At 36.4% G+C, this 72089-nt stretch overlaps 1 long non-coding RNA gene and 1 other non-coding gene across 2 annotated transcripts; one reads left to right on the top strand and one right to left on the bottom strand.

Moving 5' to 3' along the window:
- The first annotated feature begins 12272 nt into the window (after nt 1–12272).
- Nucleotides 12273–61211, top strand: LOC131923833 (uncharacterized). The gene is made up of 3 exons (XR_009382736.1): nt 12273–12344; nt 16949–17019; nt 61117–61211. It is a non-coding gene; the product is annotated as an uncharacterized LOC131923833 (long non-coding RNA).
- Nucleotides 22922–23025, bottom strand: LOC131924846 (U6 spliceosomal RNA). The gene has a single exon (XR_009383100.1). It is a non-coding gene; the product is annotated as a U6 spliceosomal RNA (small nuclear RNA).
- Nucleotides 61212–72089: the final 10878 nt, after the last annotated feature.

Here is a 72089-nt window from a genome sequence, read left to right as displayed (position 1 = left end):
AAGATTGCCACCTTTACTACATTAATCCTACTGATCTCTAAGCATGGGAGATCTTTTCATCTTCTGATATCTTCTCTAATTTCTTTCTTCAAAGACTTGAAGTGCCTGTCATACAAGTCTTTCACTTGCTTGGTTAGACTTATATCAGGATATTTTATATTAACTGGGGCTATTGTAAAGGGTGTTGATTCTCTGATTTCTTTCTCAGAGTATTTACCATTTTTATATAGGAGGCCTATTTATTGATTTATTTATTTCTAGTTATTCTTTTATCCAGTAACTTCACTAAAAGTGTTTATCAGCCATATGAGTTCCCTGGTAGAGTTTTTGGGGTGCTTATATATACTGTCATATCCTCTACGAAAAAAAAATACATTAACTTCTTCTTTTCCTATTTGTATCCCCTTGATCTCTTGATGTTGTTTTATTGTTCTAGCTAGAACTTTGAGAACTATATGGAATACATATAGAGAGAGCAGACAGCCTTGTCTTGTTCCTGATTTTAGTGGACTTGCTTTGAGTTTCTCTCCATTTAATTTGTTATTGGCTATAGGCTTATTGTATATTGCCTTTATTATGTTTAGGTATCTTCCTTGTATCTCTGATTTCCCTAATACTTTTATCATGAAGGGGTGCTGGATTTCATCAAAAGCTTTTTCAGCATCTAATGGAATGATCCTGTGGTTTTTTTTTTAAGTTTTTTTTTTAATATGTTGTATTATATTGACAGATTTTTTTTTAATGTTGAACCATTCCTGCATCTCTGGGATGAAGCCTACTTGATCATGGTGAATGATCTTTTTGATGTGTTCTTGGATTCGATTTTCCAGTATTTTCACATCAATGTTCATGAGGGAAATTGGTCTGTAATTCTCTTTCTTTGTAGAGTCTTTACATTGTTTGGGTGTCAGGGTAACTGTTGCCTCATAAAAAGAATTTTGCAATGTTTCTTTTGTTTCTATTTTGTGGAATAATTTGAGGAATACTGGTATTAACTCTTCTTTGGAAGTCTGGTAGAATTCTGCACTGAAACCCTTTGGCCCTGATTTTTGTTTTTGTTTGTTTTGGTTGGGGGATTTCAACGATTTCTTCCAGTTTTTAGGGGTTATAGGTCTATTTAAATTGTTTATCTGATCTTGATTTAACTTTGGTAAGTGGTATCTCTATCAAGAAATTTGTCCATTTCTTTTAGATTTTTTAGTTTTGTGGAGAATAAGTTTTTGAAGTCAACCCTAATGAATCTCAGGATTCTCTCAGTGTCTGTTGTTATGTCCCCCTTTTCATTTCAGATTTTGTTAATTTGGATATTCTCTCTTTGCCTTTTAGTTAATTTGGATAAGGGTTTATTTATTTTGTTGTTTTTCTCAAAAAATTAACTCTTTGTTTCATTGATTCTTTGTATTGTTCTCTTTGTTTCTATTTTATTGATTTCAGCACTCAGTTGATTATTTCATGCAGTCTGCTCCTCTTTAGTGTTTGCTTTGTTGTTGTTGCTGTTGTAGTTCTAGAGCATCCAGGTATGTTGTTAAATCAGTAGTATGAGATCTCTCCAAATTCTTGAGGAAGGCATTTAGTGCTAAGCAATTTCTTCTTAGCATCACTTTCATTGTGTTCCATATGTTTGGGTATGTTTGCATTCATTTTCAATGAATTCTAGGAAGTCTTTTGTTCCTGTTTTTATTTCTTCCTTGACCCAGTGATAACTCAGCTGTTCAATTTCCATGAGTTTGTAGGCTTTCTGTTGTTGTTGAAATCCATCTTCAATCCATGGTGGTCTGATAAGATACAGGGGGCTATTTCAATTTTTTTTTATAGCCATTGAGACTTGCTTTGTGGCCAAGTATATGGTCAGTTTTGGAGAAGGTTCCATGAGGAACTGAGAAGAAGGTATATTCTTTTCTGCTTTGGTGAAATGTTCTCTACATATATGTTAGGCCCATTTGAATCTGTTCTGTTATTTCTCTGTTTAGTTTCTGTCTGGTTGACCTATCCACTGGTGAGAATAGGGTGTTAAAGTCTCGCACTATTATTATGTGGGGTTCAATTTGTGATTTAAGTTTTAGTAATGTTTCTTTAACTAATGTGGATGCTTTTACATTTGGGGCATAGATGTTCAGAATTGAGACATCATCTTGGTGGATTTTTCCTTTGTTGAGTATGAAATGCCCTTCTTCATCTCTCTTGGTTAATTTTTTGTTGGAAGTCTATTTTGTTATATATTAGGATAGCCACAGCAGCTTGCTTCTTAGATCTGTTTGACTGAAAAATCTTTTTTCAACCTTTTATTCTGAGGTAATGTCTTTTTTTGATATTGAGATATGGTTCTTGTATTCATCAGTAGAATAGATCCTGTTTTCATATCTATTCAGTTAGTTTGTGTATTTTTGTATTCATTGATATTAAGAGATACTAATGACCAATGATTGTTAATTCCTGTTAATTTTTTGTTGGCAGTGCTGGGGGTAGTAGTGTGTACATTTGTATGTGTGTGTGCACGCACACGTTTTTCTTCTTTGGGTTTTTCTGGTCTGAGGTTACCTATTATCCATGCTTTGTGTTTTATTGGGTGTAGTTAAATTCCTGGGGTTGGAGTTATCCTTTAAGTACCTTCTGTGGGGCTAGATCTATAGATAGATGATGTTTAAGTTTGACTTTGTCATGAAATACCTTGTTTTCTCCATTTATGGTGAATGACAATTTTGCTGGGTATAATAGTTTGGGCTGGTATCTGTGCTCTTTTAGAGTCTGCAAGACATCAATCCAGGACCTTTTGGATTTTAGGTTCTCTATTGAGAAGTCAGGTATGATTCTCATAGGTCAGCCTTTATATTTTACTTGAATTTTTCCTTTGCTGATTTTAATATTCTTCATTTATTCTGTATATTTAGTGCTTTGATTACTATGTGGTAAGGGGATTTTCTTTTTTGAACTAATCTATTTGGTGTCTGTCAGCTTCTTGGACCTTTATAGGCATGTCCTTCTTTAGGTTGGGAAAATTTTCTTCTACAGTTTTGTTAAATATATTATCTGTGTTTTTGAGCTGAGTTTCTTCACCTTCTTCTATTCCTATTATTCATTTGGTCTTTTCCTAATGTCCCAGACTTCCTGAATATTTTTCTGTTAGGATTTTTATAAATTTAACAGTTTCTTTGACTGATGAATCTGTTTCCTCTATCGTGTTTTCAATACCTGATACTCTCTTCTATCTATTGTATTCTGTTGGTGATGCTTGTGTCTGTGGTTCTTGTTTACTTACCCTGATTTTCCATTTTCAGGATTCCCTCTATTTGTATTCTTTTATTGTTTTTATTTCCATTTCCAGGTTTTGAACGTATTTGTTTTTTTTTCCTCATTCTTTTAGGATTTTATTGATTTCATCTAAATTTTTGTTTGTCTTTTCCTCAATTTCTTTAAGAAATTTTTATCTTTGCCTCTTTAAGGACCTCTATCATCTTCATAAAGTCATTTTAAGGTCATTTTCTTGTGCTTCAGCTGTGTTGGATTGTTCAGGTTTTTATGTCATAGGATAGCTGGGCTTTAGTGGTGCCATATTGTCCTTTCTGGTTTTGTGTTTTTACTCTATCATTTAGGCATCAGGCTGTGGGGTGTTATAGACTAGGTGTTAATTCTTGCACTTGTCTTTGTTGAATGGGTGTTTTGTTCCTTGGTTTCTCTTTCCTCTCTGGTCTTCTGCTCAAGGGTTCTGATGATTTGTGAGTTTTTAGGTCCAGTTGGGTGTCTCCTTTGGCATTTTTCGCCACCTGCTATCCCTAGATCTGGCCCGGCCTCTGGTAGAGTCAAATCTGCTTCAAAAATTGTGGACCAGGATATAGATCCAGGGAGGGGGTGCAGTTTGTGGATGTTGGGTGAGCTTAAAAGGATTTAGTGGGTGATGGGTGGTGTCTTCGCTGGGGTCGCTAGGACCACTCTAGTCTCTGGTAAAGCTGCCAAGGCTGTGAGCCACAGTGTGGAGCCCAGGGAAGGAGGAGCAGTCTGTGGCTGTTGGGAAGTATTTAAAGGGCATTATTGGGATGTGGGCAGTGTCTTACCTGGGATTCTAATCCTGCCTGACGTTTGGTAAAAATGAAGAATTTTTCCAAAATTGTAGGCCTGGACATAGAGCCCAGGGGATTGAGTACTGTCTGGATTATTGAATGAGCTTAAAGGGGTTTAGTGGGCAGTGGGTGGTATCTTACCTGGGGTCCCTTGGACCAGCCTAGCCTCCAGTAAGGCTTCTGTGACTGTCAACAGGTCATATAGTTAATGAAAGAAACCAAAGGGTGAAACATTGTGAAGGATGACAAGAATTATATTTTAGGCAGACAAACAGGCAAACAGACAGACAGATAGGCAGATAAATGGAATCTTAGATCAGCCAGACTTACTTAAGCTGCTCTATCTCCCTTTAGCCTAGGATTACTAGGATTCATTTTTCCACTGAGTACTCTTCAAGTTAGTCATACTACTCTACAAACATGGAATCCTGAAACTTTATGAGCTGAGGCAGAAAAGGAGTTCCTAGTCGTAGGAATAAAATGGTCTACACAGCCATTGGGAAACAACTCTGTCTATATTAATGTCTACAAAAAGGAGGCACTGGAGGCATAGCCTAGGGAGGTTTCTGAAACTGGTTACAACCTTGTATTACATGATATTTCTATATGAATTCATGAAAGAATGCAGAGAACCTATTGGTGCTTGTATACAGACATTGTGTTCCTTCAACAATGCAGGAATTACACTTTAAAAAGTTGAATGTTTCCTAATTTCTTAGGGTCTCATATGGTGATATTTTATTTGTACTGAAATGTGATTTTATTTGTATGTTAATAAATAAAGTTGCCTGGGGGTCAGAGCTAATAGCAAGCCATAGCAGAGCTGGGCGTTTGTGGCACACGCCTTTAATCCCAGCACTTGGTAGGCAGAGCTAGGTAGATCTCTGTGTGTTCAAGGATACAGCCAGCATTGGAGACACACACTCCAATGTGTGTCTGGAGGTCTGTACAGATAGGCAATGATGAGGCAGTCACATGGTTGGGTTTACAACCAATGAGAAGGCAGAACAGAAAGTCTATATAAACACAAACAGACAGGAAGTAGGTCTCTTTCGGAGAGGTCTCTTGGCTGAAGAGGCTAGCTGCAGCAGTTAGGTAAAGCTCTTAGCTCTGATCTCTTGGCTTTCTTCTTTGCATTGGTTCTGTGTTTCTTATTTAATAAGATGGTTGGTTACATCTACAGTCTTACTCTCAATGTATTTAAGATTCTCTTTATTTTCTATCATGTCCATTTATCTGATGGTTTTTCTAAGTGGTCAGTGGTTATATTTTGGCTTCCCTGAGGTAGAAATTAACAATGTTGTCACTTCCTGAATACACAAGAGAAGCCTTGTGATTTCTAATGTTAGAACAGGAATGGGAAGATAGACACAATTTAGACAGTGAGTCAGTAATACCTAAGCCCAATTGCGTGCTTCATGGCTTACAGTATGTAGCAGAATGTAGCTTGTCCATGCTATTTGCCCTTGCTAGGCTTCAGTTGTCTCGATTGCAAGACAATATTCATGTAATACCTCAATCAGAGACATGTTAAGACCTGACAAGGTGTGAGTCATTCGCACTTAATGAAAGCATAGAGAAATTCTGTGTCATTGCAGATGCTTAAGCTATATCATTCTTGAGGACTACAGCTAAGTACTGTGGGATTTGGTTGGAATTTTTTATTTAATTCATTTCCGTTGAATTTAAACCATGAACGTGTAAGAACTAGACTAAACTTCCTCTTCTGATGTTATTTTCAATTCATATTAAAGCATTGCTCAAGACTAATTATCTTCCCAATTTTAACTCCAGTTTTGTTGATGATGACAGCAAACATCTTTTCTTGGCAAAGACTATGTAGTTTATAACTAGGTGGAAGGAAGTTATTTACAGTGTCACTAACATGCACATGAGTTTAAGTGAGAAACATTTGATTAGGGAACCTTTTTTTTAAAAAAAAAAAGATCTATTATATAGAGTAGAAGAATCCAAATTGCCATCTTTCCAGGTTGTTATCAATTCATTTTCTCAAGTGTCTATGTGCACCTTAGGATTCTGAATTAGAAAATGATTGTGCTTGCCATGATTTACAAGGCATGATTAATTTCTGAAACCTATTAAAAGGAGTTGTCACTGAGAGTTTTGTAGCATAAGACAGTTTACATCAGCAGGGAAGTAAAGTAATTTCAAAGCCTTAGACTGTACTACAAAGTAGATGTCAACATTGCATAAAACACATCCATTAACTGAAAACCCTGTTTCCAAATTAGCCTGCTCATGATTGTGTATTCATCTGCATATGTGAATGTATTTGTGTTCACTGCCATGTATGCTTTGAGTCGGTGAACACAGATGCCTTAACGTGGGCTGAAAATATTGCTTTAAAAAAAAGAGAGAAAGTTACATCCTGAATTGCTGTCTGCACCCTGCTGTGCTTCATTCTCAATTGAAATGTTCACATAAAAGGAAAGATAATTGTGTGATTCATTTATTAGCTTTAGCTAGAGAATGTGTGACTTCACATAGCAGCTGAATATCTTTATTGGGATTTGAGTTTCTCTGAGTGAGTTTACACATTTCAGACAGGAGACACCAGGGTCTTGCAGCAAGTGTTGCCAAAAGAATAGAAAGACAAACAGGGTTGCTCATTTCTCAATTTCCTTCTCTCTGTCCTGTTACTGCAAATGGGTCCCAAAAAGACTCTTGAAATTGGGCAAATCTTTGGAAATGAGTGAGCAGACCCTTTACTTGCCCCTAGCCATGAACTCTTTTCCCAAAACAAACCGTTTCACATAAGAACAATGGAAAACTTAAAAAAAAAAAAAACTAAATAAAAACAATAATCCTTCATAACTCAGGGATTTCCTTGGACAAGATCTTAGGTTTAATTCTCAGTTCATGTGGATACCCTTTGTTTCTTGAGAAAGAAACATCACAACAATTCATTTCAAGAGATGAGAATGAGACTTTTGTACCAAACTCATTGTGAACCACAATAATATGTTTTGAGGGTTGTTTCTGCTGTTTGCCGCTAAGTAACAAAGCTATGATCCTTAGCTAAGTGTCTCCAAATTCCAGTTGTGTTATTTGTTCATAATTATAGAGGCCAGCAGTGCTCAGAGCCAAATCACATGAGTTATCTTTTCAACTTCATGTTGTCTAAGACACAGGGATTAGTGGAAGTTCCATTGTGACCTTATTGATAACACCTTAGAGATGTGACTAGTGACTGAATGTATGTGTAATGTAAGTCAGTATTTTCTCTCACAAATTCCTTTCTATGTGGCTCTGTGTATTTCCTTGTGGTATGGTAACTTGATTTCTGGAAGGAGCATTTCATGAAGGAAGAGAGAAGACACTTCAGTATGCAAGAAAACATGAAATATCTTGGTGCAATGATGCAAAGGTGCTAACTAAGTTCTGGAGCTCAAAGCAATATGGCTTACTTGTCTTTTTTGTTTGTTTGTTTTTCATTTTTTTGTTTTTCAAGACAGGGTTTCTCTGCGTAGTTTTGATGCCTGTCCTGGATCTCACTCTGTAGACCAGGCTAGCCTCGAACTCACAGAAATCCACCTGGCTCTGCTTCCTGAGTGCCTGGATTAAAGGCGTCCACCACCACCACCCGGCTCTTGTCTTATTTTTTTTTTTTTTTGGTTTTTCGAGACAGGGTTTCTCTGTGTAGCTTTGCGCCTTTTCCTGGAACTCACTTGGCAGCCCAGGCTGGCCTCGAACTCACAGAGATCCGCTTGGCTCTGCCTCCCGAGTGCTGGGATTAAAGGCGTGTGCCACCAACGCCCGGCTTTATTTTTTAAAACTTGTTTTAGTGAAAGTAATATATTATTTTTAAAATATCCTTGAAATATCCAAACACCTGCTTTATCTTTCTGAGGCAGAATTTAAGGATAAAATTTCACATGACCATGGCTTTGTAATCTTGAGATGGCAAAGAGCACAGCTTAAAAAAATGTGGGGTAGGGTGGGAAACTGTCTGGCAATGTTTATGGCATGATGCCTAGAAATGAGAAAAGCAATGTCTTTGATCGTGCCTGGTGATTTGGTACTGTTCCCCTGAGACTAGGTGCAATCAGATAAGTATTTTTCTTTAGTACAGGTTTGACAAGTCCAGGATGTTGGTAAAGATTCTCATGCTGATTCTACTATTCAACCATCAAGACTGAATGCAGCAGCATCAGAAGCACACTTAAAGAATCCCCAACCTTCTCTCACCACCAAAAATGCACTTATTCCATCTGTCCTATTTTTAAATACCAAAGGTATCCTCCAGAATGTTATGAAGTCTCTTATTATTTCTGTCTAACCTGTGGGAAAATTCATTGGCATTAAATGATTTGCTTGCATATAACACATAGAGACAGAATGCAATTGAAGTTCTGATTTCTCTGTCTTTGTGAAGAGTTCCCCCCACCCACCATTGGCATATACTGCCAGACCTATTATGTTTAATTAAATAAATTCCCAAGTGAACAAAACCTTACTGTTAATTAATTGGTGATGTCAAGTTCAAGACATGTTAATGACCTTAATTACTAACCATAAAGTAACATTTCTTAAGTCAAAGGTAAGAGTTCTTCTCGATAATTAAAATAAGGTTCACCAAGTCAAGAAATAACTGAGTTAAAAACAGAAACAAAATCAGTGTCTCAGTGTCTACTCACCCATTTTGTGTTCTCTCTCTCTTGCTCGCTCTCCACAGCCTGCTGTGAGGAGAGGGATGTTAGGAGACACATGCACATGCTGATAAATTAAGAACTCCAACCCCTTTTAAAGAACTCATATTATCACTGAATTGTCAGGTGGTCGTATGAGTCTAGTGTGGGCAATTCCTTTGATATTTTTAAAAATGCCAGGAATCCAGACTTTTCCATGCACACTCATATTTTCAAATGTTAGTAATAATTCAGATTTAAAACACTGTGTGGGCAAGTTCTCTACAGATAATACCAAAATTTTCCAGCAAATTGTAACTACAGACATGGACTTGCAAGGACACATCAAGTACTATGCTTTAGGCTTAAGTTTGCAGTCCCCACACAGGTTTGGTCTTCTATTTAACTCAAGAGAAAATACTAGGAAAAATATAAATGAAAGGTAAATACTAATACACAACATTAACACATACACATACAAATAGTAGTGTGGTTTCTATGACACTCCAGACCCCTTTGTGCAGTAGGTTTCCAAAAGTATCACAAAGTCATCTGCCCTCTTTGCACATCTCTGTTGGTTTGTTTCTGTTTCTATCATAGGATAAAGACTTTTTCAGCTGTTGAAACTAGACTTGATCATATGACTTACTTCGTTATTGATATGGTAGTTCCTTTGATGGAATTACAGTCCCCCAAAGTGCTTGCATATGATATGTTCCTCTCTGGCTGCTTTACAAAGCTGTCATGATGTCACGTGAAAGAGATGAACTGGATCACTGGAGGAAGATAGACCACATGAAGGGAGTGTCTAGACCTTTCAGATGGCCCAGCCTATCCATCAGAGGTGGCTGAAACTCAGCTATGTGCCAGTACAGCCTAATGCATCCAGCACAGATACACAGTGGATGATGCAATAGTGTGAAATACATGATGAATGGAGCCACTTTGATCCACATAAAATATTAATCCTTAGTAGCAAATATTTTGTCATTTCATGGTTGAGACACTTTAAGTAGCCTACTTGTGTTTTTGTAAATTCTGATTTCCCCAGTAAATTTTGACAAAATACATGTGTGCAAAATTATACATAATTGGATATATATATATATATATATATATATATATATATATATATATATATAAGCTGTTCTATCAATTCACTCAGCCAATCTATCTACCTATCATCTATCTATATATCATCGATCTATCTATCTATCTATCTATCATCTATCATCTATCTATGCATCTATTTTCAACAATATCCTACTTATTTACTTATCATTTTGTGTCTGTCTTTTCTATCTACTTGTTATTTAACATAGTTTTGGTGTATGAACCTATTCAAGATAAGATGTGAAAGTGTTCTTTATTTGCTAATTTTGAAGTTTCATTTAGATGATGTTATTTTTATAATATTGTTTCATACTCCCATAGCATTTCCATAAATGTATTTATTTTGTATACTTCCCTTACTTTTAATATAAAGGGTAATTTGAATAAACAGAGACATTCTACAACCAATGTTCTCAGATTAGAAGAGCTCACTAAGGAGGCCAAGCTTAATGATTTTGGATGCTTCTAAAAATGAATCTGATTGACTTATAATTTTTCCAGGATCTTAATTTTCCTTTAGCCCTCACAGATTCACAACGTCATAATATTTTTTTGTGAAATCCATCCAGCATTTTGATCATCAATTAAAGTGGATTTTCTTGAGGCTAGTTATAAATAAAATTTTGATCCTGAAGAGGGACTTTTCTCAGATGATCTTCTGTTACAAGAACTAATGCAGAAGGGGAACATGGAGATCTGAAGAGCTGATTCTTGTCAAGATCACAGAATCTTGTTGGGATGTTTCAGAGCAAAATTTTTTCATTTTTAAGGTATACCTTGATGGAGCTGACTAATGAGACAATGATCATATTTAAGACAGACAGACAGACACACAGAGAGAGAGACACAGAGAGACACAGAGACACAGAGAGAGACAGAGAGAAAGAGAGAGAGAGAGAGAGAGAGAGAGAGAGAGAGAGAGAGAGAGAGAGAGAGAGAGAGCAGAAATCTAATGTGTTTATAAAATGGATTCTTCACTGCTGGGTGGTGGTGGCACATGCCTTTAATCCCAGCACTCGGAGGCAGAGGCAGGCGGATCTCTGTGAGTTCAAAGCCAGCCTGGTCTACAGAGCAAGTTCCAAGATAAGCACCAAAACTACACCAAGAAACTCAGTCTTGAAAAACAAACAAAGAAACAAAAAAACCCACAAAAAAACAGAAAACGGATGCTTCTCTTTTCCATTTAATAGAATCCCTGGTTGTACCAAAGGAGATGCTGCTTGCTTCTTGATCCTATTTGAGTTTTTGAGCCCTTCACCTTCTTCTACATTCAGATCCTATTTTAACTTCCATATGTCAGGGCTGCCTTTTGCAACACCATTGCCTTAAATACAGCCTGTTAATAACTGGGTTTACCTCTTCCTAGATCCTTTTATAGCACTCTCCAAATATGGATAATAGCTCAGCTTGTCTTAATTGATTTTCTATTATTTTGCCTTATATGACACAAAACCAACCCAAGGACATACTTATACATAAAGTCTAGGTGGTGGTATATGTTTTGCCAAAGTTCAACTCTGCCCAATGCCTTAAGTTACAGACAGAATACTCATCAGAACACAAATAAGTATAATCCTTTATTTGTGATTATAATTCTAGAATTTATAGAACAAAGACTTTGTGCATGATATCCTATTATTGTGGTTTATATGCTTCTTTGTTTTAATCAATGTGCTTTGAACTGTTAAAACACCTCCTTCCTTTTTTTTTTTCATTCTCCCTCTTCAGCACATGTGGGGGTGTCTTACTATTGTCAACATCTGGTCTGTGATTCCTAAAATTCAGCCATAAACTTGCTTAAAACAATACATGTGCTCCAAACACAGCTGTCTTAACATTTCTTTTGATCCCACTGTAAAAGAAGCTACATGTCATTTTGTGATTTGAGGCATTTCAAAGTGAGGGAACTAATAGATCTTGAACTTCTCAGTATTGTCCTTTTCATCTTCCACCCAAGGGCACAGCATGTGCCAGAATTGTGGGCAGAAAGAAATTCTTCCATGCATTAATGATTATGTTACAGTTTGGCAAAAAAATAACTTGGACAAACTGAGACAATCATTTGCTCTCTTGGTCATTCCTCTAAGGCACCCAACCTTGAGCATGTTTCAAATTTGCTTTTATTTCCGCATTGTGCTTTAGGGAGGAGGAAGACTCATTATGTGAATTTGTTATGCGATCAGACTAATTTTTGCCTTAATTTCCTGGCAGATGAAGCTGCTACATTTCTGAACTTATCATTTATGAACTGATATCATAAATATAACTTTTAAAAGCCCCTCTCTCTCCCTCTCCCTCTGCCTCTCCCTCTCCCTCTCTCTCTCTCTCTCTCTCTCTCTCTCTCTCTCTCTCTCTCTCTCTCTCTCTCCCTCTCTCCCTCTCTCTCTCCCTCGCTCCCTCTGTCTCCAGAAAATCAGTATCAGCTGGCACACTGTCTTCTTTCTTGTTTATACAGAATTGAAGAAAATATAAATTTTGATCCAGTAAACTTCACGGGGAGGATATCAAGATTACACAAGCTAATCAGGTCTGTCAAAGCTCACTACCCTAGTATAGAGACAAGATGAGGAAAACATCAATACTGTTTACATTTTTTAAAAGATAATTTTGTTTACTTGACATGAAATCTTTGTTGATAGGTTTTTTTTTTTTTTTTTTTTAGTTTTTTGAGACAGGGTTTCTCTGTAGCTTTGGCGCCTTTCCTGGAACTCACTCTGTAGACCAGGCTGGCCTCGAACTCACAGAGATCTGCCTGGCTCTGCCTCCCAAGTGATGGGATTAAAGGCATGCACCACCTGTGATACAGTATCTTTTTAAAGCAGAAAAACAGAAGTATCTTTTCAAAATTAGACCTAGATAATCATTGTAAGCAAGTACCATGTTTTATCTTTTAAAAAATAAATTATAACAGACCAAATATATTTTAGTCAAGTAGATAAATGAATTAGAAAACAGATACTTTAAATTATGTGATCTTCAGACAGTTTTTCTTTGTAACACTGGCCTCACTACGAAGAACCACTGTGGTTTAAGCAAATAGATTTCTGTTTGTTTAGAAGGTGTTTGGGGAGATTTTGCTTATCTAAGGCTGAATCAACCTTCTACACCCCAACTGATATGAAATAAAAAGAGTCTTTTCTAGATTTTATTAATAAAATGTAAGTTTTCTTTATCCCAAAGAGTGGTACAAAATAGAATAAATACGTGAGTATGAATTTAATTTTTTCCCAATATTTTATTTCCAGATATTAATTTTATTTACAAAACATAGCCAAGAGGTCTTATTTGATAACTTTAAATTTTATAAACTGTATTATGAAAAACTTCAAATAAAAAAAGACACATACTGAAATGAACCACCACACCTGACATCTATACAAGTTAATGAATTTCTATACGGTTGGAATAGGAATTCAAAACAGAAGTTATGAAGGTTCACATTAAAATTTCTTCTTTCTGTACTGAATACATTTTATGCGCTTATCTACTACAAACACACAAAAAATATTGCATAATTAGAATTATTATAAACAATTAGCTTTATATCATCTTTCAAAATTTATTGGTAAATTTAATGTTAAATTTTAGGGACACGCTTATTTAAAAATGATAAATGAAAAGATTGAGTGTTAATAAATTTTAAATTTATTTAGTTCCAAATGTAAATACTGAAATTATCAAGTTTCTAAATAGGGCATTTTTAAAATATAATTATGTTTCATTTTCTGCTTCATGATAGAAGTTAAACATTATGCCATATATGATTCTTTTTATCATAGCAATAGAGGTTTCTCACATAGAATTCCATACACGAATTTGGAAGGGGGAGGCATGAATGACTCACTAGTCAGTGTCCCATGAAGAGACAATACACAAAAGGACCTGCTAGTGTTTCTGTGGTGACCAGCAAGCACTATGGACTAAGTGTAAATGGAGGTTCACATTGATGATGATGAGAGCTACAGAAAGGCAGAACTGAAAAAAAGAAATATCATGAAGAAGTTAGACTGGCAATACAAATTAGATGGAAACAAATTCTTTCCCTCAACAAATTGGCACTGCTTTCAAATATACACAGAAAAATAGAAATCTTGCTGTGTAATTAGATAGCTTTGGAGATTTTCCTAAAGTATATAATGGTAGGCAAGAATGTTTTCTGACATGTTCTGTTATTTTGATAAAAAGATATGAGCAAAGATATTTGCAGTAGTAAAAATAAGTCACCTGTGTGCTTCGGAGAAAAAAATGCTGGCAATGCATTGTGGAATATTAGTTTAAGATGTGTTACATTTATTTATGCTGTGGGATATTTGTTTGATAATGCCAAGATATGTTGCACTGTTTTTTGTTGTTTAACTCTGTAAAGTTACTTTGCCTGTCTAAAACATCTGATTGGTGTACTAAAGAGCAGAACAGCCCATAGCTAGGCAGGAGAGATGGACAGGTGAGGATGCCAGGCAAAGAGAATAAATTGGAGGAGAAATCTAGGTTCTAGAGAAGAGTGAGGTGTGAGACAAGAAGATGGAGAGGAGGATGCCAGGGGCCAGCCACCCAGCCACAAAAGCAGTCATGGTATAAGAAAGAAAGAAAGATATGTAGAATAAAGAAAGGTAAAAAGCCTAGAGGCAAAACATATTTAAAGAGAAACAGGATAATTTAAGTTAGAAAAGCTAGCAAGAAACAAACCAAGCTAAGGCTGAGCATTCATATGTAAGAATAAGCCATGTATTGATCTGGGAGCTGCGTGGCAGGCCCCCAAACAGTAAAAAACAAAACAAAACAAACAAAAAAAACCCTTCATGTTTTTTACATATCAACAGATAGTCCCTAGAATTCATAATTTACAAATATCGAGTCTAAATCATTGGTGAAAATGCCACATATTTAATAATCTTTCCAAAACTTCACCTGTTTAATAGAGACTCAATAACTATGGCTCAACCAATGAGATTTCTATCACTTTTTCAGAAAGATAATGAAACTGTTTGCTATATTTCCTTATATAATATCTTTGGCTCATTAAGAAAAAAAAAATATCACTTAGACTCCTAGATCTCTTTTGGACATTAGATGATGATAGTTCAATGGTGCTCCATTTGATTGAGACCTCTTCCTATAATGGTCATATATGTCTTACTAATTATTTTGTTTATTAATGATTAATAGAAAAGATAAACACTATATCATGCTTGTGCTGTGAAAAAACACCATGATTAAGGAAACAAAGTAAAGAGTTTCATTGGACCTACAGTTGTAGAGAGTTGTATTTATGGTGGTAGGATGAAGGCATGGGAGTGAGTGGCTGGAAGAGCAGCTGACAGCTCACATCTTGGGAGGTAAAGAGCTCATTGAGGACTATGGGATGCTTTTGGAGCCTCAAAACTCATGCCTATGACACACTTTATCAAACAAGAACACATCTCTTACTCCTTTTCAAAATAGCCCTACCAACTAAAGACCAAATATTCAAACATAAGAATCTATGAGGGTCATTCTGATTCAAACTACTACATTTTATAAACCATAAATAATTCACCCAGGAAAAGAATATTTGAGATGGGGTAATGACTCAGTGTGTAATGTACATACTGTACAAGTGTGAGGATTGTGAGTTCTGATGCTCAGAACCCATGTCAAAGCAGGATTCTGGAAATGTGCCTCTATAATCCCAATGCTTCTACTACAAGATGGGGAGATGAGACAGGAGAATCTCCAGAGACTTTTGAGCCAGCTAGCCCAACATAGAAAGAGTCAAACATCAAAGAATAAATTCTGTTTTAAACAATGTGGAAAGTGAAGACTGACACTCAAACTGTAATCTGACTTTTCAAAATTCATGGTGGCATATGTACACCTGCACTCACACATGCTCATGAACCACACACACACACACACACACACACACACACACACACACACACACTACAGAGGGAGAGAGAGAGAGAGGGAGAGGGAGGGAGGGAGAGAGAGAGAGAGAGAGAGAGAGAGAGAGAGAGAGAGAGAGAGAGAGAGAGAGAGAGAATAACAATATGAGCCTACAAAAAACTCAGACATCCAGGCTGAAAATTTGATGTGATAAGTACAATGATAAGGCAATGCTTGGCCCCATAGGAATGCTTTGGAGTATTATTTAATGAAAATTAGTGATGAAAGAAATCAGATAGTATTTACTTTTTGATGCATTGTGTTATATTATTATTATTATTATTATTATTATTATTATTATTATTATTATTATCATTATTATTATTACTCATGGAATTGGAGAATGACCATTTTAAGCTGAGTTACTAAGCTGCTAAAATATTACGCAGAATTCAATGTTTCTATAGTTTAGTCAATGAGAAGCCCTAATCATGACCTTGGGGTAGTTGAAGTCTCTTACCATGTGAAGAAGCTTAGTGTTTTGGGGCTGAGAATTCACTGACATGCTTTCAGAAATATGTTGTTTTTGTGTCACTGTCTGGGGAGACAATGTAGGAGACAGAGCAACAAGTATTTATGACAGAGAGAGACCATTGGGTTATGAAGGAAAGAATAATCAAGTTGATGAAAAAACTTAAGCAAGAAAATTTCAGGAGACTTGATCGGGACACACAGTGCATCTTAGGTAATATTTTGTTTCTTTAGAAGAATAGCTGATGCTGGATAACTTACAAAAGAGAGAGGCTTATTGTGGCTCACAGCTTGGAAATTCAAGAACATGGCAGTGACATCCAGTTGATTTGGCTTACGGTCTCCTGAAGAAGATAACTAAACTTCCTCAATAGTCCATTCTGGTGAACAAAATGTTAACTATTTACTAGGGTAGATCTCCTTAATCCTCCAAATCTTTAAAGTCCCCATCCCCACTAACCAACATCAATATCTTGGGTTGGGGGAAAGTTTTACTAAAAACTGTATCTGTTTTAGAGGACAGAAGCAGAATTCAAACTAGGAAAACTATACCTATGTACAGAGGAGTTTGATAAGCAACCAATCATTGCCCACCTGCAAGGAAGATGATGATAATGTGTTGATGTCAGAGGTCAGGCGCCCATAGCAACTTTACTATGAAAATATTAAGCAAATGTCTGGTTGGTTTTATTGAGTATTTGTAAATCTTCTGTTTGACATCATCTGACTCTCTAGGAGGAGAGGTAATTTCCTTCATCATACACTGTGAGGCCAGTATCACTCAATGAAATCCAACTTCTTTACAGGTAAGAAAAATGGCAGAAAATATCCAATACAAATATATAAATGAGAACATTTTTCTTATAAGGCCAAATGGCTAGAGTCAGTTTGGAATGAAATAGTGACAAAGATCTGATTATTTCTTGGTCCTAGAAGTGTAGGAGCCATCTTGGTAGACTTTGGTTGTGAGAATCTTATGCGGTGGTTGTTTTTCTCCTGGCAGAGATCTTTCAGTAAGTGATCTTCTGGCTGGCAGTTTTACAGATTAGAAAGTAGGCCAGCTGGAGGTCATACTAAATTAAAGTTTGCTGATCATCAAGGACAGCAGCCCAGACGGCATCAATACAGGAAAACACAGGTGTCTACACAGAAAGAGATTAGTTTATGTCTCCTTCAGCCAATGTGAAAAATGCTTCTTTGTGGTGTTTTCTTCAGAAAGGAAATCACACAATATAGAATGCAGGAGAATGTTAACAGGTTACTATCTCTTTGCTTGTCATTTCATTCACATATTTAAATAAAGGAATTGATTAGTGCATAGATGTTTTAAGGTCTATATACACCTTTTCATTATGTTAAGTGGAGTGGGATTTCAATGAAATAAACACCAGCCAAGTCAGTGCATTTGTGAGCTTATTATTGATAATTTACATAGTTGGTATGAAGGTGGATAAGACATTTATATTTACTTAGTTAAGTATAAGTTAAAAAATTGTTCTATTAGCCAAAAGTTTAGCATTTTAACACACCTTAAAAAACTCAGAGAACATGAAGTCATTTATTCATTCCGTCATATAAAGTGTATTATATATCCATATGTACATGGATTCAAGCATATATAAATAAACAGATCTACATACACTTAAATCTATGGATTATCACTGGTTGCACATATCATTTATATTGGTTCAGGTATAGAATATAGCTTCAAGGGTTGAGAGAATAATGTTTGTCTGTCCTCTGATGTCCTAAGAGAAAATTTCTAGCTATGACAAGAAATTAAAAACCAGAAACTTTTGGCACTTAAGGGAAAAAGCAAAAACTATGTGTGTCCTAAGTTTACCAATATTTATTTATTCAAATGACATCAGAAGTATTACAATATACTTATTTCAGAGAAAGAAAATAGATAACATTTTGCCTATAACTGTGTTTTTTATTTTTTTTTTAAACTCTTATTTCAGTATAGTGTTCAGCTGATTGACTGGTGTCACATTTCTTTTCTCATGATATTGGCTTCCTCCAGAAGGGGACTTTTAGAAGTTTTTAAGAAAAATATTTAATTTCTGTTCATTGACTCATTGTTAACTATTTAATATCAAAACTGATATCCTTACTCATGATCAAATATATTTTCAGTAGTTGCTGTTTGGGTAATTGACTGCAAAACTGGATTAATGCGGGGAAGGATGGGTGGATGGATGGATGGATGGATGGATGAGAGGTTGGATAGATGGATGGATGAGAGGTTGGATAGATGGATGGCTGGGAGGGTGGATGGCTGGGGGGGTGGATGGATGGGGGGGAGTGTGGATAGATGGTTGGATGGATGGATGGGTGGATGGATGGATGGATGGATGGATGGATGGATGGGAGGGTAGAGGCGTGCATGAGTGGGTGGATATACAGAGAAACAAAACAGTGATCGAGCATGCTCCACAAGGAACAACACATTTTCTTCCCTCTCACCAGCTCTAGTGTGAAATGATTAGTCAGGAAGCTCAGGGATGAGCGTACCTTTATGGAACAAAAGGGCAAAATCAATCACAATAACATTTGGGTTTCTGTGGAAGCAATTTGGTAGAAATCATTTGCCTACCAGTCGGCATTTCCTCTGAATTGCTAAGTACTACCCACTCTACTGATTGAGAACAGCTTCCTATACATGAGATCGGCATATGCAAATTAAATATCAGTGACTAAGGTGACATATGGCTTAATCTTTGCTTTAAGTGAAATCTTATCAGGCGTGAAAATGTTTAGTTGGAGATAGAATTCATCCTGACAGCATGAACTTTAGATGTTTTTCTCTCTCTCTTTTCTGAGCAGCAGTTATTGGTTTATCGTTAGTTTAATCAGAGGCAGACAAAAATGTGTTTGTTTTACATCCTCTGTGCAGCCCCACCTGCAAAATCAAGAATATCGCACTGGAAACAAAGCAGACAGTGACACTCCAAGATTGATGGCTAATTCTGTCCACCTGTTCCCAGGTATATGCATGGAGGCAGCTTTTCTAGCACTCTGGGAAACTCTCTGCAGCTTGCCAAGCACAGAAAAGATAAAAGGAAAAATTTCTCTTTAGTGTACATATGCCAGGAATCTGTTCTCCTAACTGACAACCTGTCGTTTGATATTTCTCCACCACTAACACTGTAGAGGAGAACCCTCTTCTCTGACTCCCTTTTATCTCTACTCTGAAAATCATATTTTAAGGGTGGAAAAGTGACCATCATCTCACTTTCTTCTTTACATTGATTTTCTTATATCTACTCTCTTTTCAGCGGAGTTTCATTCATGTCCCCATTACTCCCACTTCTGCAGTTAATATTTCCACTGACTAGATAGAGAAACGGTACATAACCTATATGGTCTTTTATTGCTAAAAGCTGACTCTTACACCAAAGGGAAGGGAGTAAACGTAATTTCTTAGAAAGTCATTGCACTGTTCTTTATATGGATGAACTGTTTACACATGACCTTCTAAGATGTCATGATTAGGTATTAGCTAATTCCTCTTTTCAGATGAGGCATAAAATAGGAGCTCATTAGGAGCATCACAGTTAGTGATGGTCACCATGAATTGTGGCTGATGGCACTTCTCGAAATGTGGTGTCGGTATGTTTTCTGATATATGAAAATTGCTGTATATATGTGACTAATTTTTCATCAGTTATAGTTTATTCTTTTTGGAAGTTCACAAACTTTGTCTTATAAAGAGTCTAAGGGCATGGTTAGGTACATAAATCTTAGTTCTAAATGCGCTGAGAAAATGCTGAACGTCCTCACATGTGTGAACATGTAGAGCAGATTATGTAAAATAGATCATTGAGGTTCCTGTTACAGATATATTCTAAAATACATATAATCCATATTATTTTTTAGTAACGACTACATAATAAACAGTCTTTATAACATTTTCTATATTCTTTTTAAAAGATAACTTGAGCTGACTAATTTGGACAAGAATTTCATGTGCTTCTTAGCAAATATCTCTTCCCCCTCTCCTCTCACAAACACACACACACACACACACACACACACACACACAGAGAGAGAGAGAGAGAGAGAGAGAGAGAGAGAGAGAGAGAGAGAGAGAGAGAGAGCTTCTTGTGTGTGAAAGAGATAGATGATAAAAAGTAGATGCATAGATAGGTAAATAGATATATAGATACATAGATACATAGATCGATAAGTAGGTAGGGAGGGAAGTGATAGATAGATACATATATTAGTTTGTAAAATTCAGCCAAGGCTTGCCTAGAACCAATTATGTGTTCCTGGTTGGCTTTCAGTTAGCAGTCATCCAGTCTCAAATTCTTGGTTGTTGATACCATTCATAGATGTAAGTCACCACAGTCAGCTATGGAAATAATTTAAAAAATAAATGCTACTTTTAATATCGTGTTTAGATAGTGGGCTATTTTTAAAGAACAGATAGCAAATAAAACAGTTTTAATAATATATCTTTGTTTTGGGACAAGAAATGAAAATAAGACCATAACATTTGTCTTCTACAATAAAGCAACATAAAAAAGAAAATATAAACATCCCTATAATTCATAAGTCAACATAACACATCATTACAAATGTGGTTGGCTTTCTTTGAACTTATTTTCCCAGAAGAATTCCTTCTAGTTCTATGTTTGACAATCTATTACTGTGTTTTTAAAATAATCTCTATTGTTAATTTTCTGTCATAAGATTATATTACTGATACTTGCCTTCCCAATAAATATTTTAACCTTTACTCCTATTGCATTCCATAGATTTACAGTAATTAATTAATTTTAATCTTCATGAAAAATTAGGTTGTTGAATGATTTTTATCATCACAATAATGTTCAATAAAACTACTCTATACTCCTCAGCTTTCTAGTACTATAACAAAATACTAGAGATAACCCACTTATGAAGAGAAATGTGTAAGCTGGCTTACAGATTCTAAGTGTTTGGTCTCTAACCAAGTGGAACTATTTTGATATGAGTTGAAGACCAATGATCTGTTGAAGAGTCTGCCTCCAACAACACTTTGAGCTAGAAACCAGAAAAATTCCTTATAAGGAAAATAATTTGAGGAAAGGTGGAAACTTTCTATTTATGTTATAATCTGACATGTTTCTTTACAGAAGAGTATGCCATGTCATTTGTAATTCAATAGTTTATGTAGATGATTGCTTCAATAACCATATATAACATTAATTCCTACCATTATTTTGTTAGCAGATATGACATTCCCTTTAGGTTAGTCTTTCTATTTATCTGTTTAACTATAGTTTGTAGATATTTGCATCTGTTTCATCCAATTTTAATTCTCCTATGAAGTGAAATACTGAATTATTTAAAAAATAATAATTGGTAGTCCAATAAAATAATATAATCCTTGGAGAAATATGATTTCTAAAAATTTAAAACTTGAAAATTCTGTTGAATTACATTCTCAAATTTACCTTATTAAAATATGCATAAAACAGAATGGTGATACTCTCATTAAATATTCTCATTTCTTGACTTTTTCCAGTGACATACATCTGAAAGTGAGTTTAAAGATTTATCAAAGGCCCCTGGGTATTTTCAGAATCTGTAATTTCCAAGTCTGCAAAGCACAGTGAGAACATTGTGAGCTCAAGGCTAGCTTGGGCTACATAGCAATTCTCTGTCTCAAAAAAAAAATGATGAAAGAGGTAGAAGAGAAAATAAATTATTCAGAAGTATTTAAAATTCCTTCCATTGTAATCTGTTCTAAGCAAAGTGTGATGATAATGCAATTTCATGCCACAGATGAGTGGACAGGGAATCATTAGAATTCCTCATACTCAGTAGATTAAAGTCATCTCCAGTCTCGTGCAGATGAAATCCAGAAAGGCTATGTTACCTCAACAGTTCTGTCACAGGATCTCTTGGTTTCAATGTAGTAAAATCTGATTATTTCCTGGTAAATTATCAATTTGCTATTAACACTTGACATTAATATATGAATGCTTTCCGTATTAATGGTCGTCATTTATCCTGCAATAGAGCCAATGCATTCAAATGAGAGACTGTTTTTTTCTGAGGTTTGGAGTCTCTACCTCTCCATTGACAAGATGAACTGAGGCTAGCTCTGTGCCTAGGACAGGCAGAGTTAATTAGCTTGGTTCATAATAGAATGGCTAGATTATGACCAAAGTGACATGGGTAGACTTTACCATAAATGTTTCAGGGAAGACTCCTACAGCTTCTCTCAAACAGATTTGCTAAGCATCAGCACCTTTAACTCATTATAAATTGAAACATTCACCTTCATAAATACAAAAATATGTATTATCAATACTCAAGTTAATCCTGCTTTTACTTGATTTATAAAGCATGTTATTTCTTATTTTTATCCCAACTATCATTTTTTAAAAGGTTTTTTGATGATTGATAACTTAGTACAATTAATGAGACCACTAATTTTTATGTATAAATTTTAGCAAATTGTTACCTCTGGAATTTTACATATGGAATGTTTCCCGTGTTTAGTGTAGCATGGCTTTTGGTGTTCAAGTCCAACTCCTCAAACAAAAGGCAGTTACATGCTTAGCAATCCCTGTTTCTTTTCTTTTTATTTATCTTTTTAATCTCTCTATCAAATTTGAGTGTTCAGCAGATAGAATGACATTTCAAACAAAGAACAAATTGGATTTTAGGTGTAAAATTGATGTGTCCATGTGACTTAATTCTCAAAATCTAAGATTCTGTTTCTTCATGAATTTGTGTGTCATCCTTGCTCAGTGGCCATGCTAATCTTCCCTGTATCTTTCCAATTTTAGTATATGTCCTGCCGAAGCAACTTGTTTCTTTACAGCTTTCAAAAGTTAAGTAAATGACCAATAGTCTATTGAGAAAAAAATTCTATCATAGTATTCCCTGAAGACTCATGGCGATGAGTCTGATTTATGTAACATCCAATGGGTATTCTCATGTCTCTTTGTCAACACTGTCATTCCTTTAAGAAAAAGAATTTTTGATTGTCAGAATCCTCTTCCTTTCTATTATGAATAAATTTATTTCCTTAATATATATATACATGCATGTGTGTGCATATGCCATGTACGTGTAGAAGTCCGAGGAAAACTTGTAGGAATTGATTCTCTCACTTCAACATCTGGTTGCTAGGCACCTAATTGAAGTTCTCAGGCCTAAGAGCACATGCCTTTACCCACTGAGCCATCTTGCTGTTCCATTCAGTGTCCTTTGTAGTGTGTGTTTCACAGTTGTCCATGAGAGCTTGGAAGGTAGTATTGAGCTGGAAGAACGTATTTTTGTAGGGAAAACATTAAGACCTTCAGCCATTTGTCTGATTTATTGGGGAATCTGTGTAAACAATGAGGTGGGATATACCCTCAGCAGAGCTTAGGTAGGCCTCCGTGTATGCCCACAGCAAGCTCCTGTTAGATTTGTGTTGCTGTTTAGGTTTGTGACATAAAACTGGGCATTTTCAAGGGTACCCTGTGCTACACAATGAGTTAAAGATAATTATGGCTACAGAGTGAGTCCCATGTCATAAAACACCACTGAAACTAAAAATGAAAGCAGAAGGTATAAATGAGAATGTTGTCTTCTTATGGTAGACATTATGTTGTGAGGAATGAGATTTCCCAGGCCACCAAGAGGGATCAGCAGGTACTTAATATTAAGTCTGATGGCCTGAGTAGGTTTCTCAGGACCCACACAGTCAAAGGAGAGAAATGACTCTTGCAAGTAGTCCTCTAACTACAGGGGACCACTGTGGAACACATGCACACTAGGAACACACACACACACACACACACACACACACACACTGAAAGAATAAAAGTACACAACAAATTTTTTTTTTAATTTTTATTTTGCAGTACAATTCAGTTCTACATATCAGCCACGGATTCCCTTGTTCTCCCCCCTCCCGCCCCCCTCACATTCCCCCGAGCCCGCCCCCCATTCCCATCTCCTCCAGGGCAAAGCCTTCCCCACAGACTGAGATCAACCTGGTAGACTCAGTCCAGGTAGGTCCAGACCCCTCCTCCCAGGCCGAGCCAAGCGATCCTGCATAGGCCCCAGGTTTCAAACAGCCAACTCATGCAATGAGCACAGGACCCGGCCCCACTGCCTGGATGCCTCCCAAACAAATCAGGCCAATCAATTGTCTCACCCACTCAGAGGGCCTGATCCAGTTGGTGACCCCTCAGCCATTGGTTCATATTTCATGTGTTTCCGTTGGTTTGGCTATTTGTCCCTGTGCTTTATCTAACCTTGGTCTCAACAATTCTCGCTCACATAAACGCTCCTCATTCTCGCTAATTGGACTCCCAGAGATCCACCCGGGGCCTAGTCATGGATCTCTGCATCCAGATCCCTCAGTAGTTGGATGAGGTTTCTAGCACGACAATTAGGGTGTTTGGCCATCCCATCACCAGAGTAGGTCAGTTCGGGCTGTCTCTCGACCATTGCCAGCAGTCTGTTGTGGGGGTATCTTTGTGGATTTCTGTGGGCCTCTCTAGCACTTTGTTTCTTCCTATTCTCATGTGGTCTTCATTTACCATGGTCTCCTATTCCTTGTTCTCCCTCTCTGTTGTTGATCAAGCTGGGATCTCCCACTCTCCCAAACTCTCTTTTCCTCGACTTTCGCCCTTCACAACAAAAATTTTAAAGGATTTTTTCAGAAATAAAAACAAAAATGTATGAAATATATTCACAGTATATTCTTAGAATTAAAAATTATTTTCTGAGAACTCTGTTAATACATATACTACATGTGCTTATATATTTCAGTGATGACATTATGACTAGTTTATTCTTTGTGCCTACTTTTTTCCATTTTTGAGTGATGAATGTATATTTATTGGGTAATTAAAATGTCATTTGCTATGGAAAAATAATCCAATAGATTTGTGTATACTGACAGTAAGTTGTGTTTGCCATATGGAATTTTAAATGATAGCAATATATTAGAATACTAAGCATTACTCTACTTTTTATTATGAATTTTTTTAATTCATTTTATATACCAATCACAGATCCCCCTCTCTTCCCTCCTCCCACTTCCTCACCCCCAGCCTTCCCTCCAAGCCCACCCCCATTCTCTCCTCCGAAAAGGTAAGGCCTCCCATGGGGAGTCAGCAGGGCCTGGTACATTTGGTTGAGGCAGCTCCAAGACCCATCCATTACATCAAGACTATGCAAGGTGTCACACCATAGGTAATGATCTCCAAAAAGCCAGCTCATTTACCAGGGGCAGATCCTGATCCTACTACCAGGGGGCCCCTTAAACAGATCAAGTTCCACAACTGTCTCATTTATGCAGAGGGTCTAGTCCAGTCCCATGGAGGCTCTACAGCTGTTGGTCTAAAGTTCATGAGTTCCCACTCGCTTGATTTGGTTGTCTCTGTAGGTTTCCCCATCATGATCATGATGCCCCTTGATCACAGAATCCCTCTTCCCTCTCTTTGACTGGACTCCTGAGCGTTACTCTATTTTTAGAAAAAAATGTACATATTGATGTTGTTCTATGACTGTTTTTCCTGCATGTGATTATGTGCATCTCATGTGTTCTTGTTGCAAGTGGAGGCCAGAAAAGGTCATCTGCTACCCTGTTACTACAGTTACAAGTATTTATGAGACACCATGTGGGTGCTTAGGACTAAACTCAGGTCCTCTGCAAGAGCCGAAAGTGCTCTTAACCCCTGATTAATCTCTCTATCTCCACATACATTATTATACAGGCACACATATGTATTTGAGCACACACCCGTGTGAACCAATATATTCTTTCTGGAGGATAGAGTTGTATGCAGCTTATTCTTTTGTGTTCCTGCTCTATATTTTAATGAAAGCAACCTTACACTGGGATAGGGAAAATCCAAGTGCTAGGGAAGTTCCCAGGAATCCACACGGATGACCCCAGTTTAGACTACTAATGATAGTGGAGAGGGTGCCTGAACTGACTTACCCCAGTGATCAGATCAGAGATTACCTGAACTGTCATCATAGAGCCTTTCTCAAGTAACTGATGGAAGCAGATGCAGAGATCCACAGCCAAACACTAGGCCCAGCTCCAGGAGTCCAGTCGAAGAGAGACAGAAGAGGGATTCTATGAGCAAGGGACATCAAGATCATGATGGGGAAACCTACAGAGACAACCAAACCAAACTAGTGGGAACTCATGAAATTTATATCAACGGCTATGGATCCTGCATGGGATAGCTACACCCTCTGCATATCGAGACAGTTGTGTAGCTTGACCTGCTTAAGGAGCTCCCTGGCAGTAGGATCAGAATCCATCCCTGGTGCATGAGCTGGCTTTTTGCAGCCCATTTCTATGATGAGACACCTAGCACAGCCTTGAAGCAGGGGGAAGAGCTTGGACCTGCCTCTACTAAATGTACCTCCTATGGGAGTCCTTACCTTCCTATAGGAGGGAATGGGGAGTGGGTTGGGAGTGGGGAAGCTGGAGGGGCAGAAGCAAGGAAGAGGGGGATATTTGGTATGTAAAATGAATAAAAAAATTCTTAATTAAAAAAAAGAAAATCACTTAAAGTATGATCAAATGCATGTAAGTTCAACCATTAAGTCACTGGAATGCATGTTTCTGTTCAAGTGGAACACAGTTGTATAATAAATGTGCCTGGTAAGGACTTCAGCTACAATGTTATCATATTTTCTATTTTTCATAATCAACTTTTTCCAATTTATAAATGTATCTTGAGTCTCTGGGCAACACTATTAGTATTACTTCTGGGATTTCAGAAATGCAGAAACTTCATCTACTAATTTGATGTTTTAAAAGAAAATCCCATTTTGGTAACTTATAAGAAGTTCAATGAGTAATTTCTTGTGTAATAATTGGGAATGCCTGTGTATGACTATATACACCAACATTGTATGAGAGAGACAGGAAGGGGCTGAACCTGTTGCCTAGCCACCCAACCTGAAGTAGAGAGCTTCCATTTCACTAAGATACCATGGCTCAAGCAATAAGACAAAGAATCATAGAGAAAGTCTGGCTTCCTATTCTGCCCTTTCTACATATGCATATAATATTGCATACTCACATACTTACATAATGCAACACACATACACACACACATACACACACACAAGAACAAACCATTAATTTATGACCTCAGTGTAGTGATAACATAGTACACTAGATGGTATGAAATGTCAAGAAAAATTAAGAGGATGAAAAAAGAGGATGCTAAGCATACTGTTAATAAGTGCTTCCTTGAGAAAGTGCCTTCATTTCATTTTAACTGCATACGACTATGTTAAAGGTGCTGAAGTAATGGTACTCAAAGAATACAATGGTAAAGCATAATACAAGACAGAATTACAGAACAGGAAAAAAGTTTTAGTAATTTACATTAAAGGACCAAGGTTATTATCATCATGTAGGAAGCATTTATAACTTGGCAGAATAAGAGCTCATTTAAGTAGGGGATCCTGGAATAGTCAGTGTGGAGTCAATCAGCTGTGGTGATTTATTCTAGCTTCCTGATCCAGTGCACTCCCACTCATGAAATGCATCTCACTCTGCCTTAAATTGCATTGTACATGCTCTTAAGTATTTTCAGAAAATGAATTAATAAGGGATATGTGACAATATTGCATTATTCTGGCACCAAAAGGAGGTCATAGTGCTACTCTTCAACAATATGAATGCACCTGGAAGGCATTATGTTAAGTGAATTAAACCAAGCAAGGGGACAATGATCTCACTTATATGTGGAATAAACAACAAAAACAAAAACAAATGAAAAACAAAAAAACCTGTTTGTCCAGAGTAGAGAATAGAATTTTTGGTGCTAAGGGTTGGAGTCATTTGGGGAGGGGCCAGATGTTCATTTTGAGTTGGTCAAAGAACATAAAATATCTGTTACTTAAAGGGAGTAAACCTTTAAAATGCTGATGGATTGGATATTATATTTTCACCAGATAATTATTAACTGTATGAATAATGCATATAGTAATTATCTAGATTTAGTTATTTCCCAGTGTATAATAAGACATGATAGTGTACGTAATAAATGGATAAAATTTTATGTCTATTTAAATAATAATAATAAAGATAAAATATTTATAATCAGAGGGATGGACAAGAGACATGATGTGATTGTGCTTTGTCAGTGGGATCTGACACTGAAAAATTAGCTTTAATGGTTACTGAGGGAATGGTGGAATGTGAGATGGCTGGGCTGGAGACTTTGGTGATCCTAAGTAGAGGATGGTGAGATTGGAATAGCAGAACTTGCTACAGGGTTAGATATCATGGAATGGCAGAAGATGAAAAGTCATACTCAGGCCAAGGGAAACACGTAGACATAGATACAAATGCAGACGTGGCCAAGAAGAGGGAAGACAGACACTGAGAACACGTCTGTGATGTGTTTATGAGAGTCATATAAGTGTGAGTCAGCTGTTCGCCATTGGCTGAATTGACAAGTCTTGGTGGTGGGTCCCACAGATAAACTTTACTAACTCTAATTTTCACTAAAGACACTTTTGAGAAAGAAAAAAAAAAAAGAACATCTCAAGAGAAGCTTGTTTCATTTACATTCTGTGAGATAGCATGAGAAATAAAAAGTGGGGATTTCATACCCATGGTGCAGGAAACTGACTTTCTAAATCTTGTTGATTAGTATACATTGCAGTCATCCCAACTGACACCTGTAAGGATCAACATTATTCCATCAGGGCTAAGCTTCAACCTTGGTCACATTTTACTAGTTAAAATAAATCTAGCAAGGCGTCTCCTCCTTGACTTCCTCCTCCTGCTCTTCTTGTACACTGAGTCTTTCTCCTATTTCTCATCCTCTTCCCCTTCTTCTTCTTCTTCTTCTTGGTATCTGTACTCTAGAAAAGATGCCCTTACAGATTTCCAAGTTATCCTTGCTTTGGTGACACAAGAAGATGAGAATTTTGACTAGATATAATGAAGCTTTGTCTCCGATTGGCCACTCAGAAATTTTGTATGAAATGGGAATTTCGAGGCAAAAGACATAGTAATGTGCTCTCAGGATCAGTACTTGTTTGCTGACTGCCTGGGAGTCCCAGCCACGGCCAGGGCTCTTGGGTCCCTGTTCTGTCAGAAACACTGTGTAACCTTGTCTTGTTGTTCCACTACCTCTTAGCATTTAATTTGTGAAATGAGTGTAATCAGGACCTGACAGGAATCATGTTAGGGTTAATTAATCGCTGTTAGTTAAGTGTGCTGAGATTGTCAGATTAAAGTATTAGGGAAGTGTCAAGTTTGTGTTATTACGGTATTATTTTTCTTTGTTTGGTAGGAAATGCCATTTCTGTGTAATTTGCTTTAACAGTAAAATAAACCATTTTAATCAGTGCACAATCAAGCCCTTATTCACTGAGGACAAGGGTGCATACAGTTAGCAAGAAGACTAGTGTCAGCTGACACAAGGACAGGCATCTGAAAAGTAGGCCCTGGATACAAAGAAAGCCTAGAAAATGAGGCTTGAAACCGTCATTTTTCTGGGTGCCCAGGGGTCTCATGTTACAGACCCAATATGAACAGAAAGAACAGAAAATATGTAATCTTAGCCACCAATACGCCCCCTTTAAAAGTTACCCATGTCACCAAGAAATTTTTGAAGTATTTGTTCATATGACTTAGTAACTGTGTCAAATGTTTTATTAAAATCCAAAGGGGACTTTGACATGCAGAGTTATTAAACACTTAACAACCTCAAGTCATTATGTTTGGATGTAATTTTATTTGTATAAATACACATTACTGTATTTAGGATTTACTATTTTCCTAATAGAAGTTAAATTTGAATTTTCCAAGAAAATATTGTCTTTTTGGTATTTAAACATTATTTAACAACTTATATAAGTTATAATCATTTTAAGATATTGTTTTTCTATTGCATATATTACTACCTATAATAAATAGAACAATGGCTTATTCACTAAAAAAATTCCAAAAATAATTAAACTGAGAAAATTAATTTAATATATGTGACACTTAATTGAGTACAGATAGTTATTTTCTAAACAATATGTAACACTAAATGATTTTCATGTGTTGTATCAAAAGCTATTTAATATTTTTGTGAGCTTTAAGAATCATACTATATTTACATAAAAACTCTACAAGTTTTGCAATCTTTTTGGCAACAGAAATATAAACTGACTGTTTAGTCTAAAGGTGCCTGCAATCTTCATTTTGAAATGATGTAAGAATAAACTTTACATTTAACCCTTGTGTCAAGACAAAATGACGAGAGAGCTATCTTCATAGCTCCCTTGGATAGTTTTATAATCTAGTTGCAAAAGATCCACATGTTCACCTCTTTAAAGTGGAAGGCCAGATGCTGTCACAGCACTATTTTAAATGCATTGGTCACTAGCCACTTTCCTCTGTAGTCTGTAAAATCCATCCAGGTCCTGCCTGTAGCATCCACAGTGTGTTCTGGACACTGTTCTGAGTTTCCTTGTCACACACACTGCTCTGGACTTGCTGTTTCTCTTGGAAAATCTGAGAAACAGGACATGAGTTTTTCCCTATGGCATTAGTTCTTTCTGTTCCTTTTGTGGGTCTTCTGCTTCACTGCATTTGAATTTTTGCTCAGTCATTACCTGGAAGTGCTTTCCTAGCCATCTGCTGTATAAAAGCACCACTTACAACATTCTGTCAATACCTGATTCTGCTTCTAGCTTCTTGATAATACTTTTTTTTTGTCTGCTGTAATGTGCATTCAACTCTATTAGTGAAGAGGGGCTTTGTTTTACTCACTTCTTTGGTGTATGATGCAAATTTGTAGAATAATTAAATGTAAAATATAAATACTTCCCTCCAAATAAAAAGGTTCTATCAACAATGTCTATAGCAACAAACTTTTGCATAGTAAAACCCAGTCATTAGAATAAATAGCTTTCTGAAGACATACACATATTAATATGTGACAAAATTATATCAAATTCATTTAACTTTCAGCACAGTTTATTATACCATGAAATAATACTCAATTATTAAGTTTAATTGTTGCTTATAAGAAAAACATCATTTAATTATATTCTACTATATATATTGTTTATTATGTAAATTCAAATATTATTCATTCAATATTTTACTTTTTAATAGTATATACAATATAGTTTTCTAATAAAGAATCCAACTAAGAAATATAGATGTAACTGAAATTTGGTGGGGTTTTTTTGCTACTGTAAGAGAATAATCAAATGTAACATAAATATTATTTGAATACATCCATAAAATTTTATATAAGGCCTGATATTGATTTGTTTCTAATGGTTCAGAAACTATTCTAATCCCAAGTAAGTGAAGTCAACTATTATATCTTTAAGATTGATATCTCAAAAGATTGCTTCTTTTTATATATAATAGAAAACTTTTTTTAATATGTATGTATGTATGTTCTTTCCAATGGGACACACTTTGAATTCAATACATTAAGAATAACTTGGGGCAGTCAAATGGCCCAGTAGATAAAGATACCTGCTTCTAGATTAATTAATTGAACTAAATTCCTGGAATGAACATGGAGGAAAATAACCAACTCTCATAAGTTCTCTTCTGACCTCACATGTACACACTGGCATGTGTTCCTGCTCACATATAGACACTCACATAAATTTATAGCATTCTTTAAAACAAGGATGTGTTTGAAGGGAATTCAAAAGGTAAATAAGACTTTTTTTTTGTTTTTTTTTTTTTTGGTTTTTTTTTCGAGACAGGGTTTCCCTGTGTAGCTTTGCGCCTTTCCTGGAACTCACTTGGTAGACCAGGCTGGCCTCGAACTCACAGAGATCCGCCTGGCTCTGCCTCCCGAGTGCTGGGATTAAAGGCGTGCGCCACCACCACCCGGCGAATAAGACTTTTAAAAGACAAAAATTCACTTGTATTTTTTGGGTGATGCTGTGGGATATCTTTCTGTATGCTGTGAATATATGTTGCTGTGATTGGTTGATAAGTAAAACTGCGTTGGCCTATGGCAAGGCAGCTTAGAGACAGGCAGAAATCCAAGCAGATAGACACTAAGAGAAAGAAGAGAAAGGAGAAGGCAGGATGTCATCCCACGGTCCAGGGAGCAGCATGTAATGGCACACAGGTAAAGCCACGGAACATGTGGTAACATATAGATTAATAGAAATGGGCTGAGTTTAGTTATAAGAGATAGGTAGCAAGAAGCTTGAGCTATAGGCCATGGCCATAAGTTTATAAATAATACTAAGCCTCTAAGTGATTACTTTATAAACAGCTGAGGGACCATGGGGCCAGGCAGAACTGGCAGAAAGCAGACCATGGGGCCGGGCAGGACCTGAGAAAAGCTCCGGCTACTGAGTGAAGCACTGAGGCAATTTTAGATTAAAAAAATGATATAAAGCTAGCATGGCAAAAAAAAGAGAGATGCAAGGAAAATAGAAGTGGCAGGGGGAGAGAGAGAACCTTAGAGAATGAGACAATAGAAAATAGATGCTATATGGGGATAATGGGAAATAGGGGGAGTGACGATAACCGGGGAGAAATGAGGAAGAACAATAGAGGGAGAGAAAGGAAAGAAAGGCAAAGAACAAAGGTATTCTTAGTGTGAGTATTTACATCTATGTTTCTTCATATAAGAAACATGAAGTACTATAGGTTAAGATCCATAAGTGTGGTTGCATGAGTCTGGGGTCTAAAGATCTCAAGAAGTGGTTCCATAGAAATTAAAGCTTTGAATGATGATAAAGGGGGATGCCCAGGTCCTAAGGTTAACTCACAAACATTTTCAAGTTGCAGAGAAGCTGGATTTTCACAGAAGTTTCTTCCCCACCATCAGGCATCCTCACATTTTCTGCTGTCTCTATGAATAACACATTATGAAATTTCAGCTTTGGAGGCCATGGAATTGTCCCTGACTTTGTAGACAGATGTTATTATTGACATTTTAGGCTGTTATTCCAGTAATGTGCCATAATCCATGACCCTCTTTGAGGTCAGGAAGAAAAGAGAAGCCCTATTTTATAATAAGGAACTGCTAGGATTGTCAACTATGACGAGCCCTGTCTGTTACTGAGATTCTTATGGTGACATGTAACCAATGCTTAAGGCAGGGATTTATGGTACTTAGGATTTGCATGAATTTCTCTTGTGAAACACAGATTTTATTTACCTTAACAAACGCAATCATTTTCTGGCATGTCCAAAATCAGATTACCATGAATGTAATATTCTCAAATTAAAATAACTCATTTTGATGTGGCTTAACAGTTCTTGAAAACAACTCAGCATTTTATTAACAGGCAGCTGTTTGAAAACTCTCAGGAGCTGAGGTTTATGTTTTATTTGGCAGCACGTTGTAGGTGTGAGGGCCTTAAATCATCCCTACTACACACTAGCAGAGAAGACACCCACGCACCGAGCTTCAGAGCTTGAGATATTAACAGAGAAAGCGAGCCCTTACCTTGTTGTGGCATGTGCTACGTCCAGCTTCGGTCTTTTTATTTTTACTTACATAAAGGAAGTCCAGGCATGGAAGGAAAAATAATGCTCCTTAATTGAGTTACCTAGAGGCTTATTTTGTCATGCTGTTTGAATTTTATTAACTTGATACCATTTTATGGTTCCTGAATAAAAGGAAAGGAAACTTCTTACCGCTTGTCTAAAATTTACAAATTGCAATTATCCTTTAAAAATCAGTTTGAAATGCCGCTATGCTCTTTATTGATCTTTTCCAATGTCAACTTATTTTCCTTCTATGCGCATGAGAAGAAACGATGCAGTACATGACAAATATGCTTCTGTATCACTAACAACACTGTGAGTAAATTCAGGCCAGATTCCATGCCACACTTATCATTTATCTGCAGTATCTAACTTAACTTGTAGCCACACTTATCAATTTATCTGCAATATCTAACTTAACTTGTAGCCTGGAGTAGCTATTTAATAAGTGTTCATTGAAGTTCTACATAAACAGGCATTCTAATTGGTTGGTTACTTACTCATCTATCTTCAGCGTACATCCGCTCCAACTCCTTCCTGCACCAGCTAGCAATTAAAGACACTCTTTAGAACCTCCAGGAACGTGATGTAATATGGCCTCATCATTGTTGTCGTCAACAATATACATAGTAATGAAACACATACTATAACTCTCGGTGGCAGATGTTTTGCTTTGTGTCACCCAAAACAGTTGCCAGAGCTAGGAAATGCACATACCATTAGAGGATTATTTTGTTCATATATTAGAGGATGATTCAAACAAATTTACCAAAGTCTAATGAAGTATTTTCATCATAGGAACAAGAGAATTAAAGTGTGGAGATTATAGTTAATATTTTACGTTTGCTTAAGTTCAAATTACGCAAATTATTTCACATATCTTTATTATTAGATAGAAAGAGCTTTTAAATGAATGACATCTATGTGAATAAGTCCAAAGATGTCCACATCCTGGTAAATGTGTTGCATCACTTGGAAATAAGGAGATTAAAGACAGAGTTTTTGTTAAATACCATCAGTTGGAAATTGTATCTTGGACTATCCAGATGAATCAAAGTAAGCTCATGACTCTTCCACAACCAAGAACCTTTCATGGTAATGGTAGGAAAGGGAGGTGTGGCCATGGAAGCATGGTCAAAGAGATGCCAGTTTGATGGCAGAGGAACTAAGCTCCAGCCAAGGAACATCTACCTCTAGGAGTGGAGAAATACAAGATAACGGATCCTGAGATGATCTTCCTGAAGGAATGTGTCCTTGAAAATCATTTATTTTCATCAAGTGTGACCTGAACTGACTTTGCATGTCCAGAATTATAAATAGGTAAACTGGCAAAATGGTAATTCTCAGTGTTCCTAGTAATTTCTTATTGGAGCAATAGAAAATTACCATACTATCTTACTGCCTTTGAGCATGAATATTTCCTGGTTTCACCTTTAAATATGCTTTATATTTTATTCCTGATTATCATATCTTGGATCTGTTTAAAAATGAGATACATTCATACCTGAGGCCTCTGTTACCCAAATTTATGTATTATTTGATACACTTCAGTAAAACCTCTCAATTCAGTGCTTGAGCAAAGGATTTTGTAGCAAACCCCCATCCTTTCACACAATGGAAATCAAAGCCTGCAAAGCTCATGCCATTTACTTCGGTTGAAATCTGAGTGACGCATAGCATGAGTAACAACATAATAGGGCCCTCACATTGTAATCTGGATAGATGTCTGCTATGCTTTGGAAATCAAATATTGTTCCCCTTGACATTTTGACAAGTAATTTCTACAACAATGTATATTTGGCTAACTCATGAATGTAGTACGTCTCGTCCTCTGGATTGTGCGGGGTTTGCACTATGCTAAGAATGACAACAATTATAGAACTGACTTGCATCTGCCAAGTGAGCAGATGGTCTTGGAGTTTAGAGGAACAATGGTGAAGAAAGAAAAAGCAAAGGGGTGTGGTGAAGGGAGATGGTAGGGTGGGATACAAAAAAATCCCTCAATACTAAACAACACTGATGAAGCGTACTATAGTTTGCTATGAAAAGTGAAAAAAAAACTAGGAGAAATCTTGTTTATTCACCTCCCCATATGTGATTAGTGAATCTTGTTGACCATCTACTTGGGATTCACATGCAATAAAAATATAACGTTAGCATTCTTACTTGCAGAAACAGCTAGTTTAAAGTGTAATCAATTGGAAGTTGAGGGGATGTGGCAACTTTGCCTTAAATAGTCTCTGTGTGTTTCTGTCTTTCAATAATGTCTTTAGTGGAAACATCAAAAATAACAAGAATTAAAGCTCTACCCCCAAAAATCTCAAGCCATTTATACAGAGTCTTTTGTTAAGAACAAGGAGGTAATTGTCCTTTTATCTGTTTTGAGAAATTTTATCTTGATTGAGGGCAAAGTATTCCAGGTGCTGAAACGTGGGTACCTCCTTGCAAATATCTCAACCACAGAGGTTGTTTGTGTATGTCTGGATGTGCATGTGTGTTCCCATCAGTATAAAGAATGGCCTACTTTCTTTCTGTGAGGAGTGTAGATGACATTAGATTTTATATATTAGAGTATAAAACTTAAAAACATCCCAAACCTTAAGAATTTCCACATTGCTGCTATTTGTATGCAAATGAAATTGACTTGCCTTTTGGGTTATATTGAGGGGACAGTCTGTATTTATGGACACTGCCTTATCAAAATAGTACTTAAAGCTGGGCAGATGTTCCATTTTTCTAATTTGAAGAATAAACAAATACATATATGTGTGTTAATATGTATATTCATATGCACATATATATGTGTCCATATGTTTGTAATGTATGTGGGCATGCATATGGAGGCTCAAAGCTGGTGTTCGGTGCCTTTTTCAATTGTTCTCTCTCTATCAAGTAAAGATCACTTTAGGAATGCAGCTCTCAAATTTAACTAGTCTAGTTAGACAAACTTGTCTGTGGATATCCTGTCTCTGTCTCTGTACATTGGGAATATAGGCATGCTGCCAGGCCTACCAAGTATTTTCGTGGCTGTTGGTAATCTGAATTTAGTTTCCCAGGATTTGGTGACAAGCACTTTACCTTACTGAATGATCTTCTATCTCTATGCACCCAAATATCAATATTGGCAACAGAGTGCCAAACTAATGGTAATGGTCGTTATTTCTTAGGCAAAGCATACACTATTAAGAATATTTTCTTAGGGATGGAGAGATGGCTCAGAGGTTAAGAGCACTGACTGCTTTTCCAGAGGTCCTGAGTTCAATTCCCAGCAACCACATGGTGGCTCACAATCATCTGTAATGAGATCTGGTGCCCTCTTCTGGCCTTCAGATATACATGCAGGCAGAACATTGTATACATAATAAAATAAGTCTTTAAACAACAACAACTAAAAGAATATTTTCTTGTAAATTACCTTATGTAATACTCAATTAAAAACTTTCATATGGATATTACATACTACTCTTGCAATTTGTAAAAGTGACAACATTGAGGCTTCAAAGACCAGAAGATCTGCTCAAAGTTCTAGATTTAGTAAGTGGGAAGTGGAGATTCAAAGCCATATTTATACAACTCTAAATTCTCTAGTAATTCTCTTTAATAGAAATAGCAATTCAAGGGAATGACATTACAAAAATAATAAAATGTCAGTGACTGAGAACAGTCTACTGGTGTGAGAGGGATAAGCTAGTGTCGAAGACTGAATAGCCACTCTGCCTCACAAGGTCACACACAGAACCAAATGCCTTTGCTGTTAAACCTATGTGGCTCTTTATTTTGGATCTTTTAAGGTTTCTGTTTCCAGGTGTATGAAGAATACAAGAAGGAACACCCATTGGAATGATTTATAGAAGAGAGAGAGACAGAGAGAGAGAGAGAGAGAGAGAGAGAGAGAGAGAGAGAGAGAAATGTTCAGCCTAAATCTCCAGGAATTTGTTCACAGGCCTTAGATTTCTGCCTCAGCCTCACTTGGAATACTGTAAGCACTTGTAATAATTTTTTGTCCTATTCTACTTTGCCTCAAAAGACAGCTCGATTTGCTCATATGAATTAAAGGCTCCCTAAGACTCATGCTTTTAACTTTATATATTTATTTTTCAGAATTTTGTTTTTGATTTTAATGTGAGTCTAATATTCTAATATAGATTTATTTAAAAACTTACCATTTTATTTAAAGATTTTTTTTGTGTGTGTATGTGTGTGAGCACATTTTGTGCAAACATGTAGAGGTCAAAATCAACTTGCAGTAGTCAATGCTATACTTCCACCATATGGGTCGCAGAAAACAAACTAAATAAATTGGTGGCAAACACTTTTGTCTTCCGAGCCATTTTGCAAGTCCAGTTTTTCACTTTTCTCTTCCTAAGAGAAACTTAATTGCCTTTTGTTTCTTTTTTTCATTTTTATAGTGAGGAGTGTGGAAAACTAACAAATTCATGACATGTTATTTTATAACTGTAGAGTCCATGGTACCCAAATGACCACAGTAAATTGGAAAAGCTATTTTTATTTTTCTTTCACTTTATTCACATATCTCTATATTTTAAATTAAAACTGACTTTTGGCTCTTAGGTATAGAACAATCTATTCTTTTCTATAGTCTTGCTGTTGTTTGAATGAGGAAGCACCCCTGCCCCTCCTAGTTTTGGGCATTTGAACACTTAATTCCCAGTTGATACTGTTAATTGAGATGGTTTAGGGAATGCGACCTTGCTGAAAGATGTACATCACTGGGGATGGACTTTAAGACTTTAAAACATTGAGCAACTGCCAGTTCTTTGGTTTCAACGCTTGTGTTTAAAGACGTAAGCTCTCCTTGTTTACATACCTGCTGCTTTCTACCATGATGAACTTTCATCACTCTGGATCCATAAGCCCAAGTAAATTACTCTTCCTTGGTCATGTTTTTGTTTGTTTCTCAGCAATAGAACTAAATAATAAAACCATATTAATAGATTAATGAACTTTCACAAACTGTCAGACACTTTGTTTCACATCTCCATTGAAATTATCTCTTTTATTGTTTGGGTATGGGACGTCTCCCATAAACTCATAGATGTTTTGCTGCCAGCTAGCAGGCTTCTTTTAGCTCAATGAATTAATCCTTTGTGGACTTATAATATGATGACATTATAAATTGCCATCATTATCCATAGGTTGTCAAATGTAGAAGGGGGACCTAGTTGAAGAAAAGTCACTGGGAAGATGTCTCTGAGTCTCCTATCTATAATCCTCTTTGTTTGCTTTCTGGTTTATGCGATATGAGCTTCTCTGCTCCACCATGCCCCGAGTCCACCATTGTGTACTACACTTGAAACTGTGAGCAAACAAAACCTTCTTCGTTTAGTTGTTCCCATTAGATGTTCTGTCACGGTAAAAAAAAAAAAAAAAAAAAAAAAAAAAGAAAATTAAAAAAAAGTCTTCTTCTATCATCTCCATCTACTAGGAGTTAATCTTCAATCATTTTGTTAATATATGTATATGTTTTGGCTAATTCCTTTGGAGTCATAAATAAATGTTCTATTATTTTTTTCTGTATTTCCCCCCTCAAAAAACACAAGCTCTTTTAACACTGGCTGCTTAGGTGTGAGACAATCTATATTTTCTGTACAGTTATGGTTTCAATGAGACAATTCCCCCACATAGTCTTGGTTATTTAAGTCCAATTTTTTTCTGTGAATAACAGACGGTATTATAATTTCTGTGACAAATTTAGATTCAGGCAAGGGCCATCAATATTTCAGAGGGGAGGACATGGCAAGTGGCCATCCCAAATTAAGCTGAGAGCTCATGTCTTCACACACCAGCATGAAGCAGAAAGAGAAAACAAGAAGTGGCTTAAGGCTTTAAACTCTTAAAACCCACACCAGTGACATACTTCCTTCAGCATGACCCCACCTCCCAAACCTCATCAAACAGCACTGCTGACTGGGAACCAGGTGTTAAAATGCCTGGGATCTAGATCTCTCCCCTCTGTGTCACCCCACTTTACCTTAGCAAATCCATCGACCTACTTACCTACATAAACTCTCAGTGAGACCTTGATTTCAAGGATATAGTCCTTAAATTTTGACTATGTATTATTATTTGTTTTCTACACACAAAGGATGATGCTATAATTCATTGATTTTCATCTTTGTATTAATTTTCAAGGTAACAATCCTGTTACTATAGCCCCAATCTTACAGATGAGAAAAACGTGTCTCAGAAATACATGTGTACATTCCAAATATATAATTGGTAATTTAGTCTTTAGAGAAGGTAGCCTCAATCTTTACTATACTTACTAGACCACCTTCAGTGACATTGAACCATCTTTCCCCATTACATTAGGAATTAGTTGCAAGGGTCTTAACTGGCTTAATTTCTCTTGTAGATGTAAACCAACCGTCTTATTAAATAAGAAACACAGAACCAATGCAAAGAAGAAAGCCAAGAGGTCAGAGCTAAGAGCTAAAAACCTTACCCTTTCTCTTGCAATAGTCCTGCCTCTTTGAAAGAGACCTACTTCCTGTGTTTCTGTCTTTATAAAGACTTTCTGTTCTGCCTTCTCATTGGTTGTAAACCCAACCACATGACTGCCTCATCACTGCCTGTCTGTACAGACCTCCAGGTCTTCTATGATTGGTATTGAGATTAAAGGCATATGTCTCCAATGCTGGATGTATCTTTGAACACACAGAGATCTACCTAGCTCTGCCTACCAAGTGCTGGGATTAAAGGCGTGCACCACCAAAGCCCAGCTTTCCTATGGCTTGCTAATAGCTCTGACCCCCAGGCAACTTTATTTATTAACATACAAATAAAATCACATTTCAGTACAAATAAAATATCTCCATATTCTCTAATGATTTTTGCAAGGTTTTTTACTATTTTTCAGTCTTATAAGTATCATGAGACATATGGGAAGGTATTTGAATCCCATAGTTCTTGGTATTTATTTATATGTTATTTCTTGTAAAAGTGCGTCTAAACTGACTTAAGAATATTTCTATTAAATTTGAATTCAACTGCTTCTGAACATAGAAAATCAAGGGTCTGTAGTTAACTTACCTTTTCTTACTCCACTTATGTATTAATTTATCAATTCATAATTTTCCCTTATTCCATAAACATGTATGTCCTTAAGTATTATGCCTGTTCCAGTGTGAAAAGAAGAGACACATTTATTACCCTGAGGAATCCCATAGTATTTGAAAAGCTAGACATACAAATAGCTTGTTAAAATTCAGTGTGATAGTGTCACAATAGATATATGTAAAGATTGTTGTGGAAATATGAAATTGGGATTTGTTTCAGAAGCTATTGTTGTAGGAAGCCTAAAATTATTTTACAAAGGAAAACTGAATTTTATAGTATTTGTACAATTGCACCACATAATAATTGGGAATAAGTCATATATTTCATGATCTGAAGTAAGAAAGGGCCAATTATCTTTGGATACTATTGAAGATAGTTGTATTAGTTACTTTTCTATTGCTGTGATAAAATACCATGGTCAAGGCAAATTATAGAACATAGGCTAGTCACTGTGAAGACACAAGACCTCATATATTAAAACTTGAGTAGAAAAGTCAGACACACATGCACACACACACACACACACACACACACACACACACACAGACAGACAGAGACAAACAGAGAGAGACAGAAAGAAAAAAAGACAGAGAGCGATATGGTTTGGTACTAGACTTTGAATCTTCAAAGCTGGAGCATACTTCCTCCAGAAAGTTCATACCTCCTAAATCTACCCAAACAATTCCTCCAACTCCAACTGAAGATCAAGTATTCAAATGTCTGAAACATTTATCATTCGAACCAGAACAGAAGTACAAGGCTCTAAATGTAAATTTTAGTTACTGTTAAATATCTGATCAAAAGAAAAATGGGAAGCTTCTGTGATGTTGCTGTCCCCATATTATGAAACCCAGAACAATTATTGCATAGCAAGCCACAAGTTAAAATGACTAAAGACTTTGTGGATAAAATAATAAAATTAAGGAGCCAGGAATCACAAAACAGTGGTAAAATTTCAGGGTAGGGGCTAAATCTTAGAACTTTGAATATTTATCGCTAGAAAAAAATGCGTTAAATGAACAGATAGATACAAAGCATGTAGCAATAATGGAAGCCCAAAGGGATGCTGATAAAAGGAGAATGAAATGTGAGGATGATAGAAGTTTGAATGGAATTTATATGTGCTCCATTTTTAATGGATCCAACTTGAGTCAGTTGGAGATTAGGCTTCTTAGAAAAATATATTGAGTCTGAGTATGGAATGCAAATGCAGATGTGGCTTAGGAAACATATGAAGAGTTGAAATTGAATTGGGCATCATGGAAGACAAAGAAGATGTCAAACTAAAAGAATAAATATGGAAAGGCAACAGAAAACTGAACAAAGGACTTCATTGGAGCTGAAGTGATAAATTTAATTCATCTCACAAGTGCAAAGTGAAAGCAAGCAAGAAACAATGCATGGCAAATTTATAAAAGATTTTTAAAAATACATATATTTTGAATTTTCTTTATAGTATTGCTTTTAAATGTAAAATTACATATACAGTATCTTGAACATTTATTACTCTTTGTATAATTAACTGCTACTGAATATTTTTCTTTGTAGTAGAGCTTCTGTGGATTCGGTTTGAGTATGTTTAAAAGCTCAGCTCTCTTAATATATTCAGGAGAGCTCTTATAAATATTTTAGACACAGAAGGAGGTACTTACATTTAGTACGAGAACAGACACTGGTAAAATAAGTATTTGATGTCGAGCAGAATCCAGAACTAGAAATGAAAGACTTTGGAATTCATTCTCCCACAGTATGTAATTCACAATTCTAAGTTGTTAAGTTCTGGAGGCTTTTTAAATGTGAGCTATGAAGTGCAGTGAACAAGTTGATGACCATTCATTCACACGCCTTCTGCTGATATTTGTCTATGAAATGTTTTGAAAATTTCTCCTGTAGTCTCAGTTTTTCTATTCTTCTAAACTTTGTTTTCATGAACCAATGGAAACGTGGTAACCCTGAAATGTGGTCACTTCTCTTTGTCTCCAGCAGTAAAGTTTTCAGACTTTGATTGGTCCAGGCTCTAGATTTTCTACTGAGTCAAGTCATATTGAATCAACGTGAAATTTTTAACTGGTTCCCAATATGCAAGAATTCATATTATCTAAGGTAATTTCTATATAAGCTCTCTTGGATGGTTCACTAATAACAAAAGAGAACATAACCTCTTCTTTGAAAATGATAGTGATACATAAAGACATACTTCTATTTGTTTTTCATACACACACATTTTACATGCTTTTAAATATTTTTATGATTTGAAAATAAATAGATTATTTTTGTTGGTCAAGACATGGTCCCACTCTGTACCCCATACTGACCCCATACTCCCAAGGTTCTCTTACATTAGCTTTCCAAGTGCTAGATCATGGTGCTGTAGCAGTATACTTGGCATGAACACAGAGTCTCTAAATCAAAATTGCTGTGTTTTGATGTAAGAAGAAAAACAGTCCATAAGCACTTATATTACACTGTGTATTTTATCTGAAATATATGTAGAAAATTGACATTTTTATTAGTAACAGCATTCACTTTGTGTTCTTGAGACTGAATCTTATGAATCTATCTTTGAATACTTTATTGGCTTGGTCGTGATTTTAACTTACAAATCTCAGAGGATATGACAGAAAAATTTCTAAAGAGGAACATCAAAACAAAAGATTAGTGAAGGAAAAATTCAGTCAAGATTGTTTCTTCAAGCATTAACAATGATTGTCTTACTTTTCTTTTGCTTTTAGACATTTGCTTGTTTTTACTTCATACGAATGGTTGTTGTGCCCTCATGTATGTCTTTGTAGCATGGGCATGCAATGTCTACAAAAGTCAGAAGAGGACATCCAATTAAATAGAACAAAAGTGACTTGCCCCTAAACTGCATGTGGGTTCTGGGAATTATATTTGGGTATTATGGAAGAGCAGAAGTTCACTTAACCACTGGGCCATCTGTTCAGCTCATAGTTACCATTTCTTAGTAAACTTGATATAGTGACTACACAGTATATTTTGTCTTGGTGTGATATGATGGTGAGTTGTATTGTATGGGGTATGTGTATGTATATTAGATATTCCAAGATGTGTTTGTTTTTTGTGGAAGCTGAGATATTTCATGTAGTAGGAAGTTTTCTTGTGTCCCAGCCAGCTGGCAGTTGAGACAAATCTCTCCCACTCGTGTCCTCCAAGTAAACATGCAGAGGCTTACATTAATTCTGAACTGTATGGCTGTTAGCTCAGGCTTATTACTGACTAGCTCTTACATTTAAATTAACCCATAATTCTTATCTGTGTTTAGCCACGTGGCTTGGTACCTCATCTCAGTTCTGCCTTGTCATCTTTCTTCCTCTGTGTCTGGCTGGCAACTCCTGATTCAGCCTTCCTCTTCCCAGAATTCTTCTCATCTGCTTGCCCCACTTATACTTCCTGTCTGGCTACTGGCCGATCAGTGTTTTATTTATCAATCAATCAGAGCAACACATATTCACAGCATACATAACGACATCCTACAGCAGTTTCATCAAACATCTAAACTAATTTTCATCATCTATAGTTCTGAATATCAGGTCAATAAGTATCTCTCCTTGTAATCATTGATTCATGTTGTAGTACTAGTAATTTAACTTTCCTATAAAAGGAAGAAATTTAGTATTAAATGATATTTAATGATATCATTTATTATATGATAAATTATAAAATTTGAAACATGTTGTAGTAATTCACTTAAATTACCTCTCCATTTCTACAGATGCAGGATACACACTTTAGACAATAGAAATATGTAATATAGTCAGCAAAAACCTTGAAAAGTCAGTGTGGTGGTGTTGTGTTTCCCAAAATATTGTGAACCCTAATAAACTTATCTGGGGTCAGAGACAGAACAGCCACTAGATACAAAGGCTATAAAATGGTGACACCCACACCTTTAATCCTAGCACGCCAGAGGTAGAAATCCCTCTAGATCTCTGTGAGTTCAAGGCCACATTGGAAACAGCCAGGCCTGGTGACACACACCTTTAATCCCAGAAAGCGAGCCTTTAATCCCAGGGAGTAGTGGTAGAAATCAGAGAGGTATATAAGGCGTGAGGACCAGAAACTAGAAGCATTTGACTGGTTAAGCTTTCAGGCTTTTGAGAAGCACAGTTCAGCTGAGATCCATTCAGATATGAGGACACAGAGGCTTCCAGTCTGAGGAAATAAGATCAGCTGAGAAGTTTGCCAGGTGAGGTTAGCTGTGGCTTGTTCTACCTCTCTGACCTTCCAGTATTCACCCCAATAACTGGCCTCAGGTTTGATTTTATTAGTAACAACTTTTAAGACTCCTGCTACAAGTCAGTACTAGAAATGTCACATACCATATTTTATTCTTTCAAAGAAGATTCAATAGAGGAACAATCTTTGACTTGTGAGGTTTCTGTAATTCATATGTAGAATGAATCTTGGGAATGGATATAGCTATTTGGGAGAAAGACTCAATTCTTTCCATTCCTCTGACATTTTGGCTTCATCATCTGGTGATCTCAAGTTAACAACCTGTGCTCCAAGAATAAACTTAAAGTATCACAAGTTTCTAGAGCCCAACAATAAGCAGGCTACCACTGAATGTGTTGAATAGTTAGATATTTTATTAAGTGATAATGGACATAGACAGCAGAGGTGTACAGAGAGAAATTGAAGTCACTTCCCTTCATTAGACATTTAATACTAGCTCCAAGTAAATTTCTTTAGTTTGCTTAGCTTGGATTTTGACATTTAAGTTTTTATTATATACATACTGCAGCATTAACTATGTCTTGAAAGGAAATCAACATTTAAATTTCAATATTCTAGGCATGTCTAACAAAATCCAGGCTTTAAATTAAATTAATATAATATTTGATATTTTTGCATCTTTACTTAAAATATTATTGTATAATTAGTTAATACATATATTTAAAGTGAAATGATGTTTAAACATCAATTATACTTAAACAGTTCACTTGAAAGCCTTACTCTCACACATTTAAATATATCTGTTATTTTACAAACTATACTAATTAGTATATACAACTTCATATAACTATACTTATAGATATAAATTATAATACAAATAAACCGAAACCATGAAAAATAAAAAAAAAGAAGAAAAATCAGAGGAAAACATTCCACCACGTTAACATTGGTGGCCTTCCTAGGACATTTATAGATTATAACCTAGACGGTGTGTGTGTGTGTGTGTGTGTGTGTGTGTGTGTGTGTGTGAGAGAGAGAGAGAGAGAGAGAGAGAGAGAGAGAGAGAGAGAGAGAGAGAGAGAGAATGGGATATAGGTATGAGAGAAGAAAGTTAAACAAGGGAACAAGAGAGTTTTTTTAAAAAAAGAAGTCTTAACAGTTCTGGGAGTCAATTGAAGTCATATGACATGGACTCAGAAAAAACAGTTATTTGGACGAACAAGGCTAGCAGGCAGGAAGAAGAGTGTGGAGGTTTGGTGGTAGAAGTGAGTGAGGGAGGAGAATCAACAGAAACTAAATAGGTAAGGGAATGCCTTAGTGAAATCCATTACTGTGTGTACTGTAGCTAATTGAAAACTAATGAAAAAGAATGGCAAAATGGGTCAAGCCTCCTTGACTAACATACTAGGCAATCCACTATACACTAAGATATTGGTTTAAGTGAAAGTATTCAGAGTGGCATTCTTTATAATAGCCCCAAACTGGAAACAACTCAAATGCAGCTATTTTATGAATGGATGAAAAAACTGGTATGTCTGTGCACATAATATTTTAAAGCAAAAAAATGCACAGGAGTCTGTTTAAGAAGTATTAGGGAAATTTATTAAGGTAAATGGAGGAAATATACTCACAAGTACAGAACAGAGTAGACAGCTGAATTCATCCTCTGATCTACCCAGGAGCAAGTCCACCTGGAAAGCAGGAACAGGGAGACCTTTTAAGAGGTCACATACAACAGCAGGAAGCATTGCCTCCTTAGGGCCCTATAGCCCAAGGTCATGGGCAGAGCAAATAACACTACATTTCCTCTTTTTGTCTAAATAAGGAGGTTCTAAACTTAATGCAAACTATATACAATAAGAATGATTATCAAGTATTGTAAAAAAAAAAGAGTAAATAACATAAACAAAAATGGAACTACAACCAAGAATAACATCAGACAAGAAAGACATGCTAAATGTCCAGAAATGTCCAGAACACAGATAAATGGCAAATTACCTAGATTATAGCTCTAGTACTAATATGTTCCAGCTAAGATACAATAAGACTGTAACTATAACTATCTAGTCTTCAACTCAATCAAATACCTGAAAAGGAAAATAATGATACTTGAGAAAATGAAATGCTTGTGAGAATAGACAGAGACAGCTGGCAGCCTGGAGAGTCACCTAAAGTTTCTCAGCATCATTGGGGCATTCAATTTGGCTACCAGCTTGAATATCTGACAGACCATTTTCAGAAGCAGGAATTTTGAAAGACCATCTTATCCTGTCTTGGTGGAGTTAAGTAGTTGCTTTTACTTGTGTCCTGCTGTTCCAGAAAAGAAGGCATTCATACTGTCAGCAGTCAACGGCAATTCTTTGCCCATCAGACCATTTTGCGAAGATGATAAACCCCATACGGAGTGTCTTTGATGCTCATCTTCCTCTTTGAAGTAAATTGCTGCTGCCAGGAGCAGACGTGTCTCACTGTCCAGAAAATCTTAAGTTTTAAAAACATTTTAAATACCATATTTTGTAAGTCTTTGAAGTGTTTGAAGATTATCTACCTAGTTGAAATATACCTATATATACCTAGAAAACTTAATTAACATAACTTTAAGTTTGATTATCATAAATGATTAACAATTCTGTATTTTTAATTATATATTACAATTTTAAATGAGTTGCATAAACATAATACCTTCAACAAGAGTATAAATATATATATATATAGTATAACAAAATTAACTTTAATTTTGTATTAATAAACTAAAATCCATAACAACATAAAACATTTCAAATAAGTTATTGCTCTTTAAAAGTAGATTCAATAATCTACCCTTTTATTCTATCATATCTATGTCATCTTTTCTTCTTCAGAAAGAGATCGAATTTATAATCAACCTCCTTCAAATAAAAATAACCATTTATAAACAATATTTTGGGAATTTGGGCATAGTTGCTCATCATACTTCCTGCTGGTTGGGGGTACTTGCAATCTTATGAGGATCCTGAGAAAATTAAGAATTATAGTTCAATCTTGGCTATAGGAGTATGTAAGGCTGTATCAACATTTCAGTGGGTCTTGGTTGATCAAACCATATTTGCCTGGAAGCAATCCATAGGTTATCAATGTATTTGGAAACAAAAATAGAACCTCTTTTCCAAAGCAACTTATCCTTAGACACAAATTTTGAAGTCAAGATACCTTTAAAATATACATATTGGTTTAACTCAGCAGCCTTTACAATCAAATGTATTTCTTGAGTTAAAAATCCTAAAATATTTAATTTAAATTAATGGTTCTCAACCACCCTAATACTGTGATCTTTTAGCACATTAGTTCTTTAGTTCCTCATATTGTGGTGGCTCCCAACCACAAAATTATCATTGCTAATTCATAACTGTAATTTTGCTACTTTTATGAATCATAATGTAAATATCTGTATTTTCTGATGGTCTTAGGCAACCCTTGTGAAAGGTTCATTGGGCACCCCCAAAGGTAGTAACCCACATGTTGAAACCACTGATTTAAAGGAATGAACAATTTATTCATCCTACAATGTAGATGAGTTTTAAAGTAATTATATCAAAAAAACAAGGAAAATATACTACATATTGTACTCATCACACATATGTAAACACACACATGCACATGTAAAAACACACACATTCACACATACACACACATACACACACACACAATTTCAGAAGTAGAAACAAATATTAACAAAAGGAAATAAAATCAGCGGTTAACTGAGAGCATCAGGAAAGAGAAAAAAATGAGAGTTTTAAATGAACTCAATATTTTATGTGGTGATTTTAAGTATATAACATTGTGGAACCTAAATACATAAAGTTAAGTTTTGCCATTTTTTTCTTTAGAAGAATCATTGAAAATTTTCTTGCTAATGATCTCACAATCTGGAAATTATCTTCTAGGTTTCTGAACTTCTAGACTTGTGAAAATGACTGTATTCTAAGTGATGATTTTTCCAACCTATGCTATATATTCACTCATGCAAAGAATTATTACATCTATGTGCTTCTGTATGTATGATTTATAGGATGTGCTATGTAAATAAAAGAGATCGTTTAGACTAGCTACTAATTGTTGATCCAAATTTATAAAAGCTATGGTAAGTTATTTGCTTTTATTTCTGACTTTATTTATTTTAAAACTCATAGTAACTGACTCTACTAATTAAATGTGTACTCTAAGTGTTTTTTAGAAGAAAATTATCAACACAAAGGCAATAGCCATGAAGCCTATATCTATTCTATGTATCATTGTAATGGAAGATTATTAAGCTATTGGTGCTGAAGGGTTGTAGTGCAATAGTGTACTGGAATCCGGAGCTTTGCATCCCTTCAAGATATAAGAGCTAATGCCACTCTCTCCCTTCCTTTCCAATTCTGAAATGCTATATTTTTTTGTCTCTGGTTACACAGAGTCAAAAGTAAAATGATAAGATGCAAAAATTGAAAATTTTGGCCATGTAGTCAATCTAAGTTTACTATGAACAAAACAATTCAATCCTACCTGGGGTTAGCGTTGAAAGAAATCATTCACAAGAAATGAATCAATTTGATTTTAATCCTGGGTAGACATCACAGTTACATCTGTGGCTTTGTCAAAGTCTACGTATCTGGACCTAATTTCAAACCCACTGATTGAGATAGAAGATGGAAAATTCTGGGAAAATTGTCACAAATATGACTTTGATATAAATGTACAATAAACAAATGGTGATTTAGAAAAGGGAAATTAGACTGAAATATGTCTCTGAAGTGTGGTAAAGAAAGGGACACAATCAGCATGTCAGCTTTCCTTTTATTCTAAAGAAATACTAGACCTTAATTGTTGAGAAAAGCAGTGTCACGGTAGACCAGGTATCTGGTGCTTTGACAGGGAGCATTTCAGCCAGGCAAGGTGGAGAACACAAATTCTAGCAATGTCCTTGAAACTAGACATTAATACTACACTTTCCTTTTGCACAGTCCCAAATTTCTGACATACTTGAAAGTTGCCTGTTGAGGTCAAGGAACTTTTTAATCCTTCATATATGCCTGGAATCACTGGCTGGGTCATGGGATTTTTTTTTTCATTTCTACATTTCTGTCTTTTTTGCAGTCTTCAGGAGCTCTGGAACTAAGAACTAAAGGACTATGTGGTCTGACACAGAAAAATAATTTTACGTTTTATTTTCTCTTAGGAAGATTTTATACATACATATACATGTATGGAGATTTTGTATATATGTGTGTGTATATATGTATATGTACACATATATGTATATTGTTGAAGGTTTGGTGCTTTATGACTTAACAGTCTAAATTCAATCCCTCTCACCAACATGTTGTTATTATATAAATATTTTTCTCCTGATTATCATGAAAGCCCATGGAGCAGGTATTATTATCTCATTCCATGTTTGACCTACAGAGAAAACCAGACACAAAAATGTCTTCAAAGAGGCAGGACAAAGATTCTGATCTACATTTATTCAACATCAAATTTCAACTGGCTTTCTATGAAATCTGAGAGCTACTTTAGTGGTAGTTTGAGCTTACACTTCAAGTCCATGGATATTGAAACTTGGGATCTGAAGGAGCTATAGGCTTTCTGTCTCTCATATAAGCTCTAGCCTGCTGTGATCAGCATCTGATGTCCCAGGGCTCTTTGGAACCCATGCATTTACAGAGCAAAGGAGCTGGCAGGAATTCCAATATTCTGTGACTCTAAATCTTTCCTTGGGGAATTGCTGGAGTATAACGGGGCTATAAAGGGAACTCAAGATGAAACCGAGGTGATGTTATAAAGGAGAAAAGAATGACTTTATCCTAACATTTGAAGAGGCTTCAGGGAAGAGCAAAAGTAATAGGACAAACCTTACTAGTATTGCTTCCATACTACCTACAATGCCAAATGTTTAGCTAAGGTGGAATAATAATAAATCAAACGGGTCCCTAAATTTTAACACTTGATTATGCAGCATCTTATGCATTAATAGTCTCAGCTATTTCACTCTGGTTTCAAAAGTATTATATGACTTCTTTGGGAAAAAAAATGTACCTAGCAGTCTAGTGTTAAATGTATAATGACGTAAGATCATTAGCAATAGTCATCTCATTCCTGATAGAAGAAATGTGGAGATATATTAGTGTCTAGACTACATGACACAACCTAAACATGGTATGACTATCTCACTATTCTGATTAATCACTTATTGAAATAGCAGATTACTGAAGCATTAAGTCAGTAGACAGTTAAATGCTTTTTCTCTGATTTGACTTAAGTCAAATGTCTTGGACTGGTCAAGAATGAGAAAAAATATGTCAAGCATCCAAACACTTATGATCATTGCTGACAATAATTTACAGTGTATTTTTGCAGTATCCCCTCAAAAGAAGTTTCCAGGACTTGTATAAATAATGTTATTTAATTTAGTAATTTCTATGTAGTGTGGGGTAATTGAACATTTTGTACTTTGTAGCAAAGCTATATTTCCTGCAGGGTAGATTGCGATTGTCAGGATTTATACAAGAACAAAGACAATATGGATGGCATAAGTCTATAATGATTTCTTTTTGTCTTCAATAAAAGCAAAATTCCCTTAGGTACACCATGGTTTGCTTCCTAGTTAAGTTATAAATTGCTGCATATATTTTTCTCACACAACTTTGTGTTGGATAGATGGTTCTCTTAGTTGTCTGCCCTGAAGTTTTATTTATGTCTCGTTGCATTTTGGTTCTACTGGGAGCTGTGCTCAGTGAGTTAAAATGACTAGACATATTTCTCAAAATGGTCCCAATGTCTTTTTTTCCATCCAGTGAGTAGCTTTGATCATCTATTAACATGGTTGCAAATTTATAGAAAAGAGTGATTGATTTGGATGTTCAACTTACAGTGTGCAGTGTGATGCCTCCTTGGTCATATAAAGTTATATGGCTAAGACAGGAATCATGCAGCTAAAGATGAGAGTCACAATGGGAGAAAATTATGTAGATCAAGGATATCAGATACCATGATTTACAACGAGGCATTATAAAACAGCTCAAGATATTCCACAGGTGGCAATTGAGATTCTTACTGCATTAGTGGTAGGAGAAATAAAAATCAGATACAAAGGAAGAAAAATATTTGGAACAGACAAGCAAATGGCAAAAAGGATTTAAAAATAAAAAAATAGATACCATTGTTTGTAAAAACTGTGGTTTCAACTGCAAACACAATGTCATTAAAGTAATTTTGTTGATCCACACAATATTGCACATAGACGACAGATGTATATAGTAAACTTTTATTTAATTCATCATGTTTTTTAGGTCTTGTCCTCACCTCTGTTACTTCATAGCTTTGGATTTTGAACGGTCACTATGGTTTTCTAATATCAGTTGCCTGTTGTGCAATCACAGTCCTTATTACATGGAGATGTGGTGAGGATTCATTTGGGTCCTGAATATAAAGTATTTGTAAAGCATGCAAAGCTCCTGGCCCATGCTAAGGCCAATGTAGTTAGTTATTTCTGTCATTACCATCATCGTGGTTATCACTGCACATTTTGCTACTTATTTTTGCATACTAGTTTTACACTTCGTGAGATTATATCATATAGCATAAATTATCTACACCGCCTAGGGGCTGGAGAGATAGCCCCTCGGTTATGAGAACTTGCAGCTCTTGAAGAGGACATAGATTTGAGACCTGTTTTCTCACTGCAGGTCACTCATGCCAAACTCAATATAATGACTGCTTTTGACAAAGTAGAGTGAGTGATTAGAGGACGCACCACAAATAAAAAAGGTTTAATGTTCCTCTGATATCAAGAATGGAACATGACTACCAGAGCTGTGATTTCAGCCTGAATGTCAGAAATAATAAACCCTGTATCCCTGGAGCCACTACCTGTTGCAGATTTGAAGACTGGATGATGCCAGGATGAGTGGACAATAAAGAATAAACCACATTTGCATGTTGCCCCCCCACCGTGCGCCTTGATCAATGGTTCTGATTTGCACAAGTTCTTGGTTTTCTCACTGTTACCAGTGGTAGTGAAAAGAGGAGAAAAATTCCACAGCATTACTTTGGGAAATCATATATTCCAGGTAAAATTCAACATTACCAGAAAACTTTTTAAATTAAAAAAAAAATTCTACATTGCCCCAAAAAAGTGAAACAACAGACTCTTTCATACATCGTGATGTAGGGTTGAAAAGCATGTAAAATAGGCAGATTTCATTTCCTTCCAAATCTTTTATTTTTCTTTTTATAGAAAAAAGATTTTTTTCTCACATAATATATCATAATTATAGTTTTCCCCTCCCTCTACTCCTCTCGCCCCCTCCACAACTGTCCTCCCATCCAGATCCTCCAATTTTCTAATAATAATAGTATTAGACAACAAACAGGCTTCTATGGGCTAACCAATAAATAAAATATAACATAATAAGATAAAACAAAAACCAACACATTGGAATGGGACAAAATAAATAAAAAGAAAGAAAGAGACCATGGGAAGGCACAAGAAGCAAAGACCCTTTTGTTTGCACACTCAGGAATCCCACAAAAACACTAAACTGGAAGCCATAATACATGCCCCAAATACCTGTAGGATAAATAGGGAGAAGAAAAAAATACATGAATAAAATAAAATTGAGATAAAAAACTAAGATAAAAATTTAAAAAAAACTGTTGAGCTCTTGTATGACATTATGAGACAAGGAACCTTCAAGGACGTCACTGAGTTCATTTTCTGCTGTCCATCTACTTCTAGCATGCAGTAGACACTTAGGTAGCTTGTTGTCCCAATCAGATTTTCTGGCTCCCTTGGAGGAAAATAAATTTACAATTAAATTATCAGTTAAAGATTGCTTCTGAGTTAAGAATGGGGGCATGTGTACTCTTATACTTTCAACTCTAACTGCTACAGACCCATGTAGATCCTGTGCATACTGCCTCATTCACTATGAGTTCATGTGTGGTTTTCTTGGTGTCATCCACCCCTTCTGGCTCTTACACTCTACCTCCATTTCATAGAGAGACCTAATTGTGCCCCCAGAAGATCTTTACTCTGTGTCTAATCTCTCTGATTCTACAGATTGTAGCTTGGATGTGATTGACTTAAGATCCAATATTCACATATTTCTTTCCCTGAGTCTGGGTTATCTCACTTAGAATGATTATTTTTCTAGTTCCATCCATTTACCTGTGAATTTCACATTTTTTTAAACAGCTGAGTAATATTCTATTGTATAAATGTACCACATTTTCTTCATCAATTCTTCTGTTGAGGGATATCTAAGTTGTTTTGTTTTGTTTTCCAAATTCTGGCTACTATGAATGGAGCACCAATGAACATGGATGAATAAATTTTTTGTGGTATGTTGAAGTGACCTTTGGGTATATGTCAAGAGCAGTATAGTTGAATCTGGAGGAAGATCAATTCTCAACTTTCCAAGGAACCTCCACACTCACAACAATATATGAGTGTTACCCTTACTCCATATCTTTTGCATCAGGAGTTGTCTCTTGTGTAATTGACCTTAATCATTCTGACAGGTGTAAAATGAAATCTCAAAGTAGTTTTGATTTTCATTTCCCTGTTGAGGAAGAAGGTTGAGTTTCCTCTTATGAGTATTCCCTCTTAGATTTGTACTCCCCTTTTAAATTGGGTTATTTATATTCTTGATATTTAATTTTGTGTTCTACATATATTTAGATATTAGCACTCTATTAGATATGCTATTATTTAGTTGTTACAAATATTTTCCTATTCTGTAGGCTGCCACAGTATCTGAGTATGGCATCTTTTGCTGTACAAAACTTTTCAGCTTTATGATGTCTCATTTTAATTGTTAGTGCCTGTGCTAATGGTATGCTGTTTAGAAAGTCTTTTCTTATGCTGATGAGTTTCCTACCTTCTCTTCTATCAGGTTCAGGTATTTGCTTTTATGTGGAGGTCTTTGATCCACTGGAGTTGATTTTGTCCAGGGTGATAATTATGGATCTATTTGGGTTCTTCTACATGCAACCATCTAGTTTGGCTAGCACCATGTGTTGAAAATTTTCTTTTATTTCTATTGTGTATTCCATCTTCTTTATCAAAAATCAAGTGTCCATTGGTGTGTTGCTTTATGTGTGTACCTTCAACATGTTTTCTTTGATCATTGTGTATGTTTTTGTGCCAATGTCATGCTGATTTTATTACCATTGCTCTGTAATGCAATTTGAAATCAGGGATGGTGATACTTCTAGCAGTTATTTTATTATTCAGGGTTGTTTAAGCTATCTTGTTTTTTGTTATTTGTTTGTTTTTGTGTGTATGTGTTTCCAATTAAAGCTGAAGATTTTCCTTTCAAGATCTGTGTTTTTTTTGGGGGGGATGTCCATTTTTACTATATCAATCCTACTGATTCATGAGCATGAAAGCTCTATATTCTAATGTCTTCTTCAATTTCTTTCTTCAATGTCTTGAAGTTTTTATCATACAAGTCTTTCCCTTGCTTGGTTAGAGTTTCCCCGAGATATTTTATGTTACTTGAGCCTATTGAGAAAGGGATTGTTTTATTTCTTTTTCTGTCTATTTGCCATTTGTATATAGAATGTTTCTTATTTTTCTGAGTTAATTTTTTATCCAAATACTTTGATGAAAATTTTTTATCAGCTATAGTAGTTTCCCAGTGGAATTTTTATGGTCACTTATATACACTATCATACCATGTGCAAATAGAGACATTTGACTTTCAGTTTGTAAAGTTAAGCACAAAGTGACCACGTAACCTGCTATATTTTACTAAAGATTTCAAAATATGTGTCACAAAATAATTTCTACATACAGACCCACAGCATGTCTTTTCAGAATTGCGGCAAGACTCAGATAATCTATGTGTTCATCAGCAGATGTGTAGAGAGCAAGTATTTTATTCACATGATATATATTGCTATTCAGCAACAGAGAGTGATAGGAGCAACAAAGCAGCTGTGTCTCAAAAGCATTCTGTTGAGTAGAAAAATCAGACAAGAAATTCATCTCGGATGAGTCTGTACAAAAATTCAGAATAGAGAAAGCTGATGTTTAGAGACAGAAAATAGATGAGAGGTTATCTGCAGTGAGAGCTTGATCTTGTGATAGCGAAGAGAGACAAATAACCCTCTATGAGATCTACACTTAGTCTGGCTTGGAGAAGTTGAGATTTTTGGTGGTGGTTGTGGAGTATGCTCAGATTTTTATTCAAGTACATTTTATCATGTGTAAATTATATGAGAACTGCTATTGTTTTTTTTAAATGCCGGGAATCAAATTCATATTCTTGCTTTTGTTAGTCAAGCACTTTACCACTAAGATAGATCTTCAACCCACAGAACAAGGTAAGTTGACCGAAAAGAAAGTAATCCCATTTTGCAGCTTATTGGAATTCATTTAATTGAAATCAAAGTTGCTAAATTCTATGTCTGTTTGTTTCCATGTCAGCCAGGGTAAATCTCCCCACTTACATGCTGTGGTTTGCAATGTCTCAAGGCAAATATATCAACTATATGCTTCCTTCCACCATTCAGGCCTACTTAGTTTTTTTGACATTAGGCCACTTTACTGAGATATTTTCTGAAATGAGTTATATTAAACTATTTGATAGAGTTTAGGATAAAAGTGATCAGAGATCCTCATTGGTCAACTCAATTTTATATATGTAGTAACAAATATGACAGTTCCTCTGTCACCAAATTCTCATTAGTAGCAATACAGCACTTTCCAGAGTTCATTCAGTTGCCAGGTTCTTCCTGTTCATTTTGCCAGACCCTAACATGCAAAAATAAAATATTAGATCAGAAAACTTTTGACCTTATAGCAACAGACGTTCAATATGGCTTGTATTCAACTTACAATTTTTTAATAAATAATTTTAAATTCTTCTAAATTTTTCTCTCACTGGAATATCTTTATACCAAATCAATGTGTTTTTATATGATATTCATTTTCTAGATAGTCTTTCAAATTTGAATTACCAGCCTAGAAAATATGCATAATATTTAGAATAGCATACTAAGTATATCTAAAATGTTAATTAAATAAACACTAAGAAAACCAACCTTGAATTATTATGAAATGTATAGAATAATTTTAGGGAAGACTATAGTATAAAATATTATAAGATTGAGTTTTTAAAGTAACACTTGATATTTACAGACAGAATCAAGGCAACTGTGACATGAGTTCCATATAGGACAGCACTATTCTTGTATTTTGACACAATAACATCAAAAGGAATGAAATAGTTTTTAACCCCAATAGTTTTTCAAGATTTGTGCTATTTCCTCCATCTCAGTACTGAGAACAACTTGTTTCTCACTATGGACTGGAGCACAGCCAGTTATCAGATAAAAAATGTGGATGTCAGTGAAAACCAGCATTGACTGCTCCTCAAGGAGAAGCAGGTTTATAACTGGGTTAGCTGCCACTTCTCAGCAAGGCAGGGCCACCTTAAGCTATGCTAATGAGCTAGGTGGAATAGGCATCTCTTTAAGGACAACTGTACTTTCCTTCCCCAGAAATCCTGTCCCTAGCATGGTTCTAGGAATAGCTATGTGAGAGGGATGGATCTGTTCATCCTTCTGAATTCTAACTAAGAAAGGTACAACTTTTTCATTCCCACCCCACCTCTCAGTTGCCGGTCAGGACCTAAATATACCTTTTCTGACACTTTAGACTTCCTCATTCTTTGTATAATTATCCCACATTTCAGCCACCACACTGCTTGCCACCATGTGGCTAATCTCCAGTCTGTTTAACTCAAAAGACATACCCACCTTTCCCTTCTCTTTTCCATTCTTCTCTTCTGGGTGACTGCTACTGAATAACGCTGGTGATAAGGTATCTGTTCACAGTAAAAAGAATTCCAGGAAAGTTAAGTGATTGACACTGGAGTCAGGAATCACATTTCTGAATAGTACCATTTGATAAACAGAGTTTAGAAATCTGAATAAAACTTATTTTAAATGTTGAGGAGATGAAACAGAGAAGGAAATGGAAAAGATTGGTCAATTCTAACCAGGAAAGTTCATGATGACTGTTGACTTTTTTATTCTTCTTATGACTTTAAACAAGTTAGTGAGGAGAAGAAATTATGTGAATGAATGTTTATTGCACTGTTGAAAAGTTGCTCTCCCAAAGAAACATTTCTTTTAGTCCTATGTTGTCCTACTTATTTAATGCAATTGTCTTTGATGATGCAACCAAAGCATTTTGAGAGGACAATGTTAGAGACTTATAGCGTATCTCAAAACCAAGTGTACTTATAAAAAACAGAATGGAAATACACAAATACATAAAGAGAGACAGGGAGGCAGGATATGTATTATTGGCAGCACAGAGCTAATTGATGTTATTATAAGTCAAGGGACTCTGGACATTTTTGAGAGGCAGGAAAAAAACAGAGATGTCTGGAACAGACTTTCCCTTGAACTGGTCTGAAGGAAGTGAGTGCTCTGATACCTTGATTGACTTTATGGCTTCAGAAATGTGGCAGAAGAAATAACTGTTTGCAAATAAGCTTGATATGATTTGTTTCACTAGCCCTGGTTTTCTGGTATTTTTCATATCATCTCTATATGATGTACCCATGATGTGGGAAAAATCATTTGCCTAGTTCCCGATGGTTAATTTGGGGCTGGCATTAATTATTCCTTGGGAAAGCCAGACCATTTAGGTATTTGAAAGGATTACATTATATGTTAGATTCATTAATCTCACCACCTGGATTCAGGTTAAAAAGAAAATGTTCATTTTAATTAAGGATCTATTCAGAAAATTGAAAACAATAAATGAAACAAAAATCGTACAGCTAGTCATTAAAAGCAATACTTTAATGTCTATTTTGCATGACAATGGGATAGCAGGACAGGTAAACAAAATCAAAGCACTCCTTAGCTGAAGAACCTAAAGAAAAACATGTGTTCTTTTTAATCTGTAAAATATGAATGATAATAGCAACACCCCTGCAGGTTATAAAAAGGACAGAAGTTGCATGTGGTAAGTTCAAGTTAAGCTTTTAGCTCTAAAATAGACTGTAAATAACATGATGGGTGTATATTGGTTTTGGTATTGGAAGAATTCGTGTTTGTTTTGTTAAAATTGATACTACATTGCCAGGTTACTATCTTCTAAACACTCACATCAATTTGCATAAGAGGACAATAAAAACATGAGGTTTACACAGACCATCTGACCTCTATATACAATATCACTGTTTATCAATTTTTTCTCCATTTACAAAATGTTTATAATTAGAAACCAAAAAGAGCTGGGCTGTGAGCTTTAGTTAAAACAAACAGGAATCTTGAAGTAATTGCCTAAATAAATAGACTTAATTATCATCACCTTGGCTTCATTACCACAGTGAAAATGTTTAAGACATTTCTTTTTCAAGTAAAAGGTTTTATCAAATGATTCTCTTTAAGAAAACCTTTGAGAACATTGTTTACAGTTTTGTACACTTTCTCAGTTTGAAAAAAAATGCAATTTCTTACTGATGATTGTTCTTCCTATGTTCAAAGATTCTTTTTGATTACCAACTCAGTATTTTTCTTTAGTTTCCACTCCTAGATACAACATTTTTACAGATAATTGATAAAAATTATAAAACTTTTTCTTGCAAGCACAGAGAATAATGTGCTACCAACAATCTAGTTAGATATATAACATTATAATTTAAAAAGCAACACCATAATAAAAAATTCATTTGCTATAATAGTAAAATAAATTTCAAAGTAAAACAAATACTCATTAAAATATTTCCACAGGGCCTTGCTCTTCTAATGGAAATGCTAAGTACAATAACAAGAAAGGTTTGAGAAATAAAAGCCATTTTTAAGGTTTCAAAACCATTTCTCACTATCTAAATGAATAGAACGATGAAAGCAAACAATGATTAGTTTTCAAAAGATCTTAAATCAAATGCCACACTCATAGAATGCCCTTGTTGACCTGATGTTCAATTATTTATTTTAGTTTTATTTTTCAAGGAGAAGCTGAATAACCATATGCATAATATAAAAGGAAAAATATAAATATTACTTGGTTGGTTTTGTGTTTGCTTAAAACATGTATAGTGCATATTAAAATATGTTGATCAGACATTCAAGCAAGACATAGTATGACTTGAGAAAGAGCCTAAGTTTGCATATTAAGAGAACTTTAAGTCTATGGACTGCTAATATCAGCTTTTATTAGTATTATCATTAAAGCTTAGAATTCTGCTTCTCCTCAAGAAACAGCATGTAGCCTAATGAATGGGACACAGAAATGATGCGGGTGATTCTTAGCTATCCTAACTACTTTGAGTTTGCTATTAGCTTACCTTATGTCTTCCCTTCCAAAAATCTCCAGGATTCAAATAAAATATTTGTAATGTATATGTAGGACTCCATCCACTTCACACACTTATCTTCAATCAACTGGAAAAATATATGTGGCTATATTTTTGTAAGCTTATATGTAAAAACAATGAGCCAATGACAATGCTCAATCCTTTCAAATGAGTAAATGTATTAATAAGTTGGAATTCAAGAAGGACAACATGAAATAACCTCAGGCACTTTAAGAGAATGCTGTCAAACAATATTATAGACCTGAGGCTTGTTGACATATAAAGGAGCAGAGGTCATGGAAGTCACCAATAGCTCCATGTGCTCAAGCTTTGTACAGGGGCCAGAGGCAGCTCTACACTCAAGTAATTAGAGCAGCAAAACTAGTTGGGAGACAAGAAGACACCTAGGATGCTCTGCCCAACCTGTTTTCTGCTGTAAGTTCATTTGCTGCTACTAATAAGAGAGAAAGGAGGAATTCAGCTTCTCGTCTTCCTTGATTTCATTAACAGAGGAACCCTCAGATGGCTGTTCTTTGTTGTCAACTTGACTACATCTAGAATTAACTAAAACCTCAAAATGGAGGGCACATCTATGATGGAGTTTTGCTTAATTAGAAGCAGGAAGATCTACTTCTAATATGGATCTTTGAGGCAAAGAGACTCACCCTTAATCCAGATCTGAGCTGGGAAAATCCACCTCTAATCAGACACTCCTGTAGGAAGTGTATATAAGTGTAGAAAAAAGAAACTTTTGCTCTTTGCCTGTTTGCTCTTGCTTTGCTAATGAGTCCATTCCTTCACTGGCATTACAGCCTACTTCTTCAGGATTCCAGCATCTACTGAAGACCCTCTGACATATCCAGCCTTGTGAACTGAACAATTTCTGGATTCTTGGAACTTCTTTTCATGGGTAGCCATTATTGCATTGGATTGAACCACAGAATATAAGTCATTCAAATAAATCTAATATCTATATCTATCTATCTATCTATCTATCTATCTATCTAGATAGATAGATATAGAGAAATTCCTTCTATAAATTCTGTTGCTCTAGACAACCCTAACTAATACAAATCCAGTTGTCAAATATTCTGGGGATTGTAATTCTCAGTTCATAAGTAACATATTAGAGAGAGAATAGATTGAGCAAAATGGTAATACATCAGCATGGGACAAGAGGGTATTAAATATTACACTTAATTATTGTTTTATTGATATAGTATTTATAGTGTATATCAACAGACAAAGAATATGTGGGGAATTTGCTTTTGCAAAATTACATTGTTTGGAGAGACAAGAGATTATGATTTTTGTTCAAGAAAGAATTTCTTTCATGGTATCTGCCTCTAAAATATTATGCTGTCCTTTATATCTAAGTATGATTGATGTCATAGAAAATAATGACTTGAAACATCATGTTCTAGTTGAAAGTTGCAGGAAACTATGAGTGAGGGCTGACAAGCTTCTGAAAGGGCTAATGCATGTTTGCAGACTTTAGGAAATCAGATGTGTCCTTCTGAACGAAGTCATAGTCATCAGTAAGTCATGTGAAACCTAATCACAAAGCTTCTAAATGGCACTAGTTACAGAAGTTATGATGGTGTCTCTGAGAGTATGGGGAGTTTCACACACACACACACACACACACACACACACACACTTACAAAATGACATCTTCAGGTAGTATGGTATAGTTAAAAAAAGTGTGGCTTCTGGAGGCAGAATATCAGATGTTAAAGACCAACCACACTTATAGAATGGAGTTCTTCCAGTTTTGAAATTTCAGTGCCCAGCATTTATATTAATTAAATGAAAGGTAAACTTTAACTAATTAATAAGACTGGTGTGGGAATTAAAAAGTTTAATATTCTGGTTATTTGAAGGAGATAGTCCTATATTTCAGGTCTCCGGTATATCTATGTGGTCCCTAGCTGGTGTCCTTCCTTGGACAGGCTTAGGAACTATACTGTTTTTTTAAGAAGTGCTGCTGGAGATCTGCTTCAGAAGCCAGGCAGGTATATTCAGGACCCAAAGAGGATGTGTGGAGTTGTTGGGGGGAGGGTAGGTGAGAGGGAGACAACAAGCAACTGAGAGTGAATCAGGATGACTGCCTGAAGCTTTTAATTGAAGAAAAGACTACACCTTTTATACTTATAGTTGCACATAGGATTAGATGGGAGACAAATGGCATGTGAGCTGGGGTGTGGTTTCATATCAGGGACTGAGAAATCTAACATTGACCTTGACAATAGGCACCGGTCATATGTTAATGGAAGGGCCACAAGTTCCTCTTGCTAGAGATAAGAATGACTGCTTTATCAAGCAGAACTTTACTCAAGCCTCCAAGGGAATCCAGACGCTGATCCAAATGCCTGACCTTGGGAAAAGGACTTCTTCTGGGGAGCAGACATTATACTACAATTTCTTAGTCTTCCTGTATGGGTTTGTTCCACTCATAATGCTCCCAAAGGGGGAGGTCTTTCCCCATTACACTGTACCATTCTGATTTCTCTGCAGTTACTAACTGAACTCTTGCCCTTATTGGCCTCAGGATCTAGACTTGAATTGTAGGCATTTCATCCTTGGGATCAGGTGTCTAGTAAATGTCAAACTTTCCTGTTCTTGGTATAATTAGGAGGGTACATTGAATTCCCAGTTTCCTTGGTGGTGGGGATTTTTTTTTCCAAAGAATTATTTTGTTTAGAGAGCTTGCCCCCAACCCCATTCCTGGGCACCAGCCACTCCGGGGAAGACCTGCCCAACTTGGCCCCAGGTTCTGGTCACAGGGCAGGTGCCCTTCTAGCCCCACCGGGAAGGATCCCCTTCTCTAAGACCCCTGGCAGACCCTGCAGTTTCCACGCCCTGCCCCCACGCCCATCCGCCTGAGCCCCAAGCCTCTTCCTGAGACTTAGAGGCCGGCCCCCAGCTCCCAGCTCCCATCTTGCCCCGGACTTCCCTTCTGAAGTACAGCACAGCACAGCACAGAGAGCTCCCATCTGGACAAGAGAGAAAGACTTCCTGAATCTGTCAGCTCTGTCTGAACCAAGTGTGCGGATAAGGCCAAGAACGAACCACAAGGAGATGGGCAGACGTCAAGGCAGAAACACATACAACAAAATGAATAGCAATACACCATCACCAGGCCCTAGCCCTCCTCCAACACCTAGACCTGAACATCAGAAATTGGAAGAAGCAGAAGAAAATAGCCTTATGAATGTCATCATGAAGAAGCTAGAGGCTCGTGTAGAGGAAAAGACAAAAAAATGTGAAGAACGCTGTAAACAACTAGAGGAAAGGGCAAACAAATTAGAAGAAATCAAAAAAGTCCTGGAAGAGAACAATAAAATACTGAAAGAAAATCAAGAAAAATCAATGAATCGAATGAAGGAAACAGTCCAAGACCTGAAAAGGGAAATAGAAAAAATGAGGAAGACACAAACAGAGGGAATGCTGGAAATAGAAAATCTGAGAAAACGATTGGGAACTTCAGATGCAAGTATAATCAACAGAATGCAAGAGATGGAAGAGAGAATCTCTAGCGTTGAAGACACAATAGAAGAAATAGATTCATCAGTCAAAGAAAACACTAAAGTCAACAAAGTCATGAACCAAAATGTCCAAGAAATTTGGGACACCATGAAAAGACCAAATGTGGTGGTATTTTACTTGTACTGAAATGTGATTTTAATTGTATGTTAATAAATAAAGTTGCCTGGGGGTCAGAGTTATAGAGCCATAGCAAGTGCGTGGCAGTGGTGGCGCACGCCTTTAAGGACCTGGAGGGCGGTACATACAGGCAATGACAAGGCAGTCACGTGTTTAGTTTACAACCAATGAGAAGGCAGAACATCTAGAGTATTTAAAGATGTACACACAGGAAGTAGGCCTCTTTTTCGGAGAGCTCTCTTGGCTGAAGCAGGATAGCTGAAGCAGGAAGGGTAAGGCTCTTAGTTCTGACCTCTTGGCTTTCTTCTCTGAATCGGCTCTGTGTTTCTTATTTTATAAGACGGTTGGTTACATCTACAACCAAATCTACGAATAGTAGGGGTAGAAGAAGGAGAAGAATACCAACTCAAGGGCACAGAAAATATATTCAACAAGATCATAGAAGAAAACTTTCCCAACTTAAAGAAGGAAATGCCTATGAAGATACAGGAAGCCTATAGAACACCAAACAGACTAGACCCCCAAAAAAGTCCCCTCGCCACATAATAATTAGACAATTAAACGTACAGAATAAAGAAAGAATATTAAGAGCAGCAAAGGAAAAAGGCCAAGTGACATATAAAGGCAAACCTATCAGAATAACACCCGATTTCTCAATGGAGACTTTGAAAGCCAGAAGGTCCTGGACAGATGTAATGCAGACACTAAGAGACCATGGATGTCAGCCTAGACTAATATACCCAGCAAAACTTTCAATCATCATAGATGGAGTGAACAAGACATTCCATGACAAAGCCAGATTTAAACAATATTTATCCACAAACCCAGCCCTACAGAAAGCACTAGAAGGAAAATTCCAACCTAAGGAAGTCAGATACACCCTCGAAAACGCAGGCAATAGATAAAGCCACAGTAGTAAACCCCAACGAAGAAAAGTACACACACATCACCACCAAAAAATAACAGGAATGAACAATCACTGGACATTAATATCCCTCAATATCAATGGACTTAACTCACCTATAAAAAGACATAGGCTTACAGAATGGATACGAAAGCAGGACCCATCTTTCTGCTGCATACAAGAAACACATCTCAAATTCAAAGATAGACACTACCTAAAAATAAAAGGCTGGGAAAAGACTTTCCAATCAAACGGTCTTAAGAAACAAGCGGGTGTAGCCATCCTGATATCCAGCAAAATAGACTTCAAACTAAAATCAATCAAAAGAGATCAAGAAGGGCATCATCATCACAGGAAAGATCCACCAAGATGAAGTCTCAATTCTGAACATTTATGCCCCAAACACAAGGGCACCCACATATGTAAAAGAAACATTATTAAAGCTTAAATCACATATAAAACCCCACACATTAATAGTGGGAGACCTCAACACCCCACTTTCACCACTGGACAGATCCCCCAAATCGAAACTTAACAGAGAAATAAAGGACTTAATTGATGTCATGACTCAAATGGACTTAATCGACATCTACAGAACATTCCATCCTAACAAAAAAGAATATACCTTCTTCTCAGCACCCCATGGAACCTTCTCTAAAATCGACCACATACTTGGTCACAAAACAAATCTAAACAGATACAAAACAATTGGAATAACCTCCTGTGTTCTATCAGACCACCATGGTCTAAAGTTGGATTTCAACAACAACAAAAACTACAGAAAACCTACAATCTCATGGAAACTGAACAATACCCACCTGAATCACCAATGGGTTAAGGAAGAAATAAAGAAAGAAATTAAAGACTTCCTAGAGATCAACGAAAATGAAGACACCACATATCCAAACCTATGGGACACTATGAAAGCAGTAATAAGAGGGAAATTCATAGCACTAAACGCCCACATAAATAAACTGGAGAAATCTCACACTAGTAACTTAACAGCACACCTGAAAGTTCTAGAACAGGAAGAAGCAAAGTCTCCCAGGAAAAATAGATGCCAGGAAATTATCAAAGTGAGAGCTGAAATCAATAAAATAGAAACAAAGAGAACAATACAAAAAATTAATAAAACAAAGAGTTGGTTCTTTGAGAAAATCAACAAGATAGACAAGCCCTTATCCAAACTAACCAAAAGACAGAGAGCATCCAAATCAACAAAATCAGAAATGAAAAGGGGGACATAACAACAGACATTGAGGAAATCCAGAGAATCATCAGGTCATACTTCAAAAACCTCTATTCCACAAAACTGGAAAACCTAAAAGAAATGGATAATTTTCTGGATAGTTACCACATACCTAAATTAAATCAAGACCAGATAAACTATTTAAATAGTCCAATAACCCCTAACGAAATAGAAACAGTCATTAAAAGTCTCCCAACCAAAAAAAGCCCAGGACCAGATGGTTTCAATGCAGAATTCTACCAGATCTTCAAAGAAGAGTTAATACCAATACTCTCTAAATTGTTCCATACAATAGAAACAGAAGGAACATTACCAAACTCCTTCTATGAGGCTACAATTACCCTGATTCCCAAACCAAACAAGGATACAACAAAGAAAGAGAACTACAGACCGATCTCCCTCATGAACATTGATGCAAAAATACTCAATAAAATACTGGCAAACAGACTCCAAGAACACATCAAAACAATTATCCACCATGATCAAGTAGGATTCATTCCAGGGATGCAAGGATGGTTCAACATACGAAAGTCTGTCAATGTGATACACCATATAAACAAACTCAAAGACAAAAACCACATGATCATCTCACTAGATGCTGAAAAGGCATTTGACAAAATCCAACACCCCTTCATGATAAAGGTCTTGGAGCGATCAGGAATACAGGGAACATACCTAAACATAATAAAGGCAATTTACAGCAAGCCAAGAGCCAACATCAAATTAAATGGAGAGAAACTCAAAGCAATTCCACTAAAATCAGGAACGAGGCAAGGCTGTCCGCTCTCCCCATACTTATTCAATATAGTACTTGAAGTTCTAGCCAGAGCAATAAGACAACATAAGGAGATTAAGGGGATACAAATTGGAAAGGAAGAAGTCAAGCTTTCCCTATTTGCAGATGACATGATAGTATACTTGAGCAACCCCAAAGATTCCACCAAGGAACTGATACAACTTATAAACACCTTCAGCAACATAGCAGGATACAAGATCAACTCCAAAAAATCAGTAGCCCTCCTATATACAATGGACAAAAAAGCGGAGAAGGAAATCAGAGATACATCACCCTTTACTATAGCCACAAATGACATAAAATACCTTGGGGTAACACTAACCAAGCAAGTGAAGGACCTATATGACAAGAACTTTAAGTCCCTGAAAAAAGAAATTGAAGAAGATGTCAGAAAATGGAAAGATCTCCCATGCTCATGGATAGGCAGAACTAACATAGTAAAAATGGCAGTCTTACCAAAAGCAATCTACAGATTCAATGCAATCCCCATCAAAATACCAACACAATTCTTCACAGACCTGGAAAGAATAATACTCAACTTCATATGGAAAAACAAAAAACCCAGGATAGCCAAAAGAATCCTGTTCAATAAAACAACCTCTGGAGGCATCACGATCCCTGACTTCAAGCTGTACTATAGAGCTACAGTAATAAAAACAGCTTGGTACTGGCATAAAAACCGACATGTGGACCAATGGAATCGAATTGAAGACCCTGACATTAATCCACACACCTATGAACAAATAATTTTTGACAAAGAAGCCAAAAGTGCACAATGGAAAAAAGAAAGCATCTTCAACAAATGGTGCTGGCAAAACTGGATATCAACATGTAGAAGGCTGCAAATAGATCCATATCTATCACCGTGCACAAAACTTAAGTCCAAGTGGATCAAGGACCTCAACATAAACCCAGCTACTCTGAACCTGCTAGAAGAGAAAGTAGGAAGTAGTCTTGAACGCATTGGCATAGGAGAACACTTTCTAAATAGAACACCAGTAGCACAGACACTGAGAGAAACAATCAATCAATGGGACCTCTTGAAACTGAGAAGCTTTTGTAGGGCAAAGTATACGGTCAACAAGGCAAAGCGGCAGCCTACAGAATGGGAAAAGATATTCACCAATCCCACATCTGACAGAGGACTGATATCCAGAATATATAAGGAACTCAAGAAATTAGACATCAAAATGCCCAACAGTCCAATTAAGAAATGGGCTATAGAACTAAACAGAGAATTCTCAACAGAGGAAACTCAAATGGCTGAAAGACATTTAAGGAATTGCTCAACATCCCTAATCATCAGGGAAATGCAAATCAAAACAACTCTGAGATACCACCTTACGCCTGTCAGAATGGCTAAGATCAAAAACACTGAAGACACCTTATGCTGGAGAGGATGTGGAGCTAGGGGAACTCTCCTCCACTGCTGGTGGGAATGCAAGCTTGTACAACCACTTTGGAAATCAATATGGTGCTTTCTTAGAAAATTGGGAATCCATCCCCCCCAAGATCCAGCTATACCACTCTTGGGCATATACCCAAGGAATGCTCAACCACACCACAAGAGCACTTGTTCAGCTATGTTCATATCAGCATTGTTTGTAATAGCCAGAACATGGAAACAACCTAGATGCCCTTCAACTGAAGAATGGATAAACAAAATGTGGTACATATACACAATGGAATACTACTCAGCAGAGAAAAACAATGACATCATGAAGTTTGCAGACAAATGGATGGACCTAGAAAAAATCATCCTGAGTGAGGTATCCCAGACTCAGAAAGACAAACATGGTATGTACTCACTCATAACAGGATACTAGATGTGGAACAAGGATGACTGGACTGCTACTCACATCACCAGGGAGGCTACCTGGAAATCAGGATCCCAAGAAAGACACAGGGATCGCCCAATGACAGAGAAATGGAATGAGATCTACATGAACAGCCTGGACAGGAGTGGGGGTAGTGAAGGGCGAGGGTCGAGGGAAAGAGAGCTTGGGTGAGTGGGAGATCCCAGCTGGATCAACAACAGAGAGGGAGAACAAGGAATAGGAGACCATGGTAAATGAAGACCACATGAGAATAGGAAGAAACAAAGTGCTAGAGAGGCCCACAGAAATCCACAAAGATACCCCCACAACAGACTGCTGGCAATGGTCGAGAGACAGTCCGAATTGACCTACTCTGGTGATGGGATGGCCAAACACCCTAATTGTCGTGCTAGAAACCTCATCCAACTACTGAGGGATCTGGATGCAGAGATCATGACTAGGCCCCAGGTGGATCTCTGGGAGTCCAATTAGCGAGAATGAGGAGGGTTTATATGAGAGAGAATTGTTGAGACCAAGGTCGGATAAAGCACAGAGACAAATAGTCAAACAAACGGAAACACATGAAATATGAACCAATGGCTGAGGGGTCACCAACTAGATCAGGCCCTCTGAGTGGGTGAGACAGTTGATTGGCCTGATCTGTTTGGGAGGCATCCAGGCACTGGCACTGGGTCCTGTGCTCATTGCATGAGTCGGCTGTTTGAAACCTGGGGCCTATGCAGGGTCGCTTGGCTCAGCCTGGGAGGAGGGGACTGGACCTACCTGGACTGAGTCCACCAGGTTGATCTCAGTCTGTGGGGAAGGCTTTGCCCTGGAGGAGATTGGAATGGGAGGCGGGCTGGGGGGAAGGTGAGGGGGGCGGGAGGGGGGAGAACAAGGGAATCTGTGCCTGTATGTAGAACTTAATTGTATTGCAAAATAAAAATTTAAAAAAAAAATAATTTTGGTAATGCAAATTAGGATAGAAGGTAAATTAGATACAAGCCTTTGGATTCACAAATATAGGATAGATAATGGAAAATTTTTTCTGAATTTGTTAAATGCAAATGGACTAGACATTGTTGTTGTATTTATTGCCTGTATATATTGTATATAGTTATTATACTTATTGTACATAGTTTTTTATATATTAGTTATAACCTTTTATAATTTTAGACAAATAAAAGGGGAGAAATGTGGTAATATTTTATTTGTGCAACCCAGTAAAGCTTATCTGGGGATCAGAATACAAACATAGAGGTCAGGCAGTGGCAACACATGCCTTTAATCCTAGCATTTGGGAAACAGAGATTCATCCAGATCTCTGTGAATTCAAGGCCACATTGAGAACAGAACCTGTCATGGTGGCACAAGCCTTTAATCTCAGGGCTAGTTTATCACAGAGGTCTGGAGGTCTGCACAGACAGACAGGAAGTGATAGAGCTTGGTGGAAAGTGGAAAGCAAAGTAGCTGAATGGAGAGAGGACATAAGATGACAGGGCACAGAAAATTATATAGGTATGAGTATACAGGAAGTAGCTCTCTCTCTTTGGATGAGGATTTACTAGCAGTAAGAATGTGGCTGGCTTCTTTCTGCTTCTCTAACCTCTCAGTTTTCACCCCAATATCCGGCTCCAGGTTTTTTTTTTTATTATTAAGACCGTTTAGCAATTCATCTTCCAATACAGAATGAAGAATGAATGAGATAATGAATGGTAAACACATTAAAATTATTGATATTCATCAAAATATGTATTTACTATTCTTATATCCTTTAGGTACTATCTCACAATATTGTTGAAATTTCAAAATAATTTTGACATTTTATGTTTAGAGATTCTTGTGTCTTGCAAAAGTATTTTTTGACATCAATAAATATTCTCTTCATGAAAAAAAAAAAAAGGTGCTGGAGAAGTGTGCTCTCAATGTTGAAATGCTAGAACTCTGTCAAGTAGGAATAGCCCAATGCAGTCCATGCGAAAGTGTGGCACTGGGGGGTGGGCTTTAAGATTTCAACAGACAAGTGCTATTCCCAGTGTTGTGCCCAGATCATGAACCCCAGAGAGACCACCAAAGACAAGCATGCCAGAATGCAAAAGCAAGATTTAATTCTGGATATCCAAGAGCAATACAAGCCTAGGCAGGGACTTTGTCCAATACATCCAATGCAGTGGAGGCTGGAGGAAGTGCCCCCCTGTCTGCAAGCTCAGTTTTTAAAGGGAAAAATCACAAGGTTACATCATTTAGGGGTGCTAGTACAGCTAAAATTCTGATTGGCTCGCTTCTAGGGGCTTTCTAGAAATCATGGCTTAATCTTACTTCTAAGGGAGTGGTTTCCTGCCACCATTTCTCATTGGCTACCCTCAGGTGGGGGCATTTTTATGGTCAGTTACCCTGGAAACCAGGGAGAGGACATTCCATAGTCCGGCAGGCATTACCTCGTGACTAGTGACTATCTTGTGACTCTGTACTTTTACATTTCCTAGTTTCTGGAATCTGAATTGACTGGTTTCAGTAACTAATGGCCTATTCCCAAAAGGAGAAATCTTAGGCCTTAATTTTAGGGTGAAAGCATTTTGGTCTTATTTCTAAGATGGCTCATTTTGGTCTCACACCCAGTATATTCTCTGCTTCCTACTTCTGGTTTAAGATGTGATCTCTCATCATAACATTACAGTTACCATGACTTCCTGTTGCCATGTTTCTTCACCATGATGGTCATAGACTCTTTCTCTCTGGACACAAAGCCCAGATAAACCCTTCCCCCTGAGTTGGTCACTGTGTTTTAGCTCAGCAATTGAAAAGTAAGCAATACAGACCAATACAGACATTGGTACCAGGGAGTGAGTTATTGCTGTTAAGGATCTCATCATGAGCCTTTTCTGGAGGAATGTGGAAGACTGTAGAACTGTGGGCTAGAAAAGTTGTTGAATGCCAAGTAGAGCTTAATGTGTAACCTATGTAAAGCTGTGGAAGTGAAGCCTGGGTTATCTTGGATTACCTTGGCAATCCTAAGATGTTGAGGATGCCAGAGCCATAAGATACCTGCCAAGGAGAGATGCACACAAAGTGTGGAACCAGCTTGAGAGAGATCTAACTTGCAGGCAGCAAATCTGGGTGAGCAGAACTATCTAAGCCATTTGAAAACAATTATTGAGCTACAGGATTTGGTGTTAGGCCTTTGGACTTTTGGTCTTGCCTTGGTATAGTATTTCCTCATGTCTTGTGGGGATTTTATTACTTAGGTATTGTGTGACCCTATAGATGTATCTGTTATGCCCAAGTTGAAGTCTCTGAGTCCCCCAAAGACCACCAAGGAGTCTGAATTCTTATAATCCTTATTCAAAAGCAAA

The sequence above is a fragment of the Peromyscus eremicus genome, chromosome 14 (assembly GCF_949786415.1).
Source record: "Peromyscus eremicus chromosome 14, PerEre_H2_v1, whole genome shotgun sequence".
Taxonomy (NCBI): domain Eukaryota; kingdom Metazoa; phylum Chordata; class Mammalia; order Rodentia; family Cricetidae; genus Peromyscus; species Peromyscus eremicus.
This window is presented reverse-complemented; position numbering and strand designations above follow the sequence as displayed.